The 72,089-nt window shown below is 40.4% G+C and overlaps 3 protein-coding genes and 1 long non-coding RNA gene across 14 annotated transcripts; 2 read left to right on the top strand and 2 right to left on the bottom strand.

The window, feature by feature from the left end:
* Positions 1-23,818: 23,818 nt before the first annotated feature.
* LOC131220331 (probable WRKY transcription factor 53) lies at positions 23,819-31,936 on the bottom strand. The gene is made up of 5 exons (XM_058215278.1): positions 31,653-31,936; positions 30,429-30,551; positions 24,938-25,060; positions 24,740-24,844; positions 23,819-24,075 (listed from the first exon to the last, which is right to left on the bottom strand). The coding sequence occupies exons 1-5, from the start codon at positions 31,934-31,936 to the stop codon at positions 23,949-23,951; spliced, it is 762 nt and encodes a 253-aa protein (XP_058071261.1). The 3' UTR covers positions 23,819-23,948.
* A 6,250-nt stretch (positions 31,937-38,186) lies between these two features.
* On the top strand, positions 38,187-62,587 carry LOC131221907 (sulfite reductase [ferredoxin], chloroplastic-like). The gene is made up of 4 exons (XM_058217212.1): positions 38,187-38,518; positions 60,980-61,868; positions 61,957-62,191; positions 62,296-62,587. The coding sequence occupies exons 2-4, from the start codon at positions 61,846-61,848 to the stop codon at positions 62,419-62,421; spliced, it is 384 nt and encodes a 127-aa protein (XP_058073195.1). The 5' UTR covers positions 38,187-38,518; positions 60,980-61,845; the 3' UTR covers positions 62,422-62,587.
* Positions 43,912-48,766, bottom strand: LOC131221906 (uncharacterized). Of its 11 annotated transcripts, none has more exons than XR_009159654.1 (8): positions 48,703-48,750; positions 48,385-48,453; positions 48,187-48,288; positions 46,230-46,313; positions 45,190-45,241; positions 44,518-44,579; positions 44,140-44,264; positions 43,912-44,047 (listed from the first exon to the last, which is right to left on the bottom strand). XR_009159654.1 is itself a non-coding variant. In XM_058217209.1 (6 exons), the coding sequence occupies exons 1-5, from the start codon at positions 48,748-48,750 to the stop codon at positions 45,218-45,220; spliced, it is 327 nt and encodes a 108-aa protein (XP_058073192.1). In that variant the 5' UTR covers positions 48,751-48,759; the 3' UTR covers positions 43,912-44,047; positions 45,190-45,217. The 11 variants fall into 11 exon arrangements, 5 of the variants coding, with proteins under 5 accessions (XP_058073192.1, XP_058073190.1, XP_058073194.1 ...); XR_009159655.1 differs by having other exon boundaries at positions 44,140-44,256; XR_009159651.1 differs by lacking the exon at positions 44,518-44,579 and having other exon boundaries at positions 48,703-48,759.
* A 188-nt stretch (positions 62,588-62,775) lies between the features above and the next one.
* Positions 62,776-63,762, top strand: LOC131220685 (uncharacterized). Its single transcript, XR_009158776.1, has 3 exons — positions 62,776-62,907; positions 63,079-63,519; positions 63,626-63,762. It is a non-coding gene; the product is annotated as an uncharacterized LOC131220685 (long non-coding RNA).
* The last annotated feature ends 8,327 nt before the right edge of the window (positions 63,763-72,089 follow it).

Raw genomic sequence — 72,089 nt, 5'->3', positions numbered from 1 at the left:
AGGCAGATCTAAATCTCGGGTGGACCACACAATAAGAAAATAATGGTGATTGAATGCCTACTATTAAAAAAGTCTTCAGCCCACTGTAATTTTTATATGCCATGCAACCTGCAGTTGATGAGGTCACACGGACCTGAATGAAAGTAAAACACAAGGAGAGTTCAATACAACTGGGAGGTCCACATGAGATTTGGATCTGCCTCATTTTCAGGACTATGCCTTAGAATGAACTGGCAAAACAGATGGATGGCATGGATATAAAATACATACATGATGTACATCAAGGTGGGCCCCATGGTCAGTGCCTAATCTGTTACCCCTCATCACCTAAACTGCCTTCACTCGTCCATCAAGGCTCTGGTGAGACGATCCCAGCAGACCGCACGTTTCTCTATGGCCAGATCGTTGAGGGGAGCCACCTGACCGGCTGAGCTTACTCACTTGATTCTTGGGTCACGTCAATGGGTCCACCTAAATGGATGGTCTGAATCTTGGACACAAGTGGGAGAATTTAGGACTGGGTTATACCTTCTCTATATAGAAATAGGGACGTTATACTTGAATAAATAAGATTAAATTACACAAATGCTGGTAGTGGTTGGCCGGGTACAGTTCCATGAGATCCAAATGCTTCATTCGGTAGCCAGCAGGGTTGGCAATGTGCTGGGCTTGGGGGCCCGGGCTGTAGGGACAGGGCTTGGGCCTATAAACTTGGCTCAAGGGTTGTGTTTGGTGCGCAGGATTAAATGGTATTGAATTATATTAAATGAGATTAATACCATTATTGCACAATGATTGCATGTTTGGAAATACCATGACATTCCGGCCATCCAATCTCATGTTGGGGATAAAATTCTTGCCACTGGAAAACTCTGGATTAAGCAAAATCCTATTTGGTGGACTATAGAATTGTTATCAATGAACCAAATTCACAGGGGATGTCAGTCAGGTGTAAAGTGTGTATATGGATGGACGGCATGGATAAGCACATGCATCGGTGTGGGGCCCACATGTGTAGTAGATTTCAAAATCCATGGAAATACTGAGTGGGACCAAATGCAATTCCATCCCACTTAATCCCAACCTTTCCCATCCCCTCCAAATGTCCAATGGAATTTACACAGGTCTAAATACATTTCCATCCCACTAAATCCCATTTAATACCATGCTGCATAGAATATAGACCCAGCCCCAAACTGGGCTGGGCGTTGGACAATGAGAAATATCCTGGCCTGGGTCTATATTCTATGCAGTTCATATATGACCAATCGTATTTTGAAGATTCCTGTGATTGGTCCTTATCATTGGATCCGGAGATAATTTTGAATGATCGGTCCCTATCACTGGATTCCGAGATAATTTTGAATTGGGATCATGTTCTATGGTCAAAATCATTTAAATAATGGGATTCATTATAGATTTAGGGTACAATGAAAATTTTTCTTAGATTTAAAACTATTTTAAACTTTTAATTTTATGTTTATATTTTTGTTGGCCTGGCCCGCGTTGAATTAGGTCCAGGTCTGAGGCCTTTTCAGGTCTATTAAGACCAGGACTTAGGCCATTAGGGCTGGGTCGGGACTGACCCTTGCATGCAGATTCCCTCGTGGTTTACAAAGGTAACCGATAATGTAGAAAAAACTAATGTATGGTTTCCATACATTACACATCAACAAAAACATGTGCCCATATAATGAGTTTTTTTTTTTTTTTTTTTTTTGTAAATTAATTTTTGTCTGATCACACAGCCAAAAATAGTGCGAAACTAACTGAAAAGGAAAAAAAGAAATAGAGAACCGTGTGGGAGATTAAAGCAAGCATAAACATCAATAGGCATGCTTATAGAGGCAATCTAAGCATTTGGAAGGGGACGCGGATTAGCTACTGACAGGTTCGGTAGCCAGCCTGGCTACCCAGTCACGTCACCAAGTTATGTGGGCCCCACTATGATATATGTTTGGTATCCACACCCTCCATACATTTTGAGAGATCATTTTAGGGCATGATACAAAGAATGAGGCAGATCCAAGGCTGGAGTGGACCCCACCACAGAAAAACAGTGGAGAGAGTGACGCTCACCGTTTAAACCTTCCAAAGTTCCACCATGATGTTCATTTGACATCCAACCTGTTCATTTGTTAAAGAATATATGAAAGAAGGGAAAACACAAATATGGTGGGCATCACTCTCCCTACTGTTTTCTGTGGTGGGGTCCACTCGAGCTTTGGATCAGACTCACTCTTTGGATTATACCCTAATATGATCTCTGCAAATGAATGGACGGTGTGGATACAAAACATACATCATGGTGGGGCCCACAGAAGTTGGTGAGGACAACTGGCAGACTGAGTGAAGATACCTCGTTTCAACACTTGAGGTCTTGGTATCGATCCGGGGGGGGGGGGGGGGCGGGGGGGGGGGGGGGAGGGAACATGGAGTTGTGTCTGCTAACCCCCAAGAAAAAAACTCCAACGGATCAGGTGGTTTATCTACGCCGTTCATCTCTTCTCTCGAATCATTTTAAGATGTGTAGAAAAAGAAGCAATTTTTGGTATGGTCCATTTGAGCGTCATATCTGCCTAAATTTTTTGCACATATCTTAAAATGATCGGAGAAAGGGAGTTGACGATGTGGATATACAGATACATCACAGTGGGCCATCCTACGGAACTGCCGGTTCATGGCTAGAGACGGGTGGGGTAGGATGCAGTCCACGCCCTTCGGAAAGGACGCGTATTTCTAAGCATGTGTTACACATGCCCACCCATCAAACTCAGTGCGTAGTATTACAAAGCTTCTCAATCAAACGTGATGGCGCAGCAGCTCCATACCTGCTGCTCGTATGTCAACGTGGCACAGTTATGTGAGATCCAAATGCTTCGTTAAGTGGAAAGATTGGCCCCCTCCTACCGGCCAATGGCTGGTGGTTGGTGCTCCGTGGCCCCACCATGATGTATGTGTTTCATGCATGCCGTTAAGATCATGAGACCAAAAATGAAGTATATCTCTATCTCAAGTGGACTACATTATAGGAAATAGTGTTGAATGAACATGGATCATTAAAAATTTTTTTAGGGGCAATAAAAGTTTTGGATCAAGTTGATATTTATTTATTTTTTCCTTCACCTGAGTCTGTCTGTATGACCTAATAAACAGATTGAATGTCAAATAAATAGTACAGTGGTAATTAGGAGATTTTTAATGGTGGATATCCAATCACTATTGTTTTCTGGTGGTGTGGTCCATCTGAGATTTATAACCATCTCATTTTTGGAATAAAGCCCTGAAATGTAAAATGATCTGTAAAAATGGATGAACGGACTGGACACAACACGTACATTATGGTGGGGCTCACGGAGCACTGACCATCAGCCACGGGGCTGGTGGCAAGGGAGTAGGCAATCCGTTTCCTCATTTAAGTAGCCAGCAGGGTTGGCAGTGTGCTGGGTCTTGGTGGCCTGGACTATAGGACAGGGCTGGGGCCCATAAACTAAACTCCAAGGATGGGATTAGGCTTAAAATCTAGACCCAGTGCCCTAATGGGCTGGGCAAAGGACAATAAAAAAGGTCCTGGATTGAGCCGTTGGCCAAGTCCAATCTACAAGACGGTAAGCGTCTCACTTAAATAAATAAATAAATAAATAAATACACACACGTGCACACAAGCACACCAGTTCTAATGAGTTTTCGGAAGAACTTTTGAGAACTCATCACAAGTTATGTAAGTACAAATTTTGAACACTTCATGTAATACGATGACCCGTAAGACATCCAAAGCCTCATTTACACTGATTGAAAACTTTGGTGGACCATGGAAAAGTAAAATAGTTTCTTTCCGGGGTTTATATCTTTCTTTGCTATGACTAATTAGAGTTTTGTGTCATATGGACTATTTGGATTTTAGGCTAATAACACATGTGCAAAGGTGTGCACACAGACAAGTGAGCATACCTCGCATGCACACACACACATGCACGTGTGTGTGTGTGTGTGTGTGTGTGTGTGTGTGTGTGTGTGTTCTATGGTCAAAATCATTTAAATGATGGGGGTAAGGAATACTGGAAATCTTCTTAGATTCAAAACTATTTCAAACCTTTAATCATGTAACTGTTTTCCCTTGGGTTCAGCCTGCCTTGAGTCAGTTCAGGACTGATGAGCTTTATTTATTAATAATCTTTTTACTTTTTAATTTTTGGTGGAATATTGCATGTGATATTCACACAACTAATTTATATCCTATCATATAGCAAAAACAGTACAAATTAAAATGAAAAGGAAGAAAAGAAACATAGAAAAAGAGGGAGATTAATGCAAGCACATGCATAAATAGAAATGCTTATAGAAATGGGTGAGCAATCTAGGCGTGGGACCGGCTTCAAGTGGGGTATGCATGAAAGTAACAATCCAAGATTCTCCAACATGTCGATATCATCAGGCTTAGGACCTTTGGCAGTGCCCAGCAACATTTGTCCAAGCTAAGCACCGACTAAACGAAGCTGGTCCCCTCATACCACCGCCCCACGCGGAAAGACAATAGGCTAAGTCATGGTCCTTCATGTCAATGTCTGGATGATGGTCCACACGTTCACGTGCACCATCGGACCCTTGGGGATTTCGTAGCCCCCAAGCTTGCCGTGGTTAGCGTTCTTAATGTGATTGGTTTCCCATTGATATGGGGGGCCCATCATGTTTCAACATTGAACCGAATGGACGCTTTGTTAGGGGTGAGGAACCATTCTCAAACCTAACCTTTGGAAGCCCTTGATTTCCCAACTTCATGAATTGGGGAATTTTAGTTTTTTTTTTTTTCTAAATTGTTGAGTTCAGTTCATGATTTATGATCCTGTTGCTAATTGGGCAATTATTGTATTTGTCAATCAATGCCAATCCAAACATTATAGTTGCCGAATTCAAGAATTTGGTAATTAAATTTTGTAGTGTGTAGAGACGCACACATCTATAGATGGCATCTGTGCAAATATGAAAGGTGTGTATAGGATCTGAGCTTTCCATAAGGTTGGAAATTGTGCCTAAATCTTTCGCCTAAAAAAATCAAAGAACTATTGCTATAGCTTCGCCCAAATGGGAACAAAAATATCTGTAAACATAATTAACTATTTTTTTGTTGGGTCTCGATTGAGTCTAGGTCTGGTCCATTGTTCTATGAACCAAAACAAGCCCATTTAAAAATTGGGTCGAGGTTGGTCCAGGTCCAGTTGACTTTGAGAAGAGCTGGACCAGCCTCATGAGTCTAAATTTTTGATCCAAGCTCACAAGTTTTCGTTTCAAGTGCAACAACCCATTCGGTCAACCTAACACATACCCATTCGGTCAACCTAACACATTTGCACCAATGGGGCTAGAGGTTATTTTGCTGACTCAGGATCCGCAACTTGTGTGACGTAGGAAAGGACGTGAGGTTGAGCATCGTCTTCCTCAGGACGTAAGGAAGGACTTGAGATCAAGTTCGTTTTGACACTTTTTAAGAGAAATTTTAAGATAGGCCAATCTAAATTTTGGGTCACCAAGAAAAGTATATACCCAGCTCTATTCGATGACCCCGACACACTGGATGAATTGGATTTAAAGAAAGATCGCTACCTAATCCAAGTGAGATGTGAAACACACTCCCTTTCACATGCATACTCCTTTATAAAGAGAGGGGCGTGTGCCCTTCTCCACTCATACGCCAACACTCCCAGCGTCCAAGAAGGAGATAGAGAGAGAAAGAAAGAGAGAGAAAGAGAGAGAAAACAAAGGAGAGCCTACACGCCCATCATCATCTTCATTTTCCATATGTGTGGTGTTTGCCTCTTGCTCAAGCGATGTCATGATTCATGTAGAAGCTTTCTTACATGGATATCTACCTAGGGTTTAAATCTAAGGTTAAGAGGTGAGAGATTCCTTTAAGCTTACATTAATTTGAGTTGATATGATCTATCTTATTTTTGCATACTCTGATATTATTGTGATTTTCCATGCAATTGATTGATTTACCATTATCAGTTATTTATCATTTTGGGAACTATGGTTAAGGTATGATTTTAATTATGCATGATTTTTATGAATTTATGTGGGGTGATGGATACAAGTCTTGCCCTTTTACTAGCCTTTTGCTCTCCTCCCCTTATTCTCATTGAGTTAGCATATTTGTTACTCTTCTCTTGTATTGAAATAGCTTAATGCTAATTTTCTCTTTTATTGTGTTAGCCTTATGCTACATCCTTTTATGGCTTGGGCACGTGTCCTAGAGTTTCAAAACTCCTATGGTTCAATTTATTTTTCCTTTGATGCAAGTGATGTGGTAGAGGTCTTACATCTAGTGATTTATATATTTTATTGTGGATGTAATGTGCTCTCGGTAGTGACCCTCTTGGTCGACGCGTACTTCCATGGATTTTAGGTAATGTTGGACAAATCGATGTAAATAATCCACAATGCGTGTTGCATCACTTATGGGATTGGATGTCGCAAATAGTTGCTCCATGAACAAATCGTGTCACATAATTCATCCGATCCATGTGTTTGTGCCGCCTTGAGGTGTTCATGTAAATCCGCGGTAGCGTTGGACACGCCGATGAATCTCCGTAGTGTGAGAATGCGGGACGAGCCAGGTTTTCTATGAATTATATTCCATATTGTGATTATCACTACGTATGATGGACCATACACTTATATATATATTGTGCATACTGATATCACTCGTAGTGGTAGACTACGAGACGTATCGAAACCCTCATTATTTTTATGAATCTCTTGAATTATTGTTAATCTTAAGGATAATCATCACTATGAGTAGGGCATTGACCCTCTCTAACCATATAGATGTTGCAGGTGAATTACATGTTGATGATATGGACGATAATCATTATGTAGAAGATACGTTTGAATAAAGAAGAAGAATGACACTGAAATTTATTTGTTTATATGTTTTCCACTGTTTACTTTAATATAATGCAATAGACTCCCATTAAGCGGGGTTTGAAGATCAGTCGGACGCTTTTTACTCTAATAATAAATATAGTTGATTTTATTCTCGTGAATGTAATTGGATGTGATATAAATGAAAAAAAATAAGGTGCAATTTTGAAGCATCGAATTTTCACATTATTAACAACTAGAATTCTTAGGCATGAGTATATATTCGGACCACGAAAATTTCGGAATGTTACATATTCTGATTTACGAGATACATCCGTTTTAAGTTCTGATGGTCTAGATCACTTTTGTCATCGACCAGACCTTTTCTGATCCATCTTGGCCTTGAAACTGTCCGTGACCAATCTACATCATTGTGTTACCTTATTTGAGTATACATGTGGAGATGGTCCAATGACATGAATTATACATGCTAACAGATGGTACTCTACAGGTAAAGCTAGGCATATCTGACCTGATCCGGTGGATCCGACCTAATCCGACCCGTTTCGAAACGAACCGACAGCCTGGATCGGTACGGATCGGGTAGGGCCATTCATATCCGATTTTTTTCCGGTTCGAGATCGGGTAATGGTTACTCCGGACTGATCCGATCCGAAAACCAGATCTGAATGGATCCGGACCGATCTGATCCGACCCGATCCGGAGTGGTTCTTATCAATAATTCTACCTTTTTCCTGTGGTGTGGTCCATTTGAGCTTTGGATATGCATCAATTTTGGGTTCAACCATTAAAATGATCTAGAAAAATGAATGAACAGCGTGGATAAACCAAATGCATTCACGGTGGGCCCCAACAGAGTTTACTGAGCATAATAAGAAATATTCCTTTGTGTACCATAATAAGAAATATTCCTTCATGTGGTTCATTTGATCGTTGGATCTGCCTAATTTTCATAAACCGTGTTAGATCCAGTAGTTGGATAATGGATATGTGCATGCCGGTGGGGTCCACTTTATTTGTGATCATGCACGTATGCTGAGCCATTTTTTCTCTCTCTTAATGTCTGGTTTCAATTAACTATAATAAATTAATATATGTGTTTTCATAGATTAATGGATGGGATTGAACACGGGCCCACACGTATGACCCTCCTATGCAGTTCCGGTTCCTACGGTTGGATGGCACAGGTTTCAGAGATCTAGACCATTCAGGAAGCAATGTACACTTGAGATATATTGATCCGGTGATCTCGCTTGTTATTCTTGGATCACGAGCACACGTGCATAGAAAGAAAGTTCAATCAGTACTCTAGGTTCCACGTACATGTGTGGCCTAGCATGACGAGTGTGCTACCCTGATTTTATTCACTAGATGGAGCTAACACTTGAGCCAACAAAATCCAACATTCACAAAACTATTAATGTGAAAATAATTGTCTAGGCCTAAACATAGTTGTGACCTATTCAATAATGCCATGTATGGTAGTTGTTTGTTGTGGGTTAGTCATTAGTTGCATGCATATCTTACTCACATTAAGGCGAAGAGAGTCTCTCTCGAGATGCCACATATTGGTGATAGTTATCCATTTTTCTACGCAAACATGTGTTATACGTTGTGAAACTTGGCCAACTTGGCATGATTATTTCTACACTCCTTAAATGTTTTCAAGGGTAAGAGCTTCAATGAGATGCTATGGTGCATCAGCCGAATCTATCACTTGTCACAACCATGTTTCGGTCAATATCCATCTTCTATCATGAAGCCACTACAGTGAATAGAAAACTTTGCCGCGTGAGCAAAATATGTGACACGTCTCATTGTTATAATTAGTTGGACTTACCATTTTTGAGTTACTCATAACTTTACGAATTTTGACCAGATTCAGCCATTAGGGCCATCGAAGAGATCTTCTGTTTGTCTCTTGTTAAGATTTCGCTGCCACATGACGTCATCTTAATTGCTAGCTTTAACACAGTTAGATCACACATAAACTGATTCCAATCAAATTATGTATCATACTGTCGTTTTGTACAAGTGGGCTATGTTATGTGATCTAAATACCATGGACCCACAGTGGATGAATTAGCCGCAACGATCTCCCTAGGCAGGTGATGGCAGGAGCCAGGTTCAGCCCACTCCTTCGAAAGTGTGGGAAGATAAGGGAGTTAAGTATCATAATCATTCTTGTGCGCCTAATGTTCTAGAACTGAATGAAGAAATTTTGAAGAGAGCATACAAGACTAAGTTTACTATTCATCTAGGCAGTACTAAGATGTACCAGAACATGAAACATTCATCTTGGTGGCAGAACATGAAGAAAGATATCGCCAATTATGTTTCTTGATGTTACACCTGTCAACAAGTGAAGGTCGATCATCAAAACCCGTTGGGACTATTACAACCTTTAAAGATACCAGAATGGAAGTGAGATTTTGTTTCTATAGACTTCATAGTTGGACTTCTTATAATACAAAGAAATCATGATTCAATATGGGTGATCGTTGACCGATTAACAAAGTCAACGCATTTCTTTCTCATTCATATTACTTATTCAATGGACGTTCTTGCCAAACTATACATCAAAGAAGTAGTGTGATTGCACAAAGTATCTAGTTCCATCGTGTCATATTGCGACCCTCGTTTTACTTCGCGATTCTGGACCAGTTTACATGAAGCCATGCACATGACTTTAGACTACAACACAACTTATCTTCTGCAGTCTAATGGACAGACTGAGCGTGTGAACCAAATACTCGAAGATTTGTTACGTACATGCGCTCTCGAATTCAAAGGTAATTGGGACGATAACTTATATTTTTTCTGAATTCGCTTATAATAATAGCTGCTAAGTATTGGTATGGCCATATGAAGCATTGTCTGGACGCCCCTGTCGTGCTCTTAACTGTTAGATTGAAGTTAGAGAGAAAGGTTTGATTGGGCCAGATATTGTCTAAGAGGCTTATGAGAAGGCGGAGCTCATTCGGAAACGACTTCAAGCAGCTCAAAGTCGACAAAAGAGTTACGTGGATAACCAAAGATGTGATTTGAAATTTTCAGTGGGGGATCGTGTAACGCCGTCCTGTCATTTTTAGTACTCAGGTGTTACCATAGAAACATAACCAAATATAAACATAAACCTGATTTGTGTGAACATTGTAAGACCCATATCCTAGTCTGTACTGTTCCGTTGACTCCAGCGATCCTTCCCGGCAAATTTCGACAACCTGCGACGTATAATCAACGTTTGCGATCGACCTTAAGTCGTATCCGGTAGATTTGAGTAGGCTTAATCCGATACTTGTACCATTGCGACCGAACAGTCGTCTAACGCCGCGTCTCGCATACCGATTCGATACCCTGGCAGGGAGAGGTGGGCTGACGTTTATTTCGAAGAAAACGCCGCGTGTTTGCAATCCGAAGAAAATCTCTACAAAATGTCCCATCAATTAATCAACCCATCACCTCATGTCAAGTACACACACCCATGCTTTCTTTTTCCACAGGTTAAGCAACCACCAAGTCAACCCATCTCTCACCTCACCCATCAGTCACGTCACTCATCACTCACCTCACATCCATCACTCCATCACCCATCACTCTTTCTCCATACAACCCTCTCTCTCTCTCTCTCTCTTCATAATTTTCAAGCACCAAAAGAGGTGGACGTCCATGCATTCTAAGAGAGAAAAGTGCATGTGTAGCCCACCTTTCCATCCCAAAACCTTCATCTTAGCCATTCAAACCTCATCACCCTCCACCAAAGTGAAGCATAAGGAGATCGGTTCTCCAACGGACCAAGAAGATCGAACGGTGGGTGCTTCTATAGGCTAGTTTTCATGTTTTTATGATGGGCCAAGTGAGGCCTACCGATCAATGACATGGACCTCACTTTGGACCCTAAGATGTGGCCGATGGCCCACCTTGATCTTCGTGATCCTTCCATGATGAGGCCATTCTCCATGGACCCCATCATGATATTTATTTTCTAGCTTGAAAAGGGGTCATCTAGACCTTCTATTTCGATGGAGAAAGGATCTCCACCTTTGATTTTGATCGGTGGGCCCATTTGAAATGGGACCCACTTGATGTATGTAATAGATCATGCAAGGGAGGGCCCATAGTGCCGGGGTCCTTCCATCACGCGTGTCCCTCTATCTTTCTCTCTCTCTCCCTCTCTTTTTATTTATTTATTTATTTATTTTTTTGGGTGACGAAATGGCCATGTGGCCCACCCGGATGGACCCCACCATGAAGCATGTATTGGATCCAATCCATTTGTAGGTGGGGCCCACTTTATATGTGTGTATGTTCCACACCATCCAGCCATATGGTGGCCCACGTAAGCAGGGCCCACCTTAACGATATTTGTATGCCCAAACAAAAGAAAAATAAAAAAAAAAGAGTCCATCGTCTCCGGACGTGAACTTGGAAACACAAATATTAGCATGGGTTTAAAATTTTGGGGTGGGTCACTTGTATAGGCTCCACATGGATGTATAAATTCAATCCACGCCGTCCATTCCCTTCCACGGCTCATTTTAGGCATTGAGCCGAAAAATGAAGTCCATCCGATCTTCTGGCGGGCCATAACATATAAAACAGTGGTTCATACCATTGAAAACCACCCTGCCGTTTCTATACATCGAAAAATATTAGATATTGGGCTTGTTTGGCTTGTCTTGAACTATGGGAACCAGTGGACGGGGTGGATTCGCCTGATGCGGGCCCCACGTATGAAAAACCCCTGAAAAATAGGTTTTTCAAAAAAAAATTAAATATAGGCAGCAGACGCTGCTGCTGCCAGAGGCACAGACAGTGCCTACGCCAGACGGCGGGGGGACGTTAGGCAGGGACCCACGGCTCCAGCTGTGGGCCCCACCATGATGTATATTTGTCATCCAACCCGTTCATATGGTGGGCCACTTCCAGCAGTGGGCCCCCTCCAAAAATCAGCCACATCCAAAGCTCAGGTGGCCCACATCAGAGGAAACAGTGGGATTGAATGTCTGCCCTTGAAGCCCTTTCCCTGGGCCATAGAAGTTTTGGATCAAGATGAAATTTGTTTTTCCTATTCAGCCAGGTCTGTGCGACCTTCTTAACGGGTTGGATTGCAGGTAAACATTATGGTGGGCCCCATGTGGAGCCCACAGTGATGTATGTGTTTTATTCCCACCGTCCAGGCGGACGGTGGAGCCCACAGTAATGTATGTGTTTTATTAACACCGTCCACGGCAGTGGACGGTGGAACCCACCATGTTTTTTTTGTTCTATCCGCACCGTCCACACTGGACGGTGGGACCCACCCCCACGTATGGGATGGTGTGTGTGTGTGTATATATATATATCTTATATTAGATATAATATTGTATTATATTATATATAATATTGTATATATTATATATATTATATGTAGATTATATATTATGTTATATATAATATATACTTGATGATGGGCCTTCAGGTGGACGCCACCATGATGCATGTGATGCATCCAAGCCATCCAGCCCCTTTGAAAGCTCATTTGATGGCATGAGCTAAAGATTGAGTCAGATCCATAGTTCATGTGGACCGCACCCTTGATGCATGTGTTGAATCCAAACCGTCCAACCACTTGGCGAGCTTGTCTTAACAGGCTTGAGACTAATAATGAGTCAGATCTAAGGCTCAAGTGGACCTCATCATTGAAAATAGTGGAGACAGTGACATCCACCGTTCAAACTTCTTAGGAGCCACATTAGCTCCCAATTAAGCTTATATTTTGCTTCCACTTCATTTAGCTCTATGTTAACTTATGAATTGGTTGGACCTCAAACACATCACGGTAGGCCACTTCGTGATATGAGGATCCATTGAGGCTCACTTTGATGTGTTTTGTGGCCATTTGTGAGGCCCACCTTGATGTACTTTATGGCCCATCCATTAGGCCCACTTTGATGTATTTTTATGGCACAATCGAGGGGCCCACTTTAATATTCATGTGACTCATCAGGATGTATCTTTGACCCATAAGCGGGGCCCACCTGTTGCGCATTTTGAGGCCTAGGTGCAGGGCCCACCTATCATGTATTTGGGGTCCGTGGGTTGAGGCCCATTGTGATGTATTCAAGGCCCGTTATTGAGGCCCACCTTGATGTGTATGAGGCCCATTATTGAGGCCCACCTTGACATATATAAAGACCATATGATGAGGCCCATTTGATGTATTTAAGGCCCATGGGTCGAAGCCCAATGGGATGTATGCAAGGTCTATTGCATTGTGTGATTCCACCATGGGTTATGTAATGATATTTATGGCGGGCCATGCCTTGGGAACAATGTTGGTTTGACGTCCACATTGTAAGAATAATGTTGGTTAAATGTCCACATTATCACTCTCCCTAGGGCCCATTGATAGGCCCATCTTCGTTGTGAGGATAGTTCATTACTTTATAACATACTTAGTATAATTTCATGCCTCATGCCATACGCATCATATGTATGCTTGATATGAAGAATGTTTGATCATAGCATAAGCCGTTGGGCTGAGACATTTATAGGACTTCTTATGAGACGGAGTGCCCCATATGAGCGTAGGTACGCGCGAGATTGTTGCATGATTGTACGGTATGACTTATGTATCTCGCATATATGTGACTTGATCATTATATGCCCTAGCGATATCAGGGTCGTGGCCTCCACAGGCACATCGTGAATGACTAAATGGGACACCGAAAATACTTGGTTCTAGCACTGTGGGCACTTAGGATGTCCTTGGGTGAAAATTCCAGAATCTCAAAGGCCAAGAGGTGCCCCACCGTCTAGACCGAGTGGAACATGAGCGCCCGAGTGCCGAATACCAGTAGGCCGATTTTTCCGCTGTGTCGTAGTCGGTTGGGAGGGGGTCTGGCCTTATCCGCCTGAGTTATAAGCTAGGCTGAGTATGACCAACTCGTAAATGGGTCCGCTATCGACAAGCTGGGTAGGTATTGGCAGACTACTGGTCAGGCGGATAGTGAGGTCTATTCCGCTCGCTGGGCTGTGCAACTAGGGTGGAGGCAGTCGGTGTCGAGTGTAATAGACCCCGGTGATTTTTCTAGAGAGCAACCGTACTGATATGTGGATTTATTGAGCAGGAATTGCATATCCATTTATTCATTCATTCACCATCAACTCGGGCTGGTGGTGCGTAACTATTTGTTACGTGTACCATCGCATGGCCAGGATTTTGGTTGGGCGCGCGACTAACCTGAGATCGAGAGTTTACCATATTGAGTCTGACTATCCAAATTTAGGTATGGGACTAGTTTGGATATAAGTCACTTGTGGTGGACCCCATAGCCTGTGATAGTACGTACTATCATCCTGACTTCACATTCCAGCATGGTCATTGCATTCGCACCGCATATTACATTGCATCCGCAGTACTTAGCATTTTGGATTACTATATTTTTATACTTACATGGCCTAGACGGGCTTAGAAGGATTTGCATATTCCATTGCATCATCGGCATCTGATATTTGGCTTTTACATTTGCATAGCCGATCCGCATTGCGTATTTTGTTATTGTATGATTCATGGACCTACCAGTATATTTCCGCTTACTTAGATATCATATGATTCCTGACTTTGTCAGTATTTCTGTTTATCTCGATGATGTATGACTTATGGGCTTTATTGTATACTTAGCATTTACCTTACACACACTTTCACCACCCTCTAAGCTTTTTATAAGCTTATGCACGATAGATACGTGCAGGTGGCGTTAGGTTGCAGCAGCGTTGAGCTTGGAGCGTGCAGCGGTCTTCTGAAGTTTTGATTTTTGACATATGTATTTCCCTTTTAAGTATTGTGCTCAATTTTTATATTAGTGGATATGTAATGATGATGTTGCCTTTGTGATTTGGGTAAACTCGTGGTTATGCTCCATACAAAAAAAAAAATCATACTAAAATCCTCTTTGTAGGATCCGAGGATCAGAATCTGTGCATGCGCGCTGGGAGCTGAGAATGGGGTACTATGAAGGCTGTCATCACCGGATTTGACGATCAGGAATTTTGTGAGCCCAGTTTCCGAGTTTGGGGTGTGACAAACATTCACACACAACAGCCCATAATCTGATCGTTGGGAGTAGGGGTGTACATCGAGCCGATCCGAGTCGAGCTGGGCTCAGCTCAGCTTGGCTCGGTCACTAGGCACACCCAGTTCGAACTCGGCTTGGCTCGGTCATGTCCAGCTCGGCTCGGCTCGGCCAGGAATCGGACCAGTTCGAGCCAGTTTCGAGCTTTCGTGTGGTGGGCTCACACAGTAAAATGCCTTAAAAACATAAAAGTTCAAGTGGTGGGGCCCATTGATGGTTGGATTGGCATGATTTATTATGTGTGCCATCATCATGGTGGGGCACAAGATCATGCATAGTTTGGAAGGGATGCATAATCTATTGTGGTTACAATCTGGGAAATGTCATTCTGAAGGAAAAGAAAGAAAAACAGGTGGAATGAAAAAAAAAAATTATATTGTTTTTATTTCGGTAAGATTTTCCATGAAATAAGCTTCTGTTTTCAAGATTATTGTTGACTGAATTAAACTTTCTTGAAAATTGTTGTTGCAACGATTCAGATTTGCAGGAGCTCATTTTGCCTACAAATTCGTCTGTTCACCAAGGAACTCAAAGAAGAAGGCACAACAACAGAAGACGGAAACATGCCATATTTGAATGTAACTTTAGAAGTGAAAGAAGGAACTACATACCATACATGTTTTATGGCGGTCTAATTTCCAGGCCATGGAACACCACCCAAACTACCTGGATCTTACATATGCACTCCACATTGGCAAGGAGAGGGACGAGAGAGAGAGAGAGAGAGAGAGGGGGGGCGGACGAGCAGGGGCCATGGCAGGGAGAGAGGGAGCAGGGAGAGGGTGCTGGGGTCGGGCGGCCTTGTTTTGAAAAGGGGGGAATGAGATTTAGAGTTTTTACTTATACACACACACACACGCGCGCACCAAGTTGAGCGAGTTGAGCCGAGTATCGATCTGAGTTGAGTTGAGTTGGGCTCAGCTCGAACTCGTCTCGAACTCATTTTCGAGCTGTAAAAAACGGCTCTACTTATATTGAATTCAGTTTCGAGTCGAGTTCAGTCGAGCGAGCTAACCGAGCTAGCTCGGTTCATGTACACCCCTAGTTGGGAGTGGTCTGTAACCATGAATTAAAGCATCCAACCGTCGTATTTCAAGATGGACCATCCCACTACTAAATTTCAAGTTAGAGTCTCTTAAATACACATATCAACCATCCAACTGTGGTAACTACCATCGAATTCCCTTCAAAATAGACTAGGAAGCTATAGCAATCTTGGGGATCAAATTTTGAAATAATCCAACCATTAGGTAGATAGAAATCATGATGTTAAACCTTAAAAAAAACACTGTGTGGCCATCTGTGCAAGGTAATATTAATTTAAAATAGATGGTGGCCCTAATTAGCTCATCAGTTAGATGATCGGTCCTGATCGCATGAGTGAATCACAAATTGTCATCGGATCAACGATAATTGTCACTTAAATGCGACATTTCATTTGATGTGGCCCACCTAAGCTACGGATATGCCCTCTCTTTGGTCCAATGCCCCAATAGGAATAATGGAGGCCAATGGACGGAGTAGATCTCTGACAAACATCGCAGTGGACCTCTCATCTTCTGGGTGAGTACAGCTAGCGGGCGTACACCCGTGCTGCACCGAATGAACTCGATCAAATCAGGTTTGACTCGCAACTACCCGAAGGAGGAGTCTTCTCCTCCTCTTTCGTTTTCCCACCTGAAGCTCGATTTGAGCAAGCAATGGCATTGACCCACCATGATCACCCAGTGGGATGATCTGAACCGTCCATGTTAGAGAGTAGGAGATTCTGACAGAACCCTCTCAAGTTTCACATGTTGTCTCCCAAGTGCAACTGCACAATCATGAGCGCAATAACCCTGTGTGCAACCATTTTTCCCAAAACAGAAAGCCTCATCCCTCTTTCCATGTTGACGATCCTTGTGAGGGGGATTTCGACAATCCTGGCCCTCCATTTGGTGAAATCAGAGCCCTCTAAACTAGGGCCTTTCTCAGCTATTGCTTGAAGTCTTCCATTGCTGTTGCACATCGAACACAAGCCTATCAATCGAAAACACTAATCATCATCCATTAGGTGGGTCCCATAGTGATCCTGGGATCTATCCATGCCATCCATTCGCCGTCGATTGTTGGATCATCCATCCAATGATGACCCACCATTAATGGTCAGGTCATCTTCTTTGTTGGCTGAAAGAACCCGTCATCCTTTAGTAGGCCCCATTCTCATATCAGAAGTACCCATCTGGTGGCCCCTAGCATCAGATGACCCTCTATATCAATAGATCCTATCCATGCATTCAAAACAGCCTCTGATTAGCTGATCTTTTCCAACCGACTTCAAAATGAATTTAATTAATAACTCAAATAACTCCTTGATTAGTTGCTTTAGGCTCTCTAAAATAGGATTAACGTGGCTTATATAAGCTTCCTTTTTAGGGAAACCACTATCTAAAGAAGGAAAGACACACACACACACACACACACACACACACACACACACACACAGAGTCGAGAGCGCCGCTCTCTTCCGCATCACATCGGGTCGGACTGAATCCCGACTTAATCCATACCCTTTTAAGGAAAGGAAGAGAAAGAAAGAAGAGAGAAAGATTTGATCAATGCGTCTACTTAAAGATACTAAGCGATGGGAAATTCATTATACTGTTGTTTTATGTTGATGATATGCTTATCACAAGTTAAAACATATCTGAAATCAACATATTTAAGACTCAATCATCAGGGGCATTCGAAATGAAATATTTAGAGGTGTTGAGTGTCAAATATTGCATATTAGACCCCAGTTATTGCTTGGATTTTCGAACATGGTACTGTTTAACGGCTCAATTTAATCGTGTTTGTGATGCAAGATGTATTTAGGAACCTGGATTGAAAAAGGGTACTAAAAGCGTGGATTTGACGGTCTAAATTCACCAAGGCAAGGGACGGACTCTAGGGGACCAAGATCGACGGATTTACACACCAGAGATCCAAGGAAATTGAGAAACTGAAGCTCAAGTGGCCTAGAAGTCAGCCAGAATGCAAGATCATAAGGTTTTCACCATCTGTTCAGCTCGAAACTCTATATGTGGCCTGAGGATCATAAATGAACCGTACAAGTCAAAATTGAACCATCGGATCCCTCTAAAAGTGTCCCAACGGATAGATCAGCCTATAAATCAGTGAATTGGGGCCCACCTGGTATCTGGATTTGCTTTAATTTTGGTCTCAACTCATTAAATAAGCTGACAAAATGGATGGACGGAATGGATGTCTCATATACAACAAGATGGAAACCACTTTACATGGTGCATGTGCATAGCACACATGCACTGGACGTGCATCATTACAGCCAAAGTCGGTCAGCACATGCTGATCGACTTCTTCTTCCAAATTTTAAAAACATAACAGCGTTTTCGTTGTCCAACGTGGGTTTTTCTAGTGGGGCCCACTCATCATCCAAATGGATAATCTGGACCGACCATTCGCTCCAGAAGAGGGCAACGCCCCTTTCCAAGCTTTTCTTTAGGCCCCTTGCACGTGTACGCACATGGATTGTTGTGCAACGCAGGACGGATGACAGTGAGAAAAATCCTATGGGCCACGCCGAATTCGATTCAAAAGTGACCATATCCAAATGGTTTTTCATCCTAAAGCCAATGGACGGAGTAAATTCCTAAGTTCCTAACCATGCAACTGATAGCACGCAAAAAGGGATAGTCAAGATTGAATAAAGAAAAAATAGGCTTAATCATTAATGGAACCCCCCTTTGTATTGTTCATGATTCTAAGGAAACATTTTGCTAGATGGTGCTAACCATTGCATCTATGGCGCGTGCAATAATAAAAAATGGCCAACATTCAAAGTAATGGGATCATGCAATCAGCGCAATTTTATTTTTATTTTTTTATAGCAGCCAGCCAAAAGTGGGCTGGAATTAATGGACTGTCCAGATCAACGACAATCCCACATGTCCAAAGCAACTAGTTGTATTATACAAGTTGCATAAGATAATTTCCCATTTATTTATGTTATATGTATGTTTATGTAAAAATTGAGACATCTTTAAAATAGAAAAAAAAATTACGGCAAAATTTTATAAACAGAATGCACCAAAGGCGCCAAAAACAATACAAGCCAAATAGAAAACCAAGCCCCTTGCTCTCATTGCGACCGACGATTTGAATTTCTAAATCATCTTGACTTGGTTTTTTTTTTTTTAAAAAATCCAATTTTGCAGGAAGAAGAAAAGCTCTGCGATTTTCTGAATGTCTATTAGAAGTAAAGCATATATATATATATATATATATATATATATATATATATATATATATATATATATATATAAAATAAAAATAATAAGTGAATGTTTACCCTTCTTTCTGATTTTTACCATAATGGTCTATTTCGCTTCGATTTGTCAAATCCCATTCAAATCATTTCTTTTGATACCAAAATACATCTAGATCTAACCTAAAATGAGTTTTAAGCGATCTTTTATGATTTAAATGAAAGAAGAAGAGAAGACATGATTGAATTTATGATTTCAGACAGCACATGGATCACAGAGACCGAGTTGCAGCAAGTGTTCGCAATATTGATACTATCGGCCGATATATCGACCGATATTATTATTATCGCTGGCCAGCGACACAATATCTGCTAGAAATCCCTTAGAAATAAATAAATTATTAAAAAAAACATATTTCTATGTATCGTGTCATATATCGCACCATTTTTTGCAATGTCACAGATATTGGCTTGCATAATTACAAAAAATAAAAAAAAAAATCGAAAAAAAAAAGAAACACAGAAAAGCTTTGAATTCAACAATCTTGATTTCTTGCCTTTTTGCTTCAAATAGAAGTAAGATTCAAATTGTGAACGAGGTTTCAGCATGAAATCTACCAAAAATCCTATAGATTTGGGTTTAAATGAGGGAATTTGGGGATTTTGGAGAGATTTTAGGGTTCCGGTCCTTCGGGAACCCTTTGCTGTTTCGAAAATGCGAGCGGATTAGCTATTGATAGGTTGAGTGGCAAGATTCGCAACTAAAGTGACATTAACAAGTTTTGCGGGCCCCACCATGATGTATGTGTTGTATCCACACTGTCCATCATTTTGGAGAGATCATTTTAGGGAATGAGACAAATAATGAGGCAAATCCAAAGCTTAAGTGGACCCCACCATAGAAAACAGTGGAGACAGTGATGTCCACTGTTGAAACCTTCCTAAGGCTCATCATGAGATTTTTTTGTGATCCAACCTGTTAATAAGTTAACATGAACATTAACAAAGGGAAAACATCAATAATGGACATCACTGTCTTCATTGATGTCCACCGTTGAAACTTTCCTAGGGCCCATCATGAGAATTTTTTTGCGATCCAAACTGTTAATAAGTTAACACGAACATTAATGAAGGGAAAACATAAACATCAGCTTGATCGGAAACTTCTGTGGCCCCTAAGAAGTTTTTAATGGTGGGCATTCAATCCCCATTGTTTTCTATGATGGGGTCCAGTAGAGCTTTGGATCTGCCTCATTCTTTGGCTAATGCCCTAAAATGATCTCTCCAAAATGATGGACGGTGTGGATATAACATATACATTATGGTGGGCCCACAGAACCTGGTGACATCACTTTAGTAGCCAATCTAGCTACTCAACTAGTGTGGTACGTGTTGTGCAAAGACGAGCGCTAATGATCATCCGCTCTGAGTTGTACGAAAGGTCCAAAGGAGATCAAAGTAACATGGCCCCCAAAATGAATGTTTATTATATGCACACCATTCATCCATTTTCCAAGATCATTTTAGAGCATCAGCCCAAAAATAAGTCATACCCAAAGCTCAAGTGGACCACACCACAAATAGAAGTGGGGACAATTATTCTCACTGTTAAAACATTTATAGGGCCCACCATAACGTTTATTTTCCATCCAATATGTTAACAAGGTCACATAGACCTGGATGAAGAAGAAAAACAAATATCATACTGATCCAAACCTTCTGTGACCCCTAAAAGGGTATCAATGGTAGATGTTTAATCCCCCACTGGTTTGTATAGTATGGTCCACTTGATCTTTCGATCTGTCTTATTTTTAGGCTTAAGCCTTATGACAAGCTTGCCTAATGGACGGACATTTTAGATATAACACATACCTCATGATGGGACCACAGAACTTGGTGACGTTAACACACCAACCAGATCGAGGGTGTGTGGTACACCTGCCAATCCACTACCCCTTTTGCATGGCGTTAGCTCGAGATGAACTTACCGTATGGGCTGTGGGGTCCACTTGATGTATATGTTTTATCCAATCTGGCCATTCAATCTAGAATATCATTTTAGGGCATCAGTCATAAAAAATGGGACCTTTTTAAGGCTCAAGTGGACCACACCACAAGAAGTAGTGGAGATTGAATGCTTACAATTGATAACTTTTCAGTAGGGACAAGTTTTGGATCAAGCCGATATTTATTTATTTTTACCTTCGTTTAGGTCTATGTGACCTTATGAACAGGTTGGATAGCCAAATAAAAATCAAGATGGGCCCTACAACGTTTTAAACAGATTGGATGACAAATAACTCAGTCACCATTATTTAATGTGGTGTGGTCCACTTGAGCCTTAAATCTACCTCTTTTTTAGGATCATGCCCTAAAATGACTTGTAAAAATGTATGGACGGCATAGATAAAACATATATAATATAGTGGGCCCCATACAGTCCCCGATAGGTCCATCCATCTCTTGCTAGGTACCGGTGAAGCCCAACTTGGGTGAGACCTTCGAACCAGCGATGTGAGTGGGTCCCCTGACTGTAGGGGCCACCTTGATGTATGAATTATATATCCATGTTGTTCATATGCTTTTTCAACTTATTTTAGGTCATGGTCCCAGAAATGAATAAGATAAAAGTATCAGGTAGACCACACTACATGAAACAGTGGTTAATGAGACCATTGAAAACCTTTCGTGGGCCACAAAAGTTTTACATTAGGGTGATATTTGTTTATCTCTCATCCAAATCTGTATGACCTTATCAATTGGTTGTGCTTTCAGACATATCTTGATACATTTATAAATGTTATACATCATAATTGAATATAGTGGTCTTAGTTCAATCAGACAACGCATAGCTTATGACCCTATACAAAGGAAACCTATTATGTGCACTTCTTTTTTGAGATTCTATGATTTAAAAGTGTGTATTAAGGTCTTTTTTTAATAATCCCTGAAGTTTCATTGAAAAATTCAACTATTTTCTCAATGTTTCCTCATGTTTCCTAAAAAGTGCGATAAATTACGCGATACAAACGATATATCCCATGCGATAACCGATACATATCTGTATCTTGAGGGTGCAATACATTGCGTGATACCGATATTTTGAACATTGGTTGCAGCGCATAGATCTGGACCTTCTTGAACAGTACCGCAGTTTTATTTCGTCAAAGGCGAATTCTTCTCAGTCGTGGGGAGATGATGAGTACATCCGAACACCTTTTAGAGTCTACTAGAGCCGGAGGAGAGCTCTAGTGTCACTTTGGATTGATGACTACTTCCTGGAGCATGGACTGAAGACCCCACACACATGAGTGCATGCATCTAGAAGACCCCACATTGGGAAGATACATGTGGGTTGTATTATCGGAGTTTTGGTTGCATTACCAAAGTTTTGGACTGTTGGATCATGATCCCGAGTCATTCGAACTATTGGATCATGATCATCAGGCCATTGACCTGGTAGGGGCTTAGATTAGGATCATGATCATGGACCCCATGGGCCACGGGACGTTTGTTTTTCGTTTTGTTTTGTTTTTTTAGTTTTGTTACTATTTTGTTGGTTAATTAGTTTAAAATTTATTTTATGATTAATAGTGTTTTGAACATTATGCAGAATATAATTCAATTTTCTTCTCCCTTGTGAGAGTATGAGAAGTGATTTCTCTATTAATCTTGTGTGTTCTTCGAGATTAGTGAGAAGACAAGGGAGGGAATCCCGTATATCGAATTACCCTCTTCTTCATTCTTCTTCTTCAAAGGTATTTTCTTCCTAAACCCACAAATCCCCTTTCTACTCCTTTAATCCCTTCCTAAAACCTAAAATAACCCCACAAAACCACTCCATACCTAAACCATTAGCCAATCCACACCCTAAACCTAGCCTGACACATGAATAGTGCACGTGAACAGTACAGGTCCCCTCTCCCCCTTCTTTCTTCTCTTTCTCTATAATCCTAGCCCCCTAAAACCCTTATTCTATTTCACTTCCATAAACTTTAATTCCCAAATTTAGGAAGCCCTAACCCTAATTTCCCAAATACCCTGATTCCTCAATCCGAATCCTAATCCCTTCATTCCTTTAGCTAATTAACTATTGCTTTTGTGAATCCTTTATGTGATTTGTGATCAATACATGTAGAATTGAACTATTCCCATGCTAGATGGAAGTCCCAACTTCCATGGGGACCTAAATTTATGTTATTTTGTTCCTAGCATGTGGCTTGCATATATGGATGGATGTAACATGGTTTTCTCTTGATTTCCTTAATCAATGATGTGGATGCTGAATTTTTATGTTTCACTTTACTTATGCTTAATTCGAAAACTAACCTCACCAATTCACATAGCATGTGCATCCATCGCATCAGGTAGTTTTCATTGTTCTTTGACACAAAGAATGATTTTGGATGCACTACTGAATTTAACTGCAAATATTAGTCTATAAAGTGGAAATAACCAAATCCTAATTTCCTCACAATTCGCACTAAGGGATTGGGCTCCAATTCGCACGTCTGTTACTTTAAAGTTGAAGGTGAAACGCACACAGCCATGATTTGAGACCTTCTTCCTCATTATCGGTACTAGGAAACATCAATAAGTGATATTTCCTCTAGAGTAACTGAATGTTCACAGATAAAACTCATTCGTGCGTCCAAACACACCCTAAATGTGGGAGGGATTTCTCACATTGGAAGTGTAGCTCCACGGATCTCTTCCTGTGCAAACCGTCTCCACCTATAGCCATCATTTGGTGGGTCCGTCTCCAGGTGAACAGGACACATTTGTTTTATCCACATTGGTTGCTTCTCTCTACAACAAAGACACCGGAAATGAGATCTGAGGAAATTACAAGGGCCTTTTTGGTAGATGCCAAAAAATGAGTTTGTCTCATTTTAGTTACTAGATCTAGGTTGTTCATTATCAATATTATTTTTAATCCTTACCAAAACAAAATACGATTCCTAGAGCTTCGCTAAGCCCACACACGTATGCAATAAAGCTCATGTATACATGCCACACATGTGCCAACATGGCATGATAGTTCCAAGATCCAATCCATTCCATCTGTTAGAACAACACCAGGCTCCAGCCCAAGCACCAGGTTGATCCAGTGATCAGGTGGGCCATGGTTCGTTTTTTTAAAAATGTACTTCTCTGAAAAACTTGGATGATGTTCTCTAGCCATCTGCCTGTTTCCAATATTGGCGCCCACATGCTGAGGGGGGCAGATTTATTTTTGGAAAACATGTACAGCGTTGTACCGACCTGACGGATGGATTGGATCTCACAACCATGTGTGATTCTGGACCGTTGGCATTTAGATTTATTGAACACGCGTGTGAGCTTAGCAAAGCTGAGAAAAAAATGAGATGCTCTAATATGAGATAAACTCAGTTTTAAGCATCTACAAACTGTGCCCTAATATATAATTTTAAAGTTCTACAAAACTAAGAAGCTTCTTTTTTCACTTTACCTTTCCTGGAAGGTAGCACGGTGTCCCTTACCGTAGATGGCCTGAATAGAATCCTCGCTTTGTACCGCTAAGGGTTTAGGCAACATGGGTGGACCTGAAAGCTTTCTATCCAACAAGGATGATGGTTCCGCAATTACTTCACCCATGAAATGATAATCAAGCTTCGAAGGCAAAGTGACTGGGTTTTTAGATACTTACTGTATACAGGTGTGCTCTCCTCGGTACATGATATCAAGGATCGAGGAGTCCTCGGTGGACCTCTGGACTGTCTTTTTGGCAGGGCATCCTGTTGCAGTTCCATGATTACATAGGTAGTAGCTCCTGCATTTGTAACAAGCTATAATCAGGAAAAGGTAAAAACTTACATGTAGATGTTTGTTTTTTTGTTCAATTCACCGCAACAGACTGACTAGACATATTTTAGTAGGAAAACATATAGCATGATTCAAAGTTGCTTGATTTGGGATGGGACTACAAGTTGTGCCTTAATCAATGGAACACATCATGTATCCACTAACATATAAGGGAAGATTCGTATATAAACACATCATCATCATCATAGCCTTTTTTTTTCTCATCATCATAGCCTTGTCCCAGCTTTACAAAACCCGAAATCTTGGCAACAGTTTAACAACTCAATGACTTTGTGTCATTAGGTAGGTGCAAATTTTGCATCATCGCTTGCTAATAGTGGTATGGAATGAATCGACCCTATGGATTAGTTGTCCCGCATGGCATTTAAAGGATTTAGGGACACTACTAAGCCATCCCCATAAACATGGGATTCTTAGTAGTCTCCATGTGCATGTGCGCACACGTCTTTAAAAAAGGGCTAAAACTCATTATTAAACCCAAAAGGGTTACTGATAATATTTCCTCTTGATGTAGAGTGGGTTACAGACACTTTCATGTCCGAGATGGATCAGAGAAAGCTCCAGCAGAGGCAGAAGTCATCAAGATCGTCAGAACATTAAAACAGGCATATCTCGCAAACCGGAATGAGTTACTCGACATACCATATATAATTTTAGGGTATGACGAGCTACTTTAGCCAACCAACCCGGCATAGCCGGGTTGCCCACACCGAATTTGCGAGATTCCATTATATCGACGGCCGAATTCCATGTTTAATTCCATTTTTGCTATACATAGAGTTTTAGTTTGATTATAACTCTTCATCTGTTAGGCTTTAGGAGTTGTGTCTAACATGAAAAGTGCTTAAAATAATTAGGAGAATAATGCGTTAAGCCACATAGGAAACTTACTATAAAAAGTAAATTTACTATTTATAGTAAGTCACGAATTTCTAGGAGTTTTAGTTATACTTTGCTTCTGATTTCTCTCTCATTGCTTGGTATCCCTATTTAAAAGGTTGTGAACTTGTTTATTTGATCAATCAATCAAATTTCGAATTTATTAGAATTTATTTCTATTTTCTTGCTTTCTTTCTTCGTGGATTTGAGAAGTTTTTATGAGGAGTCTAAAAAAGCTGCGTGGATTCAGAGTAGTTATCCTTGAGGAAGACGGTGATCGACCTCATCACGTTCATCCATGCGTCAATTGGTATCAGAGCGAGGACTCCCCTGGGTCGATGATAAAAAATGAAAGTATGAACAAAAATCATATGGACGGTGATTCAAGGATTCATTATCTTTCGGAAAGAATGAAAGCTTTCCATCGAGAGAGTCAATTGGCTATGCAAGGACTGCAGGAAACCCTCAACCGTATTACGGATGCGCTAATTCCGCCAAGAGCCTTATGTGATGCTCAACCGCCCGTGGTTGCTATACGGCACAACCTCGATTTTCGTAGAGCACTACCAATGGTGAATCGTAAGGCTATACCAGATAATGCGAGTTCTAGCAACGAGGACCTTGATGACGACTTTGCCCAATGACCAGTCCATAGAGGAGATCGTCTCTATCATATTGAAAGATACTATCGAGGTAAGGCCGAATTTTCTAGTTTTAATGGATTATTATGTATAGAAGATTTACTCGATGGATTGCCCCCCCATGAGGGACATCCAACATCACATACGCCTTGTCCTTGGAGCTAGCTTGCCCAACCGCTTTCACTGTCAGTTGAGTTAGAAAAAATGTCAGATCTTGAAAGCAGGAGTAAAGGATCTGATCGATACTAGTCAAGTCAAGGAAAGAATGAGTACATGTATTGTGACAACTCAAGAACCTAATGCCAAGTGCAAGAAAAGGGCTAATAAACATCGGCATCAAAAGTTATCTTATAATCATGAACCAAGTTCCTTGAGTAACTCGCAGACGAGTTTTTTCCAAGTGGAGGGGTCTGATGTAGAATGTGTCACAAATACATTCCTAGCATGGTTGGACCAAAAGAAGGTGGACCGTAAATTGATCATAACTTTTGATTCGGGTATCGTTACGGCGCACTAGACCAAGCATCATGAATCGAAGCAACACGAGAACTTGAGGACGAGTTCTTTTAAAGTAGAGGGGACTGATGTAGAGTGGGTCGTAGACACTTTCATGTCCAAGATGGATCAGAGAAGGCTCGATCAGAGGCAGAAGTCATCAAGACCGTCAAAAACCTTAAAACTGACATATCTCGCAAACCGGAATGAGTTACTCGACGTACCATATATGATTTTGGGGTAGGATAAGCTACTTTAGCCAACCAACCGAGCATAGCTGGGTTGCCCACGTCGAATTTGCGAGATTCCATTATATCGACGGTTGAATTCCATATTTAATTCCGTTTTTACTATAAATAGTTAGTTTTAGTTTGATTATAACTCTTCATCCATTGGGCTTTAGCAGTTGTGTCCAACATGAAAAGTGCTTAGAATAATTAGGAGAATAATGTGGTTAAGCCACATAGGAAACTTACTATAAAAAGTAAATTTACTATTTATAGTAAGTTACGAATTTCTAAGAGTTTTAGTTATACTTTGCTTCTTATTTCTCACTCATTACTTGGTATCCCTATTTAAAGGGTTGTGAACTCGTTTATTTCATCGATCAATCAAATTTTGAATTTATTAGAATTTATTTCTATCTTCTTGTTTTCTTTCCTCGTGGATTCGAGAAGTCTCTATGAGGAGTCCAGAGAAGCTCCGTAGATTCAGAGTAGTTATCCTTGAGGATGACGGTGATCGACCTCATCACGTTGATCCTTGCGTCACCTTTTGTCCCCTCCTATGAAGAACCCAACCAAAGATTTTGTGTGGCAGAAATTGCCTCTCAGGATTAGTATGCAAGTTGTGGAAGAGGACAGAGGAGAAGTGGTTTTAGAAAAGTAGGCTACTTTGTGATGATTCACCATCATTTTTGAAATGATGGTGGCTCATCTTCCTCATAGTTGGCATTCATGTATCCAGACCATCCAAAGTATGAGAGATATCATATGGACGGATCATATTGCTAAAATTAACTTGATCGTCTAAAAAATTGCCTCACCTCTTAATTACCTAGTATTTTGGTTTAAAACATATCCCATGTCCTTCAATTATGCATAGTTTTAGTAATTCGAAAAACTAACTATGTGCAAATTTGTGCCCCTGGTGTCTCTAGTTATATGTAATAGAGATACATGCCCTCGTGCATTAATTTTTTATGTTTGAAAAGTGCAGTCCAAGGAGGTGTGCGCGCTTCCCTAATACAAAGTAGTAAAGAGCTGTTTGGATGGACCAAATTCATGAATTTGACAAATTTTTCATTGCCAAATTCGTAAATTATGTAATTAGTGTGTTTAGTTAGCGTAATTTCTAAATTGACTAATTGTCCAATTAGCAAAAGAGGCATAAAGAATGAACGTGATAATTAAGGAAAACTTAAAATTCCACAATACACATAGTTGGAAACCAAGGGCTTCTCATGGTTAAGCTTGAGAATGGTTCCCCACCATAAAAAATAAATAATAAACAAAAAAAAAAGTCCATTTTTCTAAACATTGATGATGTAGAACAGTTAAGTACCACTTGATCTAAAAGCTCGAACTGATAGAGCATGGCGAATTAATCCCTTTATCTCATAACCCACGCCCCACATCGTATGGGTTAGGACCTCAGTCGAACCCCCCTCGTGGGCCCCAAATCACATGGGTACCACTTCACATGAGCCACCCACCTCGCACAGGTAGGGCCTGCCTCATACAGGCCGCCCACCCCAAGTGTGCTCCTGCATCCCATAGGCAACCCTAGAGCCCGGTGTGAAAATGCCCCTTCATTAATTGGTCTTATGGCTATATGAACATTATATCAAAGTGATGTTTGAGAGGGATGAGCAATCAAAGGAGAAAATCACATGGTGAAATATCATCTTATCAAAGTAATTTTTTAGAGTGACACGAAATCAAAAGTGAACTCCACATGATGGATAATAATAAAAACCTTTCTTGGTAATATAATTATAGATCATCCATTCCCTCCCAAAAAATCACTATAGCCTGCCTGTACATTTACAAATAGCTACTTTGTTTGTGACAAAAACATAAGAGGCCATCTTCAACATGACAAAGCCGTGGGTCATGTCATATATGAAAAGGAGACCAAAAACTTAATAGTTAAGAAGTAACCCATTTGTGCTAATAGTGATTTTTCAGGCACAATATGGAGGATTAACCAAAATTGCCCTGTTTTGGGAACTGTACCTGATGAGGATCTAATACAACGAGTCACATCTTAGGCCTACGATACAACTGATTTCTTTGGATAAGTGGGACATTCCAATCATCGATCTGCACTTTTCAAACATTCCAACCAAAACGTGGCAGGTGATGATGCGAGAATCACACCAATAAGATTCCTAACCATGCAACCAATAGAATGCAAAAATGGATAGTCAAGATTGAGCGAAGAAAAAATTGGTCGAATCGTCAATGTAACCCACCTTGTATTGCTCATGATTCTAAGGAAACATTTTGGTAGATGGTGCTAACCATTGGATCTATGGCTCAGGCAACAAACAAAAATGACCAACATTCAAAGGGAAGGAATCAATGATTCGACAATCCCATGTGTCCAAAGCAACTAGTTGTATTGTAAGCTTCCTTTCCCACTTATATATGTGATGTATATTTATGTAGAAATCAGGGTATTCCATAATGGTAACGGTGGTTGTAACAGCCACCGTTGTTACCGTTACAAATACAGGTGGTTGCCGACACACACACAACCCTATAATGCATGCGTAACGGTTACCAACATTATCATTACATAACAGCTGTTACATAACCCCGTGTTGTAATACCTGAATAAAAATTGGGACATCTTGACTTTGGTAAAAAAAGAAAAGACACGATATCCAGTTGTACAGGAAGAAGCAAAGTTCAGTGACTTTTGGTTCTCATGCATGGAACTTTAGAACGTGTGGTAGTTTTCATCGTTGTCCAGATTAAGGGATGCTTTTAGATGCAATACTGAATTTAATTGCAAATGTTAGTCTATCAAGTGGAAATAAGAAAATCCTAATTTCCTCACGATTTGCACCAAGGGATTGGGCTCCAACTCGCATTTATGTTTCTTTCAAGTGGGAGTTGAAACACACACACACACGCACAGAGTCACAGACGCATTTGGAGAGCTACTTCCTCATTATGGGTACTAGGAAAAATAAAAATAATTTTTGATATTTCCTCTAGACTAAACTGAATGTTCACAAATAAATTCACTTGTGCATCCAAACCCAGCCTAAATGGGGGAGGGATTTCTCACCTTGGAAATTTATGTCCCAGGATTTCTTTCTGCCCATATTTTCTCCAGCGAAAGCCGTCATCTGGTGGGTCCGCCCCCAAGTAAACCATATGCACATGTCTTGTGTCAATTGATTTCTTCTCCCTACAACAAAGAAACCAGCAATGAGATGTGAGCAAATTAAGGGCTTGTTTGGTAGACGCCTAAAAATGAGTTCGTCTCCTTTTAGTTAATCATTGTTATGTATTACAGATCATGGTTGTTCGTTGTCAAGGTTATCTTTAATTCTTACCAGAAAGAAATATGATCCCTAGAGCTTTACTAAGCACACACATGTACCAGCATGGTACGATAGATCCAGGATCCAATCCATCTGTTAGAACAGGACTGCTATATTGGCACTCCAGCCCAAGCATTAGGTTGATCCACTGTTCAGGCAGGCCACAATTCGGTTTTTGTCTTCTTTTTTTTTTAATAATTAATTAATTTATTTATTTTAAAATGTACAGCTCTGAAAAACTTGGATGAAGTTCTCTAGCCATCCACCTGTTTCCAATATTGGTGCCCACATGCTGAGTGGGCCAGATTTATTTTTAGGAAAACATGTACTAGGTTGGACCAACCTGACGGATGGATTGAATCTCGCACCTATGTGCCGTGCTGGCACTTGTGGTGTGTGGCGTTATAGCACATGCATGTGTGCTTAGCAAAGCACATGATCCCCATCTAATACATACTTATGGTCAACGAAAAAAAAAAAAAAAGATTCTCTGGTATGTGATGAACTCAATTGTACGCATCTACAAACCATGCCTTAATGTATAATTTTAAAGTCCTACAAGACTGAGGGCGCTTGGATGCCTGTAAATGATTTAAATTGTTCAAGTCATGTGAGTTGCAGATGATCTATATGTGTAAATCATTTACAGCCTGTACAGTTTGGCTTTAAGCTGTAAATAATTTATAGGTAAATGATTGTCTTTGTTTGGATTGCCCGTAAATTGTCCAAGTCCTGTAAATGGAGAGCCAATCTTTCCACTTATAGTTGTTAGTCTGCAAATGAAATCTGAACTTTTTTGCCTGTAAATTAGTTGGGGGTGAATGTTGTAAATCATTTACAGCCTGTAAATGATTTAACGGCAAAAAAGGTCATCCAAACTCAGAGTGTAAATGATTTACAACTTGGCCCACTTACAGGCATCCAAACGACTCCAGAAAGAAGCTTCCTTTTTCACTTGAGTATACCTTTTCTGGAAGGTGGCCCTGTCTTCCTCACCGTAGACGGCCTGATTAGAACCCTTGGAAGACGTGTAGCATAAGCTAGCTACTGGACTCGTCAACGGCAGGTCTACCTCTTGGCCGCTCGATCTCAGGATGGAAAGAGCATTAGTGAAGGAAGATTGGATCTTATTAAATAGCAATTCGGGAGGAGAAGACAGGTCTTGGAACCAGAGTTCCTGTGTAGACTCTAGTCCTTGCATTAGCTCATTGACCAGCAGTTCCTGCCCCATATCACTGTCTTTCTCCATTTCTTGAATCCGCAAAGTAAAGAGTTTGGGAGACGGTGATGGTTCGGTGGAGGTGGTGACAGTGATGGAGGATTTCTACAGCTGTGGGTTCACGATGCCGAAGCAGTGGACGGTGGATGTTGATTCGGTGCAGCTACAGAGGTGAAAAAAGGGAGATGATGAACGGGATCTAGTGCAGTGACGGGCGAAGACGGAGATGATGGCAGATCCGCGAGTGAAGCGGAGCAGAGAGCAGCGGCAGAAGGGATGCTGGAATAAATGGCAGACAGGCTGGTTACAGATGGCGGTGCTGCTGCTGGTGGCGATCGATCAGATCAGCAGCCAAAGGAAAGGTGGTCGTCAGTGATCAAAGGCCCGAATCGAGGATCGATACCGATGGGAGCAGCTGCTATACGACGGTGGAGGAGGCGAAGCGCATCTGTTTGGTGATGGTGTGGCTGCCGGCGAAGAGAGATGGGGCCTAAGGTGCAAAAAGGACAGAAAAACAATCATTGAGAAAAAAGCAAAACAATTCTTCAGAAACGATTTCTCGGAGGAATACCCAGGTCACAAATCTTAAATATCAAGGGCCTGTTTGATTTTTCAGCTCAATTCCGTGTGCGAACTTTATGAAATCAATGTACGTGACTTATCTACACCTCTCGTTTGTTAGGTCTGGAGCTTAAGTAGACCACCCCAAGGAAACAGCGGAAGTAAAACCCCTACCATTAAAAACTTGCAAGCCCCTTCAAAAGTTCTGGATCAAGCTGATATTTGTGTTTTCTCCTTATTCTTCGTGTATATGTGACCTTATGAATGAATTAGATGATAAAAAAAATATCAAAATATGGGCCCAGTTAAGAAAATGACTTTCAACGATGGATGAATTAAGGTCACTGTTTCTTTTAATGTGGGCCACTTGAGCATTGAATTTACCTCATTTTTAGGCTTATACCTTAAATTGTTCAAATAAAATAGATAGATAGTGCGGATATATCATATACATTATGGTACGGTCCACAAATTTAAGCCAACACTTTTGTATTGATTTTCGAGATGGAATTACTCTTCACTGCCGTGTAAAAATATTATGAATTGAAATACTAGGAATTGAAATTACCTGGCTTCTTTTTCCAATCGCTCCCAAACTTCACTTTTCAAAACTAAACATTCTCTGCGGGGCGTACTATTTTCAGACGAAAATACCCCTGTATTCACGGAGGTTTCTAGTGATCCAAACCGTTAATATCATAAATCTGACCTTAGATGGGTTATATGCCAAAAATTCTATCTCTAACATTACTACATTTTATCGCTTTGGTTGTTTTATTCCTTTCCTTTCAATTTGGTTGGGATACGGATTAGCTGCTTACAGGTTGAGAGCAGCCAGACTCGCAAGTGACATCACCAAGTTATGTGGATCCGACTGTGATGTATGTTTTGTATCCATATTGTCCATCCATTTGAAGATATCATTTTAGGGCATGACCCAAAGAATGAATCAGGTTCAAATCTCGAGTGGACCCCACCATAGAAATTAGCAGAGAGAGAGAGAGAGAGAGAGAGAGAGAGAGAGAGAGAGAGATATGCCCACTATTAAAAACTTCCGAGGGCCACAAAAGTTTCGTTCAAACTGATATTTGTGTTTTCCATTCTTTATGCACGTGTTAACTTGTGAATAAGTTGGATCTCAAATAAACATCATGGTGGACCTTAGGAAGGTTTCAATGGTGGGTGTCACTCTCCCCGCTGTTTTCTTTGGTGGGTCCATTCCAGCTTTGGTTCTACCTTATTCTTTTAATTATGCCCAAAATGATCTCTTTAAATGGATGAACAGGGTGGATACAACACATAATGGTGGGCCCCACAGAACTCGGTGACGTTACTTCACTAGCGAGTCTCCCAACTCAACTTGTCAGTAGCTAATCCGCGTCGTCTACATGACCTTTGAAAAATCAAAGGGTTAAACACCCGTCGTCAGGCCCATGACGTATGAATAGTTTTGGTCACAGAAAAAAAAAAGAAGAAAAGAAAAAAGACTCCAATGTAAGCGCAGGAGTCCACCGGGATATTATTTCGCATCTTAACCTCCGTGTCAGATTTCGAAACTCTAAACTCAAACAAGTCAAAAATTTCATGCCGACACGGATCCGCAGCGCATCAAACACCCGACTTTATGGGACTGCCACGCTGCGTTTGTAAAATCCGCCCATATGCAATCTTCGGTGTTAGGCGCATTTGTAGTTTAAAGCGTGGTAACTTATTTCTTTATTTTGAACGTTGCTGAGATAGCTATTTATAAAAGGTCACGTGTCGTTAGATAAAGAAAGACGTAAGCATACAAAAAAATCTTCAAAGATATTTCGGGAAACTTTGGTGAAATTACAGGGGACACTTATACGGATGATACACGTCATCTGATGATGGGAGCTTGCCGAAAAGTCTAGATGCCAATAATATATAGAAGGACACGTGTCAAAAAGAAAATGAAGAATATGAGAAGCCAATGTCGTGACAAGTCAACTATTATAATTAGGGGATAGCAAATACTAGGACACATGTGAAAAAGAAAATGATGAATCTGAGAAGCTGATGTGGTGACAAATCAACTATTATAATTAAGGGTGTACACTGAGTCGAACTGAGTTGAGTTGGCCTCAGCACAACTCGGCTCGGCCACTAATTGATCCAGCTTGTACTCGGCTTGGCTCAATGCTCAAGCCTGACTAGCCAGCTCGGCCCAATTCGGTCAGCAACTCGGGCCAATTTAAGCTGAGTTCGAGCCAAAATTGAGCATCTGTGACATTTTCACAAACACATGCAATGCACTTTCAATTTCCCACTGTATATAAAACAGTAGCAGCAATTTACAAGTATTTTATCAAACACTTTATTGTCAACATCAAAATCAAGGAAAAATGGTATTTGTTTCATATGCATACCTTCCTTGCTATTAGCTGACACTTGGTTGAGTCATTTCATCAAACACTTGGTGAGCAACATTAATATCAAAGCAACCGAATCACCAAACTAGTTTGATCCGAGTTTGAATTGAGTTGGGGTTCAATCCAAGTCGAGCTCGGGCAAACTCGAACTTGGTTTGAAATTTTTTCAAGCTAAAAAAATCAACTAGACTCAGCTCGAACTCAGCTTCGAACTGAGTTGAATTGGAGCTTTTTCGAGTCGAGTTGAGCGAGCTAACCGAGCTAAGTCGGTTTGTGTACCCCCCTAGTTATAGCCCTCAAATAAAGAGAGAAACGTCTGAAAATACCACGAGATTTCTATAAATAACATGGAAACCAACAAAGTGAGTCGTCTCACACTAATCTAAATCAAATCTATCTATCAAGTTTATCTTTCCTTAGCATAATTAATAGCTTAACTCTATCTTAGTAGTGATAATGGAAAGGATTTGAAGCAACTAGCTGTATCCTAAGCTAACAATAAAACTAGCTGTTTTGGATACGTGGGATTGCCCAAACATTGATTTGGATAGTCTATTCATTCCAGCCAACCGTAGGGAGTCTGCTATAAAACAAATGCACTGATTGGATGATTCCTTCCCTTTAAATGTTGCCATTTTTGTTTGTTGCATGAGCCATAGAGCTAGTTGTTAGTACCATCTACCAAAGTTAGAATCATGAGCAATACAAGATGGGTTCCATTGATGATTCAACCTATTTTTCCTTCGCTTGATCTTGACCACCCATTTTTGCATGCTATCTGTTGCATGGTTAGAAATCTGATTTGTGTGATTCTTGCATCATCACCTGCCCAGTGTTGGGTGGAATGTTTGAAAAGTCCAGATCGATGATCGGAATATCCCACTTGTCCAAAGAAATCAGTTATATTGTAGGCCTAAGTTTCGACTAGTTATTTGATCCTCGTAAGGTACATTTACCAATTAACAGAACAATTTTGGTTAATCCTCCAGATTGTGCCTAAAAACCACTACTAGTCTGAATCGGTTACTTCTTAACTATTACTTCTTGATCTCCTTTTCATATGGGACGTGGGCCACGGCTTTCTCATGTTGAAAATGGGCTTTTAGTTAGCTAGTGATAATTATAGCAGCTAGTTAATTATGTTTTTGTCACAAAGTAGCTGCTTGTAAATGCAGTGGCTATAGTGATTTTTGGTTGGGAGTGGATGATCCACAGTTATATTAGCAAGAAAGGTTTGATTATTATGCATCATGTGGAGTTCACTTTTGATTGCCCATCACTCTAAAAAATTACTTTGATAAGATGATCTTTCACCATGTGGTTTCCACCTTTGATTGCTCATCCTTCTTAAACATCACTTCGATAAAAATGATCATATAACCATACGACAATGTTCAGAAAAATGGATGTTCTATGATACCCGTATCCTGATTAACCTTCTGTATGCTTGATTTTCGATGCCAGCCTGCGTTGAAATGGATTGAATTAGTGAGTTCTGATCGGTTGCCATGTTTTAGTATTGTAATGACCCGAGATATATACCTTAGTGATCATGCGGACGTTGTGATTCTAACGCCACATGGCACACCCCATTTCGACGGCTAGATCGAAAGATATATACTCCTTTAGAATCAATGGATGACACACATCGTACATGTGCGAACACGTGATGTGAGACTCACTTAGTATAAAATATTTAGAATAGTAAAACGTCATTTTAAAAATAAAATAAAATATATCTAACGCACTTATGACTCAACCCATACCGCGTCATGCCTTTCCCATGTCTCCTTGCCTCTATATTCAATAATAACCATGCCATTCTTGTTTATAAAATCATCTTCTATCTGTCTCAACAATTGCAACGATATGAAAGACATTGAAAAGAAAAGAAACCATACGGATAAAGAAAATATATAGTTGAACGATAGATTAGATGAGATTAGGGAAAAGGAGAGGCGATCTCAACAATTCGTATACACGCCATTTCCAAATCAACCGTTGAGTTAAGTGCATGGGTCGTTTACTCATTGTCTTGATGTTGGGCCCATTAAATGGAATCCATATTGACATATATGTTTATATCTATGTTATTTTTTTGTTTTGACAGAAGATGAGACCCACCTGTCCACGCTATCCAGGGTGACCAATATGTGGTTCACCTAGATGTGTATATAATTCGTATATATGGGTCCCATAATGGCAGAAGCTCATTCGATAATGTGAATTCTATGTTTTCTTTTCCCACTACATTTTTCTTTAATTAGGTTTTAATGGATGTGCAAAGTTCAGTAGGCTCATCAGGAGTTGGCCAACCTCATGGACGGAGTAGATCATTCACGTGAACCTCGCTTATATATTTACAAAAATAAAATAGGTAGTTGGTGTCAATCCATGCCCAAGGACAGGTGTCAATCTATACAGAGGGGCATGTCTATATGGCCAATAGGGTGAATGAGGTTTTTTACTCATGAGCCCAACATCTATGTTGTCCATCCTCTTTGCCAGATCATTTTATGGTTGGGGGCCAAATATAGGATAAATTCTAACCTCAAGTGGGCCTCGCCGCAGGAAGTACTAATTATCATCATTGTGCACCATTGAAATCTTCCTATAGTCATAGCATGACATTTATTGCCATCTAATTTAGTAAGTCAGGTAGACTTATGTAAAATGAAAACATAAAAATCTGATTGATACATATCATCACGGATCCACCTTTTTGTGAAAATCCACACCATCCATTTGATTGGTTATTCCATTTTAGGCATTGGTCCCAACAACCTGCCTGACCCAAATTCTCGGTGGGCCAACTATAGAAAATAGCTGGGGATAAAAATGTCCATCATTGAAAATTACAATGTACCACGTATTATGGCATTCATTACTACTTGACTTTTCATAAGGTGATACACACTACACCAAAATCGTGTATCTAGTACGGCTGGATGTTTGGTTCAGAAACGGCTTAGAGCCGTTTCTGATCTGAAACGGTAATCAACCGTACTTAGCTAGTTGCTGTTATGCTCTGTTGTTTTCATTTTTTTGTTGGTGTGTCCTAATTGAGTGTTTGATGTTCTTATTTATTATTGTTATGCTTTATTGTTTTATTTTGAAACAGATGAATGAAATGGATTCTATTAGTAACCTCTGAGTGGACCCCACATGGCCCGAGAGCCACGTTACTGTATATACTATAGACTACCGAATATTTTTCTTCATTTCCTTATGCCAAAACACCCTAAATCCCTCATTTCCTTACGCCATCGCCATCTGCGTCTCCCTCTCCCTCTCGATCTCCCTCTCCCAATCTCCCTCGTTCTCCCTCGATCTCCCTCTCCTAATCTCCCTCGATCTCCCTCTCCTGATCTCAACCCTCTCTCTCGATCTCCCTCTCCCGATCTCAAGCCTCTCTCTCTCGATCTCCCTCTCCCGATCTCAAGCCTCTCTCTCTTGATCTCCCCCTCACTCTCGCTCCCTCTCCCTCAATCTCCCGATCTCCCTCGATCTCCCTCTTCCTCTTCCGATCTCGACCCTCTCTCTCTCGATCTCCCTCTCACTCTCCCTCCCTCTCTCGATCTCCCTCTCCCAATCTCCCTCTCCCTGCATTTCCTCTCATATGAAAGGTGCAGTCGTGCATTTGAATTTGTGGAAGAAGGTAATGTGACGTCTGCTTACTCCATGAAATTGAAATGTGCATGTTATAATCTTCCAATAGATATTTGTTTTGGTGTATTTATAAATGTTTATGAACATGTAGTTTTGCATTTTGTGGGGTTTTCAGACTGTTTTAATCCAATCTAGAAATCTACTCGAGTTAGAAGAAAGTAACTAAAAGGATAACGAATAATACATATCTGCCATTGGCTTGGCAATTATTTTTGAATTAGAGGTTGTTGGATTGAACTCTACCTGATAGAGTTGTTTTTCTTTTTAAAAGAAAGCAAATGAACACCTTAGTTGACCGGGATTTCCCAACTGGTCTCGACTGGGACTCTTTGGTCCAGTTTGGGTTTCAAACACTGCATTAATTAAACTGGTTTTTTTTTAAAATTCCATTACTAATACATACTGTAGACTGTAGTAGTTAATCTGCCACAACAAGGAGAATGTGGACTTGGAATTGGTAAAAGAAAAATGAAGTGGTAGATTGGGATGATAGTTTAGACCTCGAGCATGTTAATTTAAACTGTTACCCTGCTGGCTGTTGTGACTAACTGATGAGGCAGGCACTATACTTTTCTTCAATCATGTCTAGGGAGAGGTAGGAAATTTAGTTGTCGTCCTCTTAGACAATCATGATGCATTTGGTTGTCATCTAAATTGCAAATCGATGGGAATTTTTGGCTTAAAAGATGGCTATTTGTTCCATCTGACACTTGGAGTGGTGCAAGTTTTTTGAAACTGCATTATCGAAGATCCCATTTTTCAGCCTTGTGTGCACCAAATTAGTATCCAGATTCAGGTTGGACATGAAACACTGGGGATGTTGATTTGAGAAAAGCATCCTGCCTGGGCAGAAAAATCAGGACATGGAAATGCAACCTTTAAGTGCATGGGGCTGATATTTCTTGTAATTAGGAGTTTGATTTCATTATTCACTTCACTTGGTCCCTTTTTAATTAAAAACAGGATATAAAGCTCATACCACCATTCTGGTTGGATAAGTAGGTCTAAATATCCTTTAGATAAAAAAGTAGAGACCTCACTGTTCTCTTAGAATTTTTCTACAAAGGCCTTTGGATATATCAATTCCTGGCATTTTTTTATTGCACAGTTCAAAAACTCAGTGACTCGACTCGAAACTCGAGGGAGTAAACTCTGACTTGCTGAGATTTTTAGCTGCATCACTGGGAAACTTGGTTGTGGCCGTGACTCGACCTCACTGAGATTGTATCCTGTTGTTGTTTGATAGATTTTGACTCTAAATTTTTATTTTTCAGAGAAATCAACAGTAGAGAATATAGGACAAATTCAGCATTGACCCATGGTAGTCTAGGTTCAATTCTCTCTACCTTGTTAGGCATCTGTATACTTGGGTTTATTTTCATGGTATTTTGATTATTTACAATTGCCTGTTCTTTATTATTATTTTTTTCCCCTCGTCTTTTCTAGTGGCGATAAAGCAAACATTTTCATGGTATTTACAATGGCACGTTCTTTATTATTACATGGACATGGAGAACCCATGTGGATTCCTTTGTTAATAGAGAAATGCAGAATCCAATAGAAAATTCCTTGTTTGGTTTGAATGGCTGTTTTCCATGGAAATTTTAAGCGGTCAATAGCCCTAATCTTAGAAATCAGCACTTTTCTTTTCCAAAGATTTTGTTGTTCCCAGTCAGGCCCTTAGGACCTAATGGCATGAAACCATGTTCAAAAAGATATTGGCTGTCATGCAAAAGGTCTTTGATGGTAGCTCATCTAACGTTTGCGTTTAAAACAAAGTTTCAGGAAAATCTAAAACACTTTATTTTAGTTTGTTATCATACTTGCGATTGAAAATGAAAATAAAAAGCTTGTTTTATTTCACTAAAGCATGCATCAGAATTTGTTTATTCACTTTAAACACATTTAGTCAGTAGGGTATTGTACTGACTAAGGGCTGTATTATTGTCATTTTCTGAGTTTATGTTTCCCATCTATCCAATTTTAGATCTCACTGAAAGGTTGCTTCTTGAGTAGCGAGACCCCATGCTGAGTTTATGTTTCCCTTGCACATGCTATGGAGCTAACAAGACAAGGGGCAGTCGACAGCTTGAGATTTGCCGAAGGAGATCTATTTTAGGCATTTCAGGTTCTTTTTCATTTTTTATTTAATCACCGGAAACTGTTTGGCTCTATTTCTTGTTGGCGGCTTTTGTACAATTTAATGTGGTAAACAAATTTTATAATCTGTTATTTTCATGAAGAAAAGTTTTGTGCTTGAAGTTTGAAAGACAAATTCCATTGATCAGACCAGTTACATAAAATATTCTTGTTCTTATAGGTTTAACTGCTTAGAGTTGAGAATTGCCTAGCTTGAACATATCACTTTTATATCATCTTCAGTCCAGATATTCTAAATGTAGAGAAGAATTTCAACTATAGTCTGACCTGCTATTCATTGTTAAAGTTCTTGAAATGCATTTTCTATGTAGTGTTATTTTAGAAATGGAACAAGAAGGGCCTGTCTTGTCTTACTATTTTTGTCTTCTGATATTTTGTCTCAGAATGAATTGTGTCGGATAAAAACTTGATGTTTTGTCTTCTGATATTTGCAGCTCTATTTACGAGTACATTTGAACAACCTCATTTTGGTGTGCAAGTCATCTAAGTCCAAAACAGATAAGGTTAGGTGGCTTTCCATTAATATATGATATTCCTTGTTAGTTTTCGGAAAGGTAGTGCCTACAGTTTCACCCAGCAAAAGGTAAACCGCAACACATGTAACAAATTGTAACTTCCTATTCACATTGTTCTCTTTGCTATAGCTGAAAATTTTTATGTTTATTTTTTCATTGATTAGCTGCAATCTTTTATATATATATATATATATATATATATATATATTTTAATTTTTTAATTTTTAATTTCTAATCAATATGCAATCTTTTATTGTTTGCTATTGTCATGGATATGCTTAGATACTTAGCTTACTCCTGACTTATCAACTGGTACATAAGAAAGACAGACAGAAAAACACACGGAGGAAATTAAATAAGATAAATACTTGTATCGTGGGAAGCAAAAGTACGTGCAGTTTCCAGAGAAGTGCAGAATTCATAACAATAGCATATAATTCTGTATCTGCCAGGGCCTGCTCCCTTAGACCTATGGAAAACAAAACATCTTCAGCAGGTGACAAGTGGTCATGACAGTGATGTTGCAACCCAGCCTATATGGTGAAGCATGAAGCTAAATTTCTTTCCTGCACAGACCATGAAACTAGAAAAGCCTTCTTGTAGCTAGTCCTGCTTACAAGGAGAGTATAGAAACCCAAGTTCTACTATATAAGCCCCAAAGGATGTGTATGTTTCTTTACCAGGACAATCCCATTTATAATATCAATATCAGAATCCTCATCTAAATCATATGCAACACATTCTTGCCAATCAACGCAGTATTTAAAAACTCAACTTCCTAAACTATATGTCATTAAAGTAAAAGGTATTCATAATATTGATTAAAATACCCTGCCCAAATACTCACACTAAAGCTGAACGTAACACTTATTTTCTCAATTATATCAACAAAGATGTCAATGAAACACAAGCTTTGGATATGGTTGATTATCAGATACCATAAACATGGCAACAAGACCAAGGGGTGGCAAACGTGCAACATCAACCACTATCGGCTCATTAAATACATAAGACTTCAACACCTTAGTAGACGTTGTTTGTGGGTATCCAAAGTCCTAAAAACAGATAAAGATAATCAGGTTGCACATACTACAAATGGACAAGGTAGATAATGAAATTCATAGAAAACCATTTCCTGACCAGTAATGATAAGACTTACTGGTCATGACAATAGGAAAATACAAATTTGGGTAGTATGCTTTATATATATTAAATTTTTTTCTTAAATTATTATTGTCACTTGTTAGTTTATAATTGTGACTTGTGATTGTGATTTATCAGTTAGATAATTAGTTACCCGTTTGAGGACTTCTATGTGGCTATACATAGATATGGTGTATTTTTGGTGGCATAGAAATCGCTCGAATTGTCTCATTTTGGACAGTTCAAGGTTAGATGGATAGTATGCTTTCATATAATCTATTTAAATGTTCATGCCTGATCTGCGGTCCATCTCCTCGTTTCTCTCTGGATATGTTTCTTCCGTTCCGTATCCAATGCCAAATATCTTTACATTGCTTTAGATATTTGGCATTGGAATGTAACGTAAGATCAACTTATCTGAAGAGGCATGGGGAGATGTTGCTGGATTTTCGGTATAGACGTTTAAATGGGAATATGAAAGTATTATAATCTATCCAACCTTGGATGAGTAACTAATTTAGGATTTAATTGAGCGGTGGTCCCTGGAAGGTGGGAACCGCTGTTATGACTATGAAGAATTTGTTTATTCACTTTAAACACATTTACACTACAAGAAATTTCACTTTTACCTACGAAAAATTTCGTAGGTAAATGATATTATTTCGTAGGCAAAGAATTTTACCTACGAAAAATTTCATCGGTAAATTCGTTGGTAAAAAGCCGTGGCTAAAGACTTTTACCGACAAAAAATGTCATCGTCGGCAATGGTAAGATTTTTACTGACAAAATTAAAAACTTTGTTAAGACTTTTACCTACAAATTTTTTCGGTGTTAAGACTTTTACCTACGAAAGTTTTCGTAGCTACAAACTTTGTTAAAACTTTTACCAATGACATGTTTCGTAGGTACAAACTGTATTAACACTTTTACCTACGAACGTTTCCGTAGCTAAAAACTTTGTTAAAACTTTTACCTACGAACGTATTCGTAGCTGGAAACTTTGTTAAAACTTTTACCTACGACATGTTTCGTAGGTACAAACTGTGTTAACTCTTTTACTTATGAATGTTTTCGTAGCTAATAACTGTGTTAATACTTATACCTACGAAAGTTTGCGTAGGTAAAAATGGTGTTAAGACCTTTACCTACGAAATTTTTGGTAGGTACAAACTGTGTTAAGACTTTTACCTACGAAATTGTTCGTAGGTACATATGGTGACACTGGCAAGACTTTTTACCTACAACATTGGACGTAGGTAAAAGCCGTTGACTTGTGGACGAAACGTTTACCTATGAAATGATTCGTAGGTAAAAAACGTGAATGAACCTTCAGCTACGGTCAATATCCGTAGCTATTACTTACATTAAAAAAAAATTATAATCATTCATTCAATTACCACCTGCATAATCATTCATTCATTTCAATTACCATCATTCATTCATTCAATAATGAATCAATTACAATTACAATCCTTCATTCAATCAAAGGAAATCATGAAATAGTTTTAAAACAGCTTATTAGAACAATTTAAGACACACCATTACTAGAACAACTGCTAGTCATGGATCATGGTTCTCAAATTCTACTTCGAGTCTTAAAGAACATCCAATGAAAATAATGTATCGAATCCACTATGACTTACTTCTTGTACTAAGCCTTGTGCCTTCATTAGATTCCCAAGGTTGCTATGAGCATCAACCTGCCAATAAGGGAAAGATATGCAAATAGTAATTTCAATGCATTTACAATAAAAGAAGGAAACTAAATGATAAAACAAAACAAGGATTTCACCAAGCGAGGGTTCAATGCAAGAGCCTGGCAACAACACTAGGCTACCTCATTAAGTCTTCCTTTCCTCATATATGCACTGGCTAAATTTGACCACGCATCACAGAAATTGGGGCGAAGCTGCAAATCTTAAAGAATAAGCAATATATATATATATATATATATATATATATATATATATATAACAAAAAGCAGATAAGAAAGGCAGTCTTGTCCTCTAATCAGTGGTAAAGATCAACAAAAAAGGGAAACAGCAGAATTTTTTTTTTTTTTAAATGTTTCCATGTGTACTTTCATTACAACCATTTCTTTCCCACCAATGTGTCAAATGTGCAGAAGATCTGATCCATGAAAGAATGTGGGCCAGACAATAACGATCACCTGGTATGATAATATAGTCGACTTACTCATTACTACTGGAAACAACTTGGGGTTGACAACACCTGTATGATTGCATACAATTGGTTGCATGTGAGCTTCAGAGGCAACAAAGCTCATTTGCCAATGTGTCAAGTGTAATACATCTAGCTGTAAATGGTGGGATCCACCATGAAGATGACCTGATGCAAAAATCAGACTGGTCCACTCAACAAATAGGCACTCATTTGTATGTTGAATCAGACTGTCCATTCTTCTTGTACAAGGTGACCGGCCCTCATGAGCAGACTGGCCTGATTTTTGTGACTGGTGACTCATGGTGGAGTCCATCGTATGCAAGGCTTATATGCTTAGACACATGACCCATGTGATCTGGGTTGCATGTGAATTTCCCATGCAACCCATTTTAGTTGAAATTCTCTTTCTAAGTGATGGTTTAGACTGTAAAAAATACCAGCCCGTAACTGAAAACTGAAGTTGAGTCATACCAATTCCATCTAACTCAACCATCAAATTCAAAAAGCATTGTATGTGTCAATGACTCTTAGGGATTTTTTATTCTTAATTTCCTAACTAAAATAACTACTTTTACTACTGATGTGGTGGGGATGAATTGTGTTGTGTATCCTGGAATGAATCATCAGTGCAACATAGTCAGGAAGTTACATAGCTTACATATTGGGTGCGAAATAGGATCCTCCGCTCACTGGTACACGGATCCACTTCCCTGGTCATGAATAAGAATATATCACACATTGGACTTCAAGCAACATAAAACTTTCAGTAAAAGGAATAAATTTAGCAACAGGCATGCAAGTTCACAGTCTTGGCTTCATCAATGCAACCCATCCATCCACCCATCCCATAAACCCATAAAATCAACCTAAAGATAACTTGGTTAGTTTGCAGATAAATAGAATTTTGCGTTTGAAGAAGATCATATACAACAAGTTGTTGCAGGTCTACAATGAACAATGAAGGAATCAAACTCTTTGCAGGCTGCAGTGCAGAATCCTAACCAACCAGACGATTCCGATAATCTAATTATAGACCATTTTTCTTATAATTTCTATTTTTGGAGCAATCAACCGAATGGGAGCATAACCTTAACAATGCAATTCTTTAGAACCATACAAATCCAAGAGAGGTCCCAAAACTAGAATGATTGGACCTATTTTTCTTTAGATGGATCCAAAATTCACCAAAAATATTTGCACATCCAAGTGTTGAACAAATCTCAGAGTGTGGACATCCATATGCCTCACAAAAACATTCTCAAGAGGACAAGTTCAAGAGTGCAAAGATGTGAGTACAAGGGTATGGATAGCTTGTTCTAGGAAGGTTCTTGTGTCTCTAGATTATAATATCCAGGATATATAGAACTCCTAGAGAGACACTCTTGTGCCTCTTTAAGATCCCTTTCGGCCATCCATTGGGCCCGCCATGGAATGCCATAGCCAAAAAAAAAAATTACAGATCAGATATTGCAACTGTCTAGGTTAAGGCCTTGTTCTAACCAGGGACAATCATGGAAAAAAGAAAACAAAAAGAAATACATTTAAGAAGAGAGCTAGATATCAAACTCTTCACTGTGACAGTCAAGCTCCATCCATATTGCAAATAATCTGGTTTCTCAAGGACCAAGCATATCTAAGTGGATTGTTATTTTGCATATACTTGTACTCTTAGAGAAAAGATATTGAAGCCTTACATACCTTTTCAACAATCTGGTTCACATTTTCTTTTTGTTTTATTCCAACTGCAATGGCCAGTAAGTTATTCGAAGCTTTCGCGTTCCCCTGATTCAAAAATATCAGAAGACATCAATATGAAAACCTGTTTTGCCAACACTAGAGTACCTAAGGAGGCTATGTGGTGAGGTGATGAGGAGGAAAGGGGTCCAAAGAAGATAAATCAACATCATTAAAGACATATATGAGGCCAGGGCTATTACAAGAGCGAGAATGCTCACGAGTATGACGAGTTCCTAGTAGGAGTGGCTCTTCATCAAGGGTGCATCAAACCATTACCTTTTTGCAATTGTTATAGATAAATAAACCACTAGTTTCCAAGATGGGGTCCCTGCGTGTATGTTTTTTGTAGATGACATGGTGTTGGTGGACAAGACCAAGGAGGCAAATGCTAAATTGGAGTTTTAGAGGAAGGCTCTAGAACCGGAGTCTTAAACATTAGCCAAACCAAGCTTGAGTATGAGAATTGCAACTTCAGAAGAAACAATTACAGAGACAAGGCTTCATTTGAAAGTGATAGTTGAAATAAGATACTTGTCTAGGTATTTGTGTAACAATTTTGGTTCTGGGGTTCACGTATAAACACCAAAACGTAGGAGCATACTCATTGCACATCTGCGAACCTTGAATTAATAATCTGGCAATAAGCAAGACCCTTCAAGGATGATTCTGGCATGTCTGGAACGACATTCCTCATTTTTGTATTTTTGGTTGATGACAATGAAAAGTTCTGTTCTAGGTCCTATTAGAACCAGTTACTAATTATGCGGTACGCACATGTCCTCGTATTCAGCAAGGGGAATTGATGAATGTTATCAGATAGGGACTTGTGGCTTCTGAGGACTGGAGATTAGTGTCTTGAATGACCTAACTCAGTGGCTGACTATCTCCTGGCATCTTGTTCACAAGGAAGTAAGCAAGATTTGATTTTAGATACATTCGCTACAGATGTAGTTGCAGGGTATTAGTCGAGTATTGGACTCCCTCTATAACTCTAGTGTTATATTTGACTATGTATCCATTTACAAGGGATGGTGAAGAATCAGCGATGAGTAGCATTTTTATTTATTTAAATAAAAATGAAATTATTCAAGAAAAAAAGCATTGATAAACAACGACACTTCTTTTATAGCACACTTTTCCACAGCAACCTTTGAATCTATTATAGCTACACATGCAATCGGGACTACTCGAAAACTTTCAAGACAGAAAGCAGGCCAGTGGAGAAGATAGCAAATAATCCACCAAATACTCAAGTAACAGAATCATCAGAAAGACAAAAAAGCAACAATCTATAACCATCCTCAAGCCCATATCAACTTCACAGCCATAATTAGGCCAAGAATATTAAAGTTATATTATTCGAAAAGCACTATAAGTAATATGTGCGACACTAAATAGTCAATGAAAAGCTTGACAGGGTGATCAGAATAGCCCAAATTTCCAAGTACAGCAGATAAAAAAAAATTGGGTAAAAAGAATGTTCCATATGATTTAGATACAAAAGGTAACAACTTACAGCTGGATGCAATGCCACAATAGCAAAAATGAAAACTAGAATCAAAGTCATAACGATAAAGGTGTTAAGACCACAATCATGTCCTGAGGGAGTAAACCAGTGGAAGAGCAGCCCCGAGAAGGAAAATTTTGCCACATAACAAACAAGTGAGACAATAAACAACGCCATGTACCTAGATTCAGCATAAAAAAATTAGAAATTTTTAAGAAAGTCTTACTCATCAGGAAATTTACAAAAAAGAAAGAAGTATACACATGCTGATCCACAAATTGAAACAAGAGAACCATATCAAGGATGTGAAAAAAAAAGTCCAAAGGCCATGCAGCTAGAGCATCAAGAGAGGAAAATAGAAATTCAGTTTTGGTTCCATCGCCAATTGAAATTTGCATTTGTTTCACACACCTTTTTCTTTGGGAAACCCCATAATGGTCGCATCTCTAAGTTGGAGGTCTCACGGATTATACCTTTTGGTAATGAATCAGTCCCATGAGGTCGACATCGGCCCTGAAACAACAGAAGAATACATAGTATAGTAAACAATACTAACATTTCATTCATGAGAAAATGCAACGAAATTGAGCCCCTACGAAAGTGTTGTACCTTGTATCTATTATCAAATTGAGTAATTGGCAACGGATCAACCTCGATCAGCTCCCATTTTGATATTCTCTGCACAATGGATCCCGAAACGCTTTGAATGTGAGATGTGTTTCCAAGATATTGAAATACTAGGGATATTAATGACTTAAATAAAGGGCAAAATCATGTGGCCCAAGACAAACAACCTAATCCACCATCTATACATTTCATAGTGAGATGACAGAATTTTAGACACCAGAATCTCACCAAAGAATGATCCAGCATCAAATCGGAATCGACCGACCAAAATTTAATGAGCAAAGCTTCTAACATACCAACCTCTCTAAGAATTGCAAAATGCACTTCATGTGTAGCCAGTGCTAGCATGATCAAGTCAGCATCTTGAAATGACAAATGCAGAAAGTCATGTCAAGAAGCCATGAAAATCAACATAAAGCTTGCAGACAGCTAGATATCTGAGATAAAAGTTGGAGACATTTACCAACCCATACAAGCAATGTTGTGTATTCAAGTCAAACCCTGGTAGATTTCGTTGCAAGCGAATGTACGACATTATCTTGTGCTCCCCCTCACCCAGCACATTGGCATCAGAAAGAATAACCTTTGAAATTCTCATGTAGTCAGAGTTGCATAAAGATTCCAGAGCCAAAGAAGAAATAGGAGAGAATAAATCAATGGTAACAGATAGATTTTTATGTGTACCTTGATGCCATGCCACCCTGGATCCATGTTCAATCTCAGGTGTATGTAATAATGAAGAGCTGATGATGGCATGCATACAAGTGGCAATAGAATCAATTCGGTTCAGCAGCTCAGAGACGTCTAATTACGGCTGGGCCAGCAGAGCAGAGTTGCAAGCTATAGATATGGAGCTCTGTTGCAGTTTGCGGTTGCCTGGCAGGTTGATCGAATTCGGTTGCGTGGGACATCTTGTTGCATACAATCTCAACCATTAATTGTAATCACATTTTTCTGAAGAACGTATTCTAGATGAATGGACTAGTTGGTTCATGTGGTTTGCAAAATCATAAGCTGCAATGAGTTGTGGGAAGACTAGTCTTGCGGCTCATTATCAGAACCATGGATACACCAACAATGACAAATCATGGCACCTCAGCAATCTGTGTGCATTTTCACATTCTTTTTTCGCCTAAGGTTTTTTCTTTTTCAGTGAATGTGTCTGGGAAGTCGAGGACGTCGGTGACTGTTGGTTTGGAATGAAAAGAATTGATGTGCTTGTATTGTGGTGTTTGGATACTGTTGGATCAGATTGTGGTGATGTGCTTGTATTGCTTAGGCAGTGAGGGTGTGTTGGGATAGACTGTTGGATCATATTGTGCTAATTAGTTCCATATAGAAGACATGACAAAAAAAAACTGGCAATAGAATCGAGCTAAGAAAACTAAATGTACAAATAGATGAACAGATCCAGAAACATACATGCTTCAACAACAAAATATAGATATAAATAAAAATAAAAACTTGAATCAACATGACCAAAAGCCTGAATCAAGACAAATCTGGGGAAAGTAGGATTCGAATTACTACAATCACAAGCAGCCATAGCACTACCCATTTGAAAAGTCAAACAGAAGTAATCAGACACTGCTGGTAAAGTTAAATATCTCATTGCTATATGAGGGGATATATCTGGAGACCAAGTCAAGTAAAAGACACCGAGCCCTTTCAATGAAGTCCCTAATCCTGTGAAAGCACCAGGTAATTTAGATGGTGTTAGTATATTTTGGTGAACTATTTTGTACATGAAGAATACTTTATTATATAACTCAATCTGAATGACAGAAGATTGAAATCCAAAATGACCTATACTTTTGCAGCACAAATTTAGTAGGAATGGCAGCTTGACAAAACCAAGGTCGTAAATTACGATCGCCAACATTCTTGCATAAAACACATGCATGGGGCATCTTTGAGTGAATCAAACATCCCAACAATATGGGGATGTTTTGTGTGATTTCAATTTTTGGTTATTTTACTAAGGGTAGAAATCCCAAAATCAGAAATTATTCTTCTAATGGGCTTAGCCAAACACAGTTCAATTGAATTGTGCATTCAAATGATCTCCATATTGAAACCACCTTACACTCAGTTGGAGTCAAAAGAAACATAACTGCATTTTGAGGGCTCCGTCCTCATTATAATAGTAGGACACATTTTCATCATTTAAAATTGAGTGAAAAGCTGCACTTGTGGCTATACTAATTTGTGATTTTGGAATTTCTACTCTTAGTAGATTTCCAAAAATCACAAAATGGGGATGTTTTGTGTTGTATTAGGAAAAAACAAAAGAGTTCTTTCAAATCCACATGAATATCATTTAACTGTTTTTGGATTTTCTACTAATAGTGTAAGAGTAGAAATCCAAAATCACATATTAATGCGCAAGTAAAAAAGAATGTATAGTGTTGTTGTCGACTTCGAGTTCTGCTGCATTATGTTTTTAAGGATGTTGTATATCTAAAGGCACTCAAAGATGGATTTGCTGTATTAACAAGGTGTAGTTAAGTTTGCTTATTTTCGACTTTTTGTTTATAAACTGAGGTATATATAATGCTTGGCCTGAGGCGTTCTATGGCCTGTTTGGGTTTTCAACTTGTACAAGTGGCGCCCATGTTCAGCGAGATCCCAGTCGATGGTAGGATGGGCCTTGGTTTAGACAAACAATTCCTCAGATTGAATGATTCTAGCTACCAAACATCTGGCTTTCTTTGGTTGAATATGATGTTGCTTCTTTTTCTTTCTTAAATGTCTATTTGCTAGAAGACAAACCAGACAGGATCAACTCATATGGGATATTTGTGTTGCATCATCCAAAGCGGGTCCAATCATATCAGTGGTTTGGATCATGGAACCATTGGGACCCACTTGTACAAATTGAAAACTTGAGCATACTATACTCACTGTCACACCGAGCATTGTATACTATCTCTTACAGAACACATCTAGCTGCTAAAAATACAGGAATGCTAATAAGCAGATTGCTGAATAAAAGTTCAATGCAGCTCTCCTTGTAGCACCCGTGGCAAACGTTTATGCTGATTGGGGGTATTGATCTTGGTGGCCCACCAAGTGGATAAGCTATGGTTGAAACAATGATAGGACAACTCTTTCTTTTCTTTTCTTTTTTCCTTGGTGAATCTGGACTGTTACTCTAATTGTTCTTTTTGCATGCAACTGATACAATGAACCAGAGTTCAATCCCCTTGCTTTGTGAGATATGGTCTGTCCATGTGGTGGCCCACAATATCAATAGATCCGATCGCTATGAGGAGGGAGCCAAATATAAAATTAATAGGCAGTGACCTGCATATTAACATTCCTCCAAAAACAGACACATGAACATAAACATTCCAAGTTTTCAACAAACAACCAACTTTCCATGTAGAGAATTATGCATTTTGATCAGACATGCCTATGACGATTAATATATAAGAGGTTGTATGGATTTCTCGAATCTTAGGAGTCATGAATATGTGTCTGGAATTTCCTAACGAAAGGGATTCTGTCTACATGTTGGTACTAAAAAAGTTCTTAGAAATCCAGTTCTTTTGTTTGGATACTGGGAAAGAGTTATTAGGAGAGCAAAGGCTTTTTATCCTTTTCAACAATATAACAGTTGGAAGAGAATGTAGTTCCGAAAATCTTCCAACCCATCTTAAATATGAGAATCATAAAATGGGCAAATTTTCGGAACGGGAATCCCCAAATCCCCAAACCCCTAAATCCCTAAATCCCCAAATCCCTAAATCCCTAAATCGGTATTAAGATTGAGAAAGATTGAGAGAGAGAGAGAGAGAGAGAGAGAGAGAGAGAGAGAGAGAGATACCTCACGGTCCCCAAATCCCTTCCCCTACCGCCGTGGGTAGGGCGTTCGGCAACGGTCCGCCCGAGAGAGTTCAGAGAGAGAGGAAGAGAGATACAGAGAGATAGAGGAGGGAGAGGATGCGAGAGAGAGCTCGAGGTGGGTGGAGAGATCAGAGAGAGGAAGAGAGAGACAGCGAGAGAGAAGGTGCGAGAGAGAGAAGCTGCGAGTGGGTTTCTCTCGCCGGCTGGGATATCTCTCAGAATATATTCATTTTTATGTACGGACGGACGAGAATGCCCCTCGGTCCATCTATTTTCTGTGGGACCCACTATGATGTATTTGTTATATCCACACCGTCCATCCATTTTGAGATATCATTTTAAGTCATGAGCAGGAGAATGAGGCAGATATAAATATGTAGTGGACCCCACCAAAGAAAACAGAGGGGAGAGTGATTCCCATCGTTGAACCTATCTTAAGGCCCATCGTAATGTTTATTTCAAATCCAACCTATTCAAAAGTTAAAAAATACATGAAACAAGGGAAAACACAAATATCATCTTCATATAAAACTTTTGTGGCCTTTAAAAGTTTTTAATGGTGGGGGTCATTGTCCCACTGTTTTCTGTGCTGGGGTCCGCTGGAGCTTTGGATTTAAATCGTTCTATGGGTATTGCCCTAAAATAATCTCTCCAAGTGGATGGAAAGTGTGGATATAAAACATACATCATGGTAGAATTAGAGGTATATAAATCTCAGGTGGACCACACCACATGAAAACAATAGTGATTGGTTATCCATCATAAAAATCGTCGTAAGGCCAACTGTACTGTTTATTTGACATCCAGTTTGTTTATTAGGTCATACAGGCCTAAATGAAGGGGAAAAACAAAAATCATATCGATCCAAAACTTTTATGGCCCTCAAAATGTTTTAAATGGTTGACGCTCATTCAACACTGTTTCCTGTAATGTGGTCCATTTCATATTGGGATATGCCTCATTTTTTGTCTCATGCCATAAGATAATCTTTAAAAATAGATGGATGGCATGGATTAAACACATACATCATGGTGGGGCCCGTAAAGCACCAACCACCAGTCATTGGATGGTGTCAGGGGGAGTAGCTAGTATGTTCCCCTTATTTGTGGTGTGGTCCATTTAATCTTTGGATATGATTCATTTTTTGAAAAATTTTCTAAAATGATCTCGAAAAATGGATGAACGGCGTGGGTTGATTCCGAATTTTCAGTAAATCTGAAAGTCAAGTGGACCATGCCACTTGAAACAGTGTGGAATAATGATTTCAACTGTTGATACCTTCCATGGGTCCGCAATAATTTTATTTGACATCCAACGTATTCATAATATTAAAAAGATATGAATGAAGAGAAAATACAAACACATCAGCTTGATCTAAAACTTCTATGGCCTTTAAGAATTTTTCAATGGCAGATGTTAAATCACACTATTTCCTATGGTGTGGTCCACTTGAGCTTTTGATATGCTTTCTATTTCTTCTTTGTATCTCAAATTATCTGTTAACATAGATTAATGGAGTGGATAAAATAAATAAAAAAACGGTGGACTGTATAGAGTTTACTCTAGTAAGGGTAATGAGTAACTCACCTAAGGGCCTGTTTGATTTCTCATTGCAAGTGTAAATACCGGGTGAATGGGTAATTATGACCCTTTCACCCATTTGGAATTTTTTGGAAATTCCTGCATTGGAAACCGTTCAAAAGTACTAGTTGAAATTTTTAGACCTCACTGTGACATATATGACATATCTGTTTCGTCCATCTGTTTTACTACAACATTTTGAGACATGAGCTGAAAAATTATGTACATCCAACACTCAAGTGGCCCACACCAAAAGAAACAATGGCCCTAAGAAGTTTTTAACGATAAGTATTTGATTCACTTTTTTTTCTGCGGCGTTGTCCACTAGAGCTTTGGATATGCCTCATTTTTTGGCTCATGCCATAAATTCATTTGGCGTAATGGATGAACGGTGTGGATAAGTGACATGCATCATGGTGGGGCCCACAACTATTTTGTAGCCTTTTTCGATTTTTGTGTACAAAAAGTAAGCGGTCAAATCAAATACAGGGAAGAGTGTTGTAAATACACAAGGAAATGATCATTATGTAGTTACACTGCATTTACCTCTGAATTGGAAAATCAAACAAGCCCCTAAATGTAGTGGAGAGAGAGGTTTCCTTAAAACATTCATAATCACATGTTGGGCCTGCCTAAATGTGATTCAGATATCCAACCCACTCATTATGTGTGTCCCACTTGGATGAGGGGCCAGACCAAGTTTCAGCCGCATCCAAAACTCATATGGGCCTCACTAACTTCTTTTATATTTTTTACGATGTCTTCACATGGTTTTAGATGGCATCGCCCACCTGAGTTTCGTATACGGATGATTTTTTACATATCTCATTATCCGAAGGGGACACATTAAATTCACGGTGTTGATGTTTGACACACATTATGATGAGGCCCACAAAACTTACTAACATCAACACTCAGGTTCTTACGAGGTCAATAAAGTTGGGTCACAATTTTGACCAAAATATTTGCCCCATTTTACGTCTGGTCCATTCACTCTATTTTTCTGATCAATACTCAATTTCACTAGTTACTCGTCCCGATCAGGTTACATATGAAAAGGAAATTAGGCATACAAGATTGATCAAATATTTTAGTGAAATTTGATTTAAACATCTGAAGTTATTTACTCTTCAATCCGTACTGATTAGATTGTCAAAAAATGGTTAAAGGTACAATTAGCGAATATGCCTAATAATTTAGTAATTTTTTTTTCAAACATAAATTTCAATTTCCATTTAAAAATAATATTCTTTTTAAAAATGTATATTTTTTAAAACATTTTAACAAAATAACATTTTTATTATAAATTATTTAAAAAAAAAAATACAAATTCTAAATTTTTATTTTCAAAATTTCAAAAAATTTCTGACATTTAAAATTTTTTCTCAATAATTTCAAAATGCCGATTTTTTCCTTCAAAAGCATCATTTTGTTTCCTCAAAATTTCTCAAACATTGTTAAAATTTTTAAACTTTTCAATATTCTTTTTCAAGTAATATTACAAATCATTTAAATATTACTTTTTAATTATAAAAAATAAAAAAATTTCTACTCATATGATATAGACTAAATGTGCATAGAAAAACAGGGGATTATTATCGTCGGTAAAAACCATAAGCGACGGTTATTAGCCGTCGGAAAAAATTTTAATATTTATTTTTAGCAACGAACATAATCGTCGGTTAAAATACTTTTCATGGCGGCAATTTTAGTCTGTGGCGGGAACTTTTTCCCGACGGTTTTAATTCGTTGGCAAAACTGACATGCATTGGTGGGAACCTTTTCTCGACGGTTTTAGTTCGTCGGCAAAACTGTCATGCTTTTGCCCATGGCGGGAATTTTTGGTAATTGGCGGGAACCTATTCCCGACGGTTTTCATTCGTCGGTAAAAGCAATATTACTGACACTTAACGACGAAACTAGTTTTTGCCGGTAATAATATTGTTCGGGATTTATGCCGACGGTTGATGTCCGTCGGGAAAAACACTTTTACCTACGAAAATAAAATTTCGTTGGTAAAAGTAAATTTTAAAAATTTTTTTTTCCAAAAAATAAAAATAACCATTACCAACGAAAATTTACATTGACAAAAGTTTACTTTTGCCTACGAAATTACAATTTTCGTTGGTAAAAGTAGACTTTTACCTACGAAATTAAAATTTCGTCGGTAAAAGTATACTTTTACCTACAAAAATAATTTTTGTTGGTAAAAGTCCTTTTTACCTATGAAAAAAAAAATCGTCGGTAAAATTTTCGTCGGTAAAAATCCTATTTCTTGTAGTGTTAGTCAGTAGGGTCCAACGATCATTTTAACATCAAAATTGACTTGATTATCTCATTTGTTGCAGAATGTCGTCATTAAGTAACAAATTATGGATGGACAAACATACGTTAAGTCCAGAATATTTGGATGGACTAGTGCATTTTATTGAGTTTACAAAGAACAATGGTGGTGGATTTGATCATTATTCGTGTCCGTGTGTGAAATGTAGAAATGAGAGTGGGATGTTCACTCTTGGAGAGATTCATGAGCATTTGCTCATTAATGGTATTGAGAAGTCATACACACATTGGATTTTTCACGGTGAAAGTCTTGCGAAAAGTAACGAGAAACCATCATCATCGACGTTTGATGATCAATCCGATGATGAGTATCCTAGAATGGAGGAACTTGTTAATGATGCATTTAGAAATGTTGGAGAACATGTTGATACTCTTATAGATGATCTTAGAAGAAATGAAAATTGTCATGAAGACCTTGATGCAGAAAGATATAAGGCTTTATTTGATGATGCAAGATAATCTTTGTACCCTTCCTGCCCTAGAGAACTCACAAAATTATCAGTTACAGTTGAGTTGTATAGTTTAAAGGCATGTCATGTTTGGTCGGATAACAACTTTAATGATCTTCTTCAATTGGTTAAGAAGTTGTTACCAGTAGAAAACACGTTGCCAGTGAGCACATATCAAGCGAAAAAGATGATCAACTCATTGGGAATGACTTATGAGAGTAAACATGCATGTCCCAATGATTGTATTATTTATTGAAAAGAGTATAAAGATAGACAAAATTATCCAACATGTCATACATCGAGATGGAGGTCAGATTACTTGGCAAAGAAAAAAGGCGTTAGAGTTCCATCAAAAGTTTTGAGATATTTTCCTTTGGCACCAAGGCTACAAAGGCTATACAGGTGTGCATTCAATGTTAAATATAATTTTAATATTATCCTACATACCTTTTGTTAAAAAAATTAATAAGTAATCTTTTTTTAAAAAAAAAAAACTTTATTTCTAGTGTTTCATGGATAGCGGAGCAAATGACTTGGCATTCTCAACCGAAAGAATATAGTAGTGTTATGCGGCATCCGTCTGATTCATCAAGTTAGATGGTAATAAATAACAACTGGCCAAGTTTTGCTGAAGAATTCCGTAATGTGCATTTAGGGCTTGCGACTGATGGATTTAACCCATTTGGACATCTTAGTAGTGTCTACAGTTGTTGGCCTATCATTATAGTGCCATATAATCTACCCCCTTCGATGTGTATGAAAAGAGAATTTTCAATGTTAACGGTATTGATACTAGGTCTAAAAGGACCAAGTAAGGACATTGATGTCTAGCTACAACCGTTGATTGATGAGTTGAAGAATTTGTGGCTTAATGGAGTGACAACATATGATTCTCATTCAAAGACAATTTTTAATTTGAAAGCCATTTTAATGTAGGGAATTCATGATTTTCCTACACATGGGAGTTTATCAGGATGTGTTACACATGCACAATATGCTTGCCCTGTTTGTGCCGAGGGAACCATCGCTGAACGAATTAAGAGTATCAAGAAGTACTCCTATCAGGGCTATTGAAGATTTCTTCCTATTAATCATGTTTTTAGGACTCAAAAAGCGACATTCAATAATAAAGTGGAAGAAGGAAGACCTTCTCATCGATTAAGTGGTTCAGAGGTTGAAGCGAAGGTAATCGGTATTCAGATGGATATCGGTAAATCGAAGGGGAAGAAATGAAAAAGTTACGGTGATGATTCGACTGGGAATATAACTGCTTGGTACAAAAGATCGATCCTATTCGACTTGCCATATTGGAAGGTGATTTCCTTAACTTGTTAGTTTCATTTGCATATATGTCAGTGAATAAAAACTTAACATTCCATCATAATTGTGTTTTTCCAGGAGTTCCAGTTCGGCATAACTTAGATGTAATGCATGTTGTAAAGAATGTTGGTGACCACCTTCTGTCGATGATTCTAGAAGTCAAAGATAAAACTAAGGATGATATAAGTGCATGCGAAGATTTGAAAAAAATGAACATAATGAAAGAATTATGGCTGAAAGAAGCGGATGACAAAACTATTAAACCAAAGGCACCATTTACTTTAAGTCGCAAGGAGAAAGAATTGTTCTGCCAAACATTGCATGACTTGAAGGTTCCAACAGGGTATAGTTCTAGATTTAAACATCTTATGAACTTACAAAGTCTTGAGATAAAGGGACTAAAGTCGCATGATTATCACGTCATTATGTGTCAATTACTACCTGTGTTACTACAACATGCTTTCTCAAAGCATAAGACGTTGCGAACTGCTATTCAGCACATCTGTTACTTCTTTAATGTCCTGTGCTCGAAGATAATTAGTGCAGATAACATCATTGCCGTCAAACAACGTGTTGTTGTGGCAATGTGTATTTTAGAGAAGTTTTTTCCTCCTTCATTCTTTGTTATTAGCGTTCACCTTATGATACATCTAGCTGACGAAGCATTAGCTTGCGGTCCAGTTAGATTTCGGTGGATGAATCCTTTTGAACAGTAAATGTCTAACCTTGATGTGATTCATTTAGACTTCATCGTCATCATATATTGACAATATATTATTAATTGGATGCCTCCATCAGGTTAATGAAGATTTATAAAGGATACGTAAAGAATACAGCACATCCTGAATGGTGTATTGCAGAGCGTTACATTGTAGAAGAATCTATTTTATATTGTATGGAGTACATGCCAAATGGTGAGAGAAGAAGTCACAAACATACGCATCAAAGGTTCGTGGACGAGGATAGGGTGTGTGATGAAGAGCCTTTGGATAATGGCAAGAATATATACTTAACTAACATACAACATGAACAAGTACGCAGATGGGTTCTACACTGCTACGATGGAATTTATGAATGGAAAAGATAAGTAGATAAATTTTCTAAAATATCGAATCACGAGTAGTAATTGGATAAATACTTACATATATTTCATATAAGAAGTATGAAATATATTTAAGACTGACCACATCAAAGGGGCAAAGAAGAAAGGGCAGTGTGTCGAAGAACAATGAACATGATTTCATCAATTGGTTACGAAAGGAGGTATTTTTCTAATTATTCATTTAATTGATATATTTGTTCATATATAGTTATTACTTTTTTCTTATTTGCAGTTGGAGTTTGTTGAGGGCGAGTTGACATTGAAACGATTAGTAGATGACCCTACTTTTAAGGCAAAATGCTGTAACAAGTATCGCGTGAATGGTTTTATATTCTCTCCAAGTGAATACGAGACTACTAAGTCAACACAAAATAGTGGGGTGTCTATGAAAGCCATCACTAAATACAGGGCAAGTGCTAAAGATAAGAATTACAAAGAAGATGAGGCTACCTATTATGGAGTAGTAAAACAGATAATCGAGTTGATTACACTGTCTTCCGTCAAACGATATTTTATTGTGATTGGGTCAGAGTGGAAGATAAGATCAATGGATGTATTGTTATTCCTGAGTCAAATTTAGTAATGGTAAATGTGGAGAAATTGAAAGGACATGAGAAAGAAGGAGATGAACCATTCATACTTGCATCCCAAGCAAGTCAAGTATTCTACTCCAAGGATCAAACAAGGCCTGGATGGTATGTTGTTTTAATGTCACCAAAAAGATTGACGAAAGATGTGGACACACTTGAAGATCCGACTCTGTTTTCCTCTTCTGGGGGTGAGAATACAAATTTAGAAAATATTATAAAGGAAATTGGCTACGAGTTATAGGTAATTTTTTTGTTTTCATACTTTGTGTTGATTCATTTGATAAATGAATTTCTATTTGTATGATGATTTCTTCTTATATAAATTTGTGTCTATAGGTGAGCTGGGACATGTCAATAGTCGAGGAGAACATGTCAACTTCACAAGCACATGCATAAAAAAATGCAGGTAAATACAATTCCTTCATTACCTTATTATTTAATACATTGTTTTAAATAATATTATTTTTATACAACATAAGTTTTGTATGTGTTAGGAACTTCTTCGTCATAAAAAAATAGGCCTGTAATCAACTTAAATGCATTTGGACTACCTGTGGGCGAACACTCACATAGGTTGACTACAAGAAGTGGAGAGTTGGTTTGCACCCATGTCTCTATTGCCATCAAGGATTGGCGTGCAGTGCCAATGAGTAAGAAAGAAGAACTTTGGAAGCTCTTGCAAGTAAGATACAACAAAATTTCTTATGATATAAATTAATCATTATTCTTTTTTTGCTTCAACTAAATTCAATCTCGAATTTTCTTGTAGGACGAGTTTGTTATTCCTCAGTCTTACAAGGAGAAATGCTTTAAAAGCATGTCCGATATGTTCAGGAAGTACAAGTGTAAATTGAGGATGAAGTACCTTGATCCTCATTCAAATCTTGATTCCAAATTAAACAACCATCCACCAAGAGTTAGGCCTGAAGATTGGGAAATGTTCATTGAACATAATTCGGATCCCAGAATTGTAGAACAAAGGAAAAAAAATGCCGAGAATAGGAAAAATTTAAAAATTTACCATACGAGTGGTAGGCATGGCCACGCGAGAATCGAGGAAGAAATGGTAAGTATTAATAGTTATATGTAACTTAAATTTTTTAGTTGCCTTGTATTCTTAATAACAACAATGTAAAATTCATTCAAATATAGCAACGCCAAAAGAAAGATGGAGACACCCTGATTAGTAAGACTGAAGTATGGATTAAAACCCATACAAGAAAGGATGGTTCTGTTCACAGTAATGCAGCTTCACATGTGGTAATCTCGTTGTCTTAAAATTAAGTTTATAGAATTGAAATTTAGTGTCAATATATTACTTATGTAATTGTATAATATTATAGGAAAAAGTCAAAGAGTTACTTGCTAGCGAATGAAATAATTCCCACGACATCCTCAACGATCCATTGACTCAAGTGTTTAGTCCTGATATAAGGGGTTGTGTTCGAGGTGTTGGGACCACCGTTTCCCAATCACAAATTAGGGGGTCCGCTGCAGCTCTTGAAAAAATCTCTTCATATAAAGGAAAAGTAGAAGAGCAATCATCCACAATTCAAGACCAATCGTTCAAAATTCAAGAGCTATCTTCTAAAATAGATTTTCTTATGGACCAAATTGGGGGTATCAAAGAGATGATTTAGGTCAATTTTTATTGAAATCCTTCTTTTTAAAATTTAAATAGTAATAAATTATTTTTTTCAATTATCGTATATAACACATGGTGTGGAACTTTATTACAGCAGCAACACATGGATTCGATTCAACCGGAGAATCCACAATTGACTGGTGGACCCTCAGTTGGCAATCATCAATGTGTAGAGAGAATGCGGCCATGCAAGTTGTACTCTTGGCGTAAAGAGCTCGTTGCTCAAGGGCGAGTTATTTGGGCAGATGGACCCCAAATGATTCATGGCAAACCTCTTCAGGAAGATCTTTACAAGGTTGCCATTGATGTCATTATCAAAGGAGACGTCGAATTGCCCGAGCCAGACGGATATCATTCGACTTTAGGCAAAGTTGGAATTGGCCCATTTGTTGCATGGCATTATTGCTTTACTGAGTTCACTGATTAGCAACAATAGTTTAATACTTTTTTGGACACTTAACCTTTTTGGACTATATATATGTTTTGATTGTATAGCTTACTTGATTAGTTGTTTCTATAGACTGAACATGATAGATATAATGCAGGTTTTTGACAAATGTGTTGATGGCTTCGATCATCACTGCATGGTAAGGAATTATATCACAGAAAAAACACTTTACTGAAAGTAGACTCTACCAGTTTGGCTAACACTGCATTGTTGTTGCCTATTTTCAGGTATCTGTATAGGAGATACTTGACCATGGAAGTGGTGAAGGCTCAAAATGACAATTCCCATGGCATGAACTTTCCTGATTCTCCGGAGCCCATTTACGGCACCCAGTTCCTGACTCGGAAGTTCAAGATTGCAGTGACAGATCCCACAGACAACTCAGTAGATATTCTCACAAATGACATCGGTGTTGTAGTAGTTTCTAATTCCGAAGGGGAACCTCAAGGTTTTAACATTTACGTAAGACAAAAATGATTTTTGTGTATGCCTTGTCTCTGCTTTCTGGCTTATCTAATTTGATTTATTTACCATTATCAATGCTTAATTCCATCATGGAATTGTAGGTTGGAGGTGGTATGGGAAGAGCCCATAGGATTGAGACCACTTTCCCTCGTCTGGGTGAGCCACTGGGTTATGTTTTGAAAGAGGATATATTGTTTGTTGTCAAAGCAATTGTCGTTACACAGTGAGAGAATGGGAGACGGGATGACCAGAAATACAGTAGAATGAAGTATTTGATCAATGAATGGGGAATCGAGAAGTTCAGGACTGTTGCTGAGCAGTATTATGGAAAGAAGCTTGAGCCCTTCCAAGAGTAACCAGAGTGGGAATTCAAGAGCTATCTGGGCTGGCATAATTAGGTTATGTTGTACCCTACCCATACCCACAGATTTGTAACCGATGTGTTCTGCTTCTTACTTCCTCTCTCTAGGATTTATCTATAGATCTGGTTTTCTATAGAATTTAACATGTATTAGCTAGAATTTAACATGTTTTTCCATGGGGTCACCCAGACACTAAAAAATGGTGTTTTGTTGTTACAGGTTGTTATTCTGTTCCTGTAGAAACAAAAGTATGTTTATGGTTTGGTTCATTGCTAGAGGTGTTCAAGATCAATCGACTAGCACTGCTTGTTGAAGAGTGACAACAGAATTTTGGGTTTCATTGAATCCTAGGTACAACTGATTCTTTCTTATGGTGTGATGCGATGCCATGAAAATCCCCATTGGAGTGATTCCATGTGATTATCCCTTTAATAGATCAATGGTCTAGACAACTGAAACTTCTACTTTCATGATTTCACTGAATTTGAATTTGATACCTTTTGGTTTTTGTACTTATGGTAGTTCTTGTACACCACCAGTTCATGTGTCCCAAATGGCCAGGAAATCAGGCAGCTCTGCTAGCCATGTGGGCCACAGTGATAATCAGGTAGGATAGCTTGACCATACATGCCTGAAGTTCCTCTTCAAATGAATTTTTACTATTATTATTACTGTTTGTGCATGACACGACAACTTTTACTTCAAATACCTTGTTTCAAATTGAGCTTCTACTTCAAGGTGACTATTTCAAATTGAACAAACATCATCTACAGACCCACATCAGCATGCTTCTGTTGCTTGGTGCCGATCCATTCTTATTAGTTTGGCCTTGATCACACCATTACCTGCTGAAAACGCAAGCGTTCAGGCTCCTTCAACCGTAGTTGCTGGTTCAGAACCTGGCCTGCTGGTCATTACTCAAACATTTTAGCAGTTGTAAAGCATTGCGAAGAAAATGCGAAGGTGATAATCTTGTAACTTGAGATCCTTTACGAGTTCATGTGAAGGAGAAAGTAGATTTTTTTCCCTTGATTGTTTAGTGTTGTCTGGTGGTTGTTGAGCAATGCAGTTTGCCAGAGCTGAAGAGCCTAGAGTTATCAGGGATGTGCACAAGATTAACAGCAGGCAGTTCCTGTGTCAAACAGCAGGTAGCAGCATTCTTTAGGCCTTCTCCAGCCCTTCAGGCAGCTGATTCAAGCCCAACAGTAGCAGGATTAAAGGTGCATGCATGCTTCATTGAACTCCATGAAGTACGCATACATCTGGCAGCATTCCTCTCAGGGAAGATGTCACGCCCCGAACTCGGAAACCGGGCTCACAGCCCCGTAGAACCCCATTTTCGGATCCCGGCACCCATTCACCAGGTTCCGATCCTGGGATACTACAAGGAGGATTTCAAGTCATCAGTCTGAATCATAATGAGCATAACAAAAGCATAACCCACAAACAATAACCACAAGAACACCACCACAAAATCCACTAAGATCAAAAACTTTTTAAGTACAATGCGAAAGAAAAGGAAAATACAATGAAACAAAAGAAACAGAACTCCAGAAGCTCGGCTGCACGCTCAACGAGACTATGGCTGCGACTACGTCCTGGCGTCACCTGCACGCATCAATCGTGCATAAGCTTATGGAAAGCTTAGAGGGTGGTGTAAGTGTGTGCGCAATATAAACGTACTCAAAATGCAAGGTCAGAGTGATGTGGAAACATGGTAATGGGCACATGAATGCAATCCCCAAGGCTATGCGGTGCAAGATATGAATGCCATCCCATGCGATGTGAAATGCAACTCAAGCATGCCAATCCTCAACATGTATCGGACGGTTCTCATTCGGGATAATCAGGGGTTCAATACACTCCAAATGGCCCTGTCGCTCTCACAGTCCAAATGGCGTAAGAAACCTCACTATCCGCGACCAATAGTCGCCAATACCTATCCACGTCGATAGCGGACCCATTCGCGAGCTGGTCAAACTCGGCCTAGTATTGCCCCCTACCCTCGGGCGAGTAAGGCCACACTCCTTTCAACCGACACGGTGGGAGACACGGCCTCGGTATTCGGCCCTCATGCGCCATATATCCACTCGGTCTCGACATTGGAGTCATCCTCGGTACCATCGGGTTTAGGGATTTTCACCCGGGGACATCTATGGTGCCCGTATCTAGAATCAAATATTTTCGGTCTCGATCCTGCCATCCACGATGTATCAGTGGAGGCATGGTCGCTAGGGCATAAAGTAACTATAATCACAAAAATGCAAGTGCATGAGTCATACTATCTATCAATCTTGCATGTACCATGCACTTATATGGGGCAACTCCCCCTATCAGGAACAATCGGCCCAAAGGCATATGCTATGATCGGTCACTCCTCACGTCAGGCATACATATGATGCGAATGATCATGAACCATGGATCTATACTAAACATGCATATAGGGATGGGCTCTGCGTATCACAGAAATGGGCCTAGACGGCCTGCAGAGTATAAGTATGAACCTATCAGTGGCCTTAAGGAGTGTGACAATGCGGACATTTAACCAACATTGTCCTTACAATGTGGACGTCAAACCAACATTGTTCCCAAGGCATAGCCCGCCATAAAGTACCATTACACAACCATAGGAAATCACACATTGCAATGGACTAATATACATCTCATTGGGCCTCGACCCATAGTTCTCAGATACATCAAATGGGCCATCTCATATGGGCCTTATATAAATCAAGTGGGCCGCATTAGTGGGCCTTATGTACATTGCAATGGGTCATACTCCATGAGCCTTTGAAAACATCACAATGGGTCTCGTAACATGGCCTTTATATATATCAGAGTGGGCCTCGACATCGGGCCACCAATACATCAAATGGGCCTAACCTCATGGGCCTTATATATATATCAAGGTGGGCCTCCCCAATGGCCAGAAATACATCAATATGGCTCCACCACATGGGCCTAGGGCCCACCATAATATTTATTTGAAATCCAACCTATTCATAAGGTCACACGGGCCAGGGAGGAGGGGAACAACAAATTTCAGCTTGATCTGAAACTTCTGTGGACCCAGAAATTTCTTGTGATGTGGGCCGCCCGAGCGCTGGATTGGCCTGATTTTTGAGAGGGGGGTCCATGCCAAACAGTGGCCCACCAAATGGGCGGTGTGGATACAAAATATACATCATGGTGGGGTTGTGTGCATGTCAGATGGCTGGACGGCTTGGCTTTCATCACGGTGGACCGCCCGTAAAATGGATGGACGGCGTGGCTGCCATACTTGCTGCACCGTCCAGCAACTGGACGGTGTAGATAGAACCATGCGTCACGGTGCGGTCCACGTAGTGGCCATGTACTATATAATATAATATTACATATTATACCCCTGTACAATGGCAGGAGGTGCCATACTCGGTGCATATAACATGTTTAAAGGTGGGTCCCACGTAGGAGTGGCCCACCAACACAATATCACTAATATATATATACACATTAAAATATATGTACGTGTGTGTGGGAATGTGGGGGGCTTCAACGTCCACGGCTGCTGGACGAAACACATCCATCATGGCAGGGCCCCTGGAATGGACAGTCTAGATGTGATGCACATCCATCCCTACTATAAATGGATGGATGGTTTTTATGCAACACAAACATCAAGGTGGGCCCCACCTGATGGATGGTGCCGATAAAACCCATGCATCATTGCGGTTCCAGATGGGACCCACCAGGTTAACGATGTGGATAATGACATACACCATGGTGGCGTCCAGTAGCATGGATGAAACGCAGACATCATGATAAGCTCCCACGTACACCAAGTTTGGACGGTATAGGTGTTTTACGGCGGCCAGAACGTGTGGATAGAAGACACTTGCATCAATGTGGGTCCCACCTGCCCACATGTGTCACACGTGTGGGGCAGGCCCCACGTCCAAGGCAGATGGATGGAGAGTATGGAAGACATACATCATGGCTGGTCCACCGCCCAAAGGGCTAGACGGTATGGATATATCCCACGTACATCGTCAGGGCCCACCGTCCTTTGGATGGTGCGGCCACAACAATACACCAAGGTGGGTCCCATGGTTCTATCCAGGTGGGCGGACGGCTTGGCTTCATTCACAAAGTGGGGCCACCACAATATTATATACTATATAGTAATATAATAATTATTATTATATAATATAATACAAGATTCAACAGTGCTGGACATCAGTCCAGCAGCAGGTTGATCTGCAGACTTAGGCTGTTGGATCTGCCCATCTAGGCTCTGATTAGGAGGGTGTGGACGTGCTACACATGTGTATACATATCAGGGTGGGGTCCACATTTGTGTGGCCCTACCAACTTTGAATCAAAGTGATATTTGTATGTTCCCTACATCAGGGTTTGTCCAAGCCGGCAACAAGGGTGGGCTCTGGTTGAACAGCCTGGACGGCCTACTGGATGGATGGTTCGGATATATTGTACATCAAGGTGGCCCACAATAAGGAAAAGGAGAGAGAGAGAGAGACGAGTGATGGAGGGGCCCCGCCACTATGGGCCCCTCAAATACCTACATCAATACACATATCAAGTGGGTTCCAAGTGGGATTCATACCATCAATCGGTAGGCCCCACTTGGTCCATCAAAAATAAACAAATTCTAAGCCTATAAAACACCCACCCTATCTTCCTTCTTCTTGGTCTCTTAGACTCCAATGCCCCTCAGCTTCAACTTTGATGGAGGATGATGGACTCTTGATGGTGAGGATGAGAGATGGGAGGGTGTAGATGGATGATGGAAGGTGGACCACACTTGAGAGGGAGAGGAAGCTTGGACGTTTGGGCTTGGGGTTGCTTGGAGAGATATGAGAAAATGAGAGAGAAAATGAGAGGATGGGAGTGATATGAGGTGATGGAGTGATGGGTGTAATTAATGGGGCATGGGTTTGTTTGAAAAGTGAGTAAAGGAGGGATGGGTGAAGAGAGAGAGAGTTGACTTTGTGAAGAAAGGGGTATGGGTTGTTGTACTTGAGATAAGGTTGCATTTAATGATGATTGATGGGACTTATTGTGTAGAGATTCCCTCGAAATCCCAACGCGGTGTTTCTTCAATAAACGCGATCGGCATCTTCTTACAGTATCGGTTCGGGCAAGTCACGGCGTTGGAACCGGGCGGCAGCGCGTCGCATGATACAACTTTCGGATCGCCGCGTCGGGGCGGGACGGCCTAGGATCGTGCGCAAACACCGATCGGTGCGAAGGTTGCCGAATTTGCCAAGGACCGCAAGCTAAGAAATGGTCGGTTAGGACACGGGTCTTACCTCTCCCCACCAAATAAAAATTTCGTCCTCGAAATTTAAACAATCAACACAAGAAAATATAAATCATAATAGAAGAGGAAGCAAGGCATCGCCATATAAATACGAGACAACCTATAACATACAACATACAATCAATCATCGAAGAGGGGATTGCGCTCTTGAATCTCGGCCTCGCGCTCCCAAGATGCCTCATCCAGAGAATGGACCCCACCGAACCTTCACCAAGGGAATGACCTTAGTTCAAGGACTGCTCCTTCCGATCAAGGATACGCGGCCGCTCAATGTAAGAAGCGTCCTCACGAACCTCCAACGGCCGCCAGTCGAACAGGAACTATGTCTCACCCACACTTCCTCAACAGACGTGAAAAACATTGTGGACGCTGCAACCGAGATGGTAAGGCAAGCCGATAGGCCACGCGCCAATGCGCTCGGTGATCTCGAAAGGTCCTATGAATCTCGGGGCAAGCTTGCCCTTTGCTCCAAATCTAACTATGCCCTTCATGGGCGAGACCTTGAGATACACATGGTCCCCCCTTCAAACTCTAAGGGACGACGCGGCGATCAAAACACTCTTCGCGGCTCACTGCGCATCCTCCCCGATAATATCAATAACCTCCGATGTCTCCCACAAGCTCGGGACCTAGGAGCGCCGCTCTCCAACCTCGGTCCAACAACTCGGAGATCCACGCTCCCATATAATGCCTCAAAAGGAGCCATGCCAATTGTCTCTTGATGCAAACTCACCCAATCGCAGATGCTCATCCCATACCACCAAAGTCAATCACGCAGCCGAAGCATATCCTCAAGGATCTGGTTGACCCTTTGGTCCCCATCGGTTGCGGATGATACGATGTACTGAACTGAAAGCTCCTCCAGAACCGAGACGTGAATCTCGGATCTCGGTCAAAGATGATCGAAGGTGCAGTCTCACAATCTCCTCAAGGAATAACCTCGCAAGCCGGTCCAAAGGCCAAGTCGCACGAATCGCAAGAAAATGTGCCGACTTCGTCAGACGGCCCACGACAACCCAGATCGTCATGACCGCGCCGAGTCCTCGGCAAACCCATAATGAAATCGAGATACGTGCTCCCACTTCCACGTTGGAATGCTCAACGGCTGCAAGGGGGGGTCTCTGCCTTGACACGCGGGCATGTGTCACACTCGGCCACAAAGCAAGCAATCACCAAAAATACAGCCTCCTCATATCACGGTACATCTTCGTCGAGCCGGATGGATGGAAAACCGCGATCGATGTGCCTCGGTCATAAGATCTCTCGTAACTCAGGAATATTCCGGACACACAATCGGCCTCTAAAGCGAAGCCCACCAGCACCCATCTCCAACTGCGACTCTCGGATGCCGGCCCGCTCGGTAACCTGTAACGACTCATCGGGAGCCTCGATCACCCTTGCGACAAGAGAGGGTTGAATCGGCAGGCTCGATAACTGCACGATAGAAGCCGACCAAAATCAAAGTCGTATTCTGCTATATCCTCGAGCATCTTCCACTCCCGAATCATCATATGTGCCACTGGGCTGGCGGACGGCTAAGGGCATCCGCCACCACATTCGCCTTGCCTGTGGTTGGAGGTCAAAATCATAATCCTTCAAAAGCTCCATCCAGCTTCTCTCAGTTCAGGCTGAGAAAATAGATACTTCAAGCTCTTGTGGTCGAGAAGAGCTCGAACCTAACCCCATAAAGATAGTGTCTCCACACCTTCGGTGCGAAGACTGCTGCCCGCTCCAAATCGTGCGTGGGGTAGTTCGGTTCATGAACCTTGCGGGGAGACGCAAATGCTAAGTCACCGTGCATCGGGACACACCCAATCCAATACGCGAAGCATCGGTAAATACCACGAATCCATCACTCCCGGGGAAGAGTGAGGACGGAGCGGACGTGAGGCCTTCACCTCCATAAATGCTCGCTCACGGGCGTCACTCCAAATAAACTTCGCGCCCTTCCGAGTCAACCGGGTCAACTGCAAAACGGGAGAAGCCCTCAATGAAACGCCGATAATATCCCGCTAAACCAAGGAAACTGGGATCTCGGATGGAGTCATGGGACTGACGCACCGCCTCAACCTTCGAGGGGTCCACGCGACACCTTCCCTCGTCACCACGTGACCGAGGAATCTCACCTCCTCGAGAACTCACACTTCTCCGGCTTCGCATATAGTTGGTGGGCACGGAGGGTCTCAAGATCTCCAGATGTCGCATATGGTCCTCACGGGTCCTCGAATATATCGAATGTCGTCAATGAAGACCACAACAAACCGATCGAGATATGGCGAAAGACCTCGTTCATCAATGCATGAAGACTGCGGGTGCATTGGTCAATCCAAAGGACATGAACAAACTCAAAATGACCATACGCATCCTGAATGTCTTTGGGATGTCCTCCTCTCGGACACGAATCAGATGATAACCAGAACGCAATCTTTAAAAGAACTATGCACCCTGCTGATCAAATAAATCTCTATCCTTGGGAGCGGGTACTTGTTCTTAATCGTGACCGGTTGAGCTCGCGGTAATCACGAGCCTCAACGAGCCATCCTTCTTCCTAACGAAGAGTACCGGCGCTCCCAATGGCGAACTGCTGGGACGAATAAATCCCAACTCACGCAACTCGTCCAACGGTCTGTGGCTCACGCAACTCCATCGGTGCCATACGGGACGGGGCCTTCGAGATAGGCGCGACATCAGGCATAAGATCAATCTGAAACTCAAGATGCCAGCGTGGTGGTCCCGGAATCTCTTGGAACACGTCGGGAAGTCGCAGACAGGCACCCGATCAATACACAAGGCAATAGGCTCCTCGGCCCGGGACATCAGCAAGATAACGGCTCTCCTGGCTCGGCCGATGAAGGTGCGGGCTGGTATGGGAAATGTGGCCTCGCAGCACAAGATAGCGTGATACTCGGAAGCCAATCCATGCCCAAGATAACGTCAAATCTGACATCGGCAGCACAAACAAGTGGGCAAAAAGATATCACCGAAAAGAACCGGGCAAGAAAATCGGCCCAACATTGCGGTCTTCCCCAAGGGCGTCGCTACGGGCAATCCCTCACTAGTAGACTCTGTCGAATGTCGATCGGCAGAAACCCTCGGACATGAATGAGTGAGAAGGGCGAATCAAATAATACTCGGCGATGCATGCAGACGGGAAGTATACCCTCGACAACTCCTCCGGATGATGCGGTCGGGCCGCGTAGAACCTAGCTGGGGGGGAGGTGCCTGTCCTTCCGAGGTCCCCGTTGCCTGCCTCTGCGGCGGCCTATCCGCCTCGCTCCGGGGTCTCGGGGGGGTGGGTTTTGGGATGGGGTGCTTTTGGAGGCCCCCGGAGGTCCCCCGTCGGGGCCGTGGTCCTCTCGACGGATGTAGGTGAGGCTGCTGTGATCTCGACTACTGCAGATGAGGCGAGGGCACTCAGACAGGTGGTGCCCTGGCCCACCACATCCAAAACAAGTCCCCATAAATGGTCTTTGGGCTGGTGCTCTATCAGGTGGGTGGCTCTTGTACCTCGTGGTCGCGCCGCGCTGGGAGCCGGAGGGGGTCCGCCTCTTCGACCCCTCCTCGATCTCTGTCGGCTGCGCGCCACCCCTCCTCATAAACCCAGCCCCCCACTACGGCGAAAGGTCGGGCTCGTGCCCAATCACACGGCCTCGAAGCCGTAACGTAGGCCGCCTCAAACGGCGGGCCTTCCGCCTCATCATCAATCAATATGGCGCAAACCTCGAGCGCCCAAAGAGCGCGTCTTGTGCCACGGCATGTCTCCTACACCAAAGTCTCGAACTCTAGTGCTCTCGGATGTCGTATGTGGGGAAATACTGCTCCTCGAATCGATCTATAAAATCATCCCACGTCCAGACGTAGTCACCTGCGACGCGGGTAACCGAGGTCCACCGTGCTCGGCCTCACCCTGGAAAAGAAACCCAACCAGACTCGCTGCTCGGCGTACATGACATGGTATCAAAATCTTCTCCACATCGGACCGCCACCTCTCAGCTGCTGTCGGCTCTGGCTCGCAGGATCAAACTGTCGAAACTCTCGAAGTAGGGCACTCGCGCGCTCTTGCTCGGGCCGGTGAAACAACCGAGTGCCTCGCCCCGGAGTGCGGCGTCACGGCCGGCGATCTCGGGCGAGAAGCACTCACGGATACGTCGGATCCGCACCGGTATCCGGTGGAGGGGCATCCTCGGGATGGGCGGTATGAATCTCGGTAGAG

The sequence above is a fragment of the Magnolia sinica genome, chromosome 12 (genome assembly GCF_029962835.1).
Source record: "Magnolia sinica isolate HGM2019 chromosome 12, MsV1, whole genome shotgun sequence".
NCBI classification, from domain to species: Eukaryota; Viridiplantae; Streptophyta; class Magnoliopsida; order Magnoliales; family Magnoliaceae; genus Magnolia; species Magnolia sinica.
The sequence above is the reverse complement of the archived record's forward strand: the minus strand, read 5'-3'. Positions and strand labels throughout refer to the sequence as shown.

Coding starts and splice junctions, on each gene's coding strand:
- LOC131220331 (XM_058215278.1), bottom strand. CDS start 31,936: ATGGAGAAAGACAGTGATATGGGGCAGGAACTGCTGGTCAATGAGCTA. Junction 30,552..31,652: donor AGGGCCACCTTCCAGAAAAG/GTATACTCAAGT, acceptor TCTTTGTTGTAG/GGAGAAGAAATCAATTGACA. Junction 24,845..24,937: donor GGAGAGCACACCTGTATACA/GTAAGTATCTAA, acceptor CTTGTTGGATAG/AAAGCTTTCAGGTCCACCCA.
- LOC131221906 (XM_058217207.1), bottom strand. CDS start 48,750: ATGCTAGCACTGGCTACACATGAAGTGCATTTTGCAATTCTTAGAGAG. Junction 46,314..48,186: donor GGGGTTTCCCAAAGAAAAAG/GTGTGTGAAACA, acceptor TTTTTGAATCAG/GGGAACGCGAAAGCTTCGAA. Junction 44,257..46,229: donor TGAACCAGATTGTTGAAAAG/GTATGTAAGGCT, acceptor TAAGATTTGCAG/CTTCGCCCCAATTTCTGTGA.
- LOC131221907 (XM_058217212.1), top strand. CDS start 61,846: ATGGCTTCGATCATCACTGCATG. Junction 61,869..61,956: donor GCTTCGATCATCACTGCATG/GTAAGGAATTAT, acceptor GCCTATTTTCAG/GTATCTGTATAGGAGATACT. Junction 62,192..62,295: donor CTCAAGGTTTTAACATTTAC/GTAAGACAAAAA, acceptor ATGGAATTGTAG/GTTGGAGGTGGTATGGGAAG.